The 72089-nt window shown below is 38.3% G+C and overlaps 1 protein-coding gene across 2 annotated transcripts; it reads right to left on the bottom strand.

The window, feature by feature from the left end:
- Positions 1-39378: 39378 nt before the first annotated feature.
- Positions 39379-58693, bottom strand: INHBA (inhibin subunit beta A). 2 transcript variants are annotated; one of them, XM_038129484.1, is made up of 3 exons: positions 58507-58693; positions 55319-55840; positions 39379-44312 (listed from the first exon to the last, which is right to left on the bottom strand). In XM_038129484.1, exons 2-3 carry the CDS (start codon positions 55704-55706, stop codon positions 43426-43428), a joined length of 1275 nt encoding a protein of 424 aa, XP_037985412.1. In that variant the 5' UTR covers positions 55707-55840; positions 58507-58693; the 3' UTR covers positions 39379-43425. The 2 variants fall into 2 exon arrangements, with proteins under 2 accessions (XP_037985412.1, XP_037985411.1); XM_038129483.1 differs by lacking the exon at positions 58507-58693 and having other exon boundaries at positions 55319-56135.
- Positions 58694-72089: the final 13396 nt, after the last annotated feature.

Below are 72089 nucleotides of genomic sequence, written 5' to 3'. Positions count from 1 at the left end.
CTTTCTTTGAGGATAGTCAGTTACTGCCGAGGATTTACTGGGTGATCAGGGGCCAAGGTTCTGGCTGCCAGGAGCTAAGTGGAAGTAAAAGGTTTGAGAATTGACCAGTAAACTTTGTTCTTGAAAGATTAAATAATGAGAGCTGTTCATTGAATTTTAAGCCCTCTAGCCTCTCTGGGAATTACATGTGTCTCCTCCTACACAGCGCAATGCTAAAAAGGCTTCTGGGGAGGGGGAAAAGGCTGTCTCTTCAAAGTTTCCTCATACATCCCCTCAAGGGATTTATTGATTTCAGATGCTGTTTCTTACACAGTGTGTCTAATTCCACTCTTCAGCTTAGGTCTGTCCTTTACTCAATAGGATTCAGTTGTTGTCAAGCCTTGTGTGCTACAATGGGCCAAGGCTGTTTTAGGAACCTTTTCTCTTGTGTTGAATCACAGGCTCTATGTAAGACTCAAAGGAGCACAGGAACTCTTTGGCTATGGCCCTTTAGGACTGCAAATCAGTTGCATACTCTTGTTACCATATCTCTTTCCTTCTGAGATGCCTATAAAGTCATTGCTGTAAGGAGGATAACATGGTATAAAGAGCAGCAAGAGGTACAGCAGATTATATTCTTCACATTTATTGTGTTACTGCAGATGCATTAGCTTTCTGTACAATGTGTTTTACTTGCACCTCCATTTTTTTTTTCTCTGCTTGCCCTGAAGTGGCTGATTTATGTGTTTTTAAATACTTGGTGTAAACAAATGAGTACATGAGACCTTTTGCAGTACTTGTGAAACTCCTCCCTAGTCCATCTGTCCTTTGCAGTTGATCCTAGCCACAGAAAGGGGTGTGTACATGTGCTTGTGTGTATATGTAACTATATATATATAGCTTAATAATAATCAAACCTATATTTTTTCCTTAAATAGTACTGAAAAACACTCAGTTTCAAATACATCATGGTTTCAATACAGGATTGCTTTTTTACCTTCTCGCTAAAAATTAAAAGTAAAATAAGAAGGTATCGTGCAAAGTAACACAGTGTGCTGAAGAAATCTGAAGTGAATGTCATGCAGGAAAGCACTGCTTTTTGAACTGAGTTAGTTATGAGAAGGAAAGGGAAATAAACAGGGACTGAAAATGGACATTACCTCCTTTTTCTTTTGCAGTAATTTGTGATGACAGAATTTCTTGTAAATCTCCTGTTCTCATCCTCCTCCTGCAGATGTACCCCCACCCTAGCTATAGTACATAAAGGAAAATTCTTAGTTATGTATAAATCAGAAAGTAAGCAAACTTCTCTTTATAGTGTGGCAGTTAGACGTGTTTGGAAAACTGAAAAATTTTCATTCAGATGTTTCCTGGTCCCCTTGTGAAATTCATAATATAAATAGCAAAGCCTCTCCAATATTTCAAATATTTAAATCAGAGAGTTGCAACTGTGCTGAAATGTTTATTGAAAACACAGACCATTTTCCCACTGAAATTTTACTGTCGATGAAAAGTATTGCCACTTTTTTTCATCAGACCTAATGCCTTTTCATTTAAAATTAAATGAACAGTATATTAATGACTATTTGATGGATTGCTAAACATTATTTAATAAGTTACTTCAGCAGGTCAAGATTTGGAAGTTTTGGGGTCTTTGTGTGCATTTGTGTGTGTGTTTTTTTAGTAAGAATAAACCCCTGTTGAGGCTATGCTCTAATACAACTTGCGGCAATCTGCGGATAAGACCTGAGCATCATTTAAATTAATACACATTTTTTTATTGTTTTGGGTGTGACAACTTGTCTAAATAAATTCTTCCACCACTAATCTATGCTGTTCTGAAACTGGTGTTTAATGTCGTTCTGTGATTCTATGGTACTCCTGGTACTTTATCATCTAAGGAGTGCCATTTCAGTACTTGTATATGAATTCATGTGCAGTTTTATTTTCTGTATGTTCAAAGATGTGATGTGCAAGGGCTTTGTGAGCATGAATTATGGACAATAATTTAATTTAGCTCCACTGAAGTATTCTAATGTATTTGAGGAAAATATTTCTTGATATTTCTTTATTTCTGAATAACATGCAATGAACTACAATCAGTTTTCCCTCCAGATAAATGATGGAAGTGCAAATAACAACTTTGGGAGTTGTTTTAATCAAGCAATTAAAATATCGACTGTTTTCAATTCTGTTGTTATTGGGATTTTAATGATAATACTTCTTGTTTCAGTTTTCCTCCCAAAATGCTATAATTGAATGAAGCTTGGAAATGCAGAGAGAGAATGATGACAAGAATTATATAAAAAACTAAAGAAGTGAGGAGAGAAAAGGGAAAAGGAATCTATGTGCAGTTTGATTATCCACACTAATACAATCTTCCCTATCCAGCTCATCATCTCCTGATGAATAATGCATGGATAAATATTGCTACCTATGAATGCAAAAGTAGTTTATAATTTCCCAGAAAGGTTTTATTAATAGTACAGTGTTACCCACCTTGGACTGAGTCATAACTAATTGTTACTGTATATGTGTGAAACCCAAGGAAATGAAGACAAGAGGAGACAGAAGACAGGAAAGAAATCCAACTCTGGAGTTCATTGTATTAAAAGAATAAGTTCTTTTTAATCTGCGCAGGAAGCTGGTAATACTCATTAATGTCATTCTTTAAAATAGTCTTTCAGGTGATTAAGTTAGAAATCTTCACTATGCTCTAGCAATTAACAGAAACCACTTGAATTTTTGGAAGGAAGTCCAATGGAAATAGAGTTATAATATCCAGAAGCCTCTGTAATGGCATGCTAAGTTTTCCGTTGAATGGTTTAAGCCCTCATATTCCATTCTCACTGTCAAAATATACTATTAAGGAGAGGTTGAGTGGTGACCATGTTTGACATCTTATGCATTTGTTGCTTCACAACCCTATTAAAGAGAATTATATCACTTAGTTTAAAAAGAAAAAAAACTAATTAGTAACACTAAGTTACATTATACACACACTCCACTAACCTTGTGCTTTACACTGTCTCCAAAAACTCACACTGAAAGGTGGCACTGCAGATCACTAACAGGACCAGAAGTGAAACCTGAATGTGCAAACTATTGCTTAAAGTTTCTTTGTTTCTTCATCAGTGTGCAAACTTTGTAGAAGATACAGTCCAAGAGAGAGAGGTCTGACAAAAAACCAATTCTTCTCTGAGTATAGTTGAATGGATTGGACAGGAGAGAAATCCTGGTAAACAGTAAAAAAATATAAATTTATTGCTCTGAACTCCTCTGAACCCTGACAGTGGCAATTCATTCCCAAAGAATACTTATTTGTCATTCCACCCACTGCTGTGCTATAGCTGACACTGAAAACATATTAGGAAAGTGTATGTAATGTTCAAGGCATCTTCAGACTCTTTCAGATCTGGAAAACCCAGACTGGTTGCTCAACCACCTTTTCTACCAAAACACCAGCTGGAGAGAAGCTCCTAATTATTTGGAACTCAATGTGCTAGTATGAGCTTGAACAGATGAAGACTAGATGGAGCCAAATTGCCCTTTCACACCACCTTTACACTGGTATAACATCACCAATTTAAACACCATTAAGTGACAGATGAGTGGGTCTGCATATGTGCATATAATGTGTGGAGGAAAATGAAAACTTCTTCTCTAAAATGATCTTAGGAACTGTTGTAGGCAGAGGAGGGAAGAGGAAACAAAAAATATAAAGTGGTCAAAAAAAAAATTCAACTAGTTCACAAGGGAGGAGAAAGGCAGTTCACAAGGAGGACAGAATTCCCATGATGAGAGACCTCTGTGCATGGTGTGCATTTCTTACCATCATACCGGCAGTATGCAGCAAACACTGAAAAATGCCATGAGTATTTGTGATCAGAGATTTTTCATTCCTGTGCTGTGGAATTTCCAGGTTAAGCTGCATGAGCACTTGACATGCATACCGTAAGTAATAACAGTTTGTTCAGGAAGCTGCAGAGGTTTTGGCAGCTACTTCAAAATTAGCACAGATACTTGGAGATTTACGGGATCATTTTGTTCTCTGTGAGAACAACAATTCACCCTGTTATCACTTGATGTAAATTGATTCTTGCAAGAATTTCCATTGAATCTACTTAAGGAAATAAGAAGTTAGAAAATAAATCTTTCATTACTTGTAATGCTGCTGGTTTCACTTTTCCTTTAGCCCACTCCAGAATGTAATTGGCTGGATTTTATTACTTGACTATTGAGACTAATATAGCTCTAGGCAAATCTCAGGCACAGAATATGTATGCCATCCCTGAGCCACTGATAATAACATGGTTAGCATGGTGACATTTTCATCAGTTTTTATAATTTTTAGCAAGGAAACCTAACAGAGTCAGACCACTTCATTAGAAAAACACAACTGTGAATCTCTGAAGTATAAATTACATCTCTTCTTGCTGCCTTTGTCTCTCCAAGCTAAGAGAAAGTGTTATCAAACCATTTCTTTACACTGCAGCGTAGCATTACTCTTTGGAAGATCTCTAGCAGATGCTGCAATAAGCCCTTTAGGGGCAGCTTTCCACAGTTCATGCTTCTTTCTTCTTAGTGGCATGGAGTCAGAAGAGGGGACCATGCACAGGCAAAGTTTTGGTATCCTCCTAAAGAGCCTTGAAGATCCCCGAGTAGTCCTCTCTCCTCTAAGACACCCAAGAATGAAAGACCTAGTTGAATGAAATTGCTTGTTAATAATAAAATCATAGAATATCCTGAGTTGGAAGGAACCCACAAGGATCATCAAAGTACAACTCCTGGCCCTGCACAGGACACCCCAAGAGTCACACCATGTGCCTCAGAGTATTGTCTAAACACTTCTCAAAATCTGTGAGACTTGGGGCTGTGACTGCTTCTCTGGAGAACCTGTTCCAGTGCCCAAACATTCTCCAGGTGAAAAATCTTTTTCTAATATCCAACATAAACCTCCCTTGACGGAGGTTCCTAATGTTCCCTTGGTGTTCTATCATTGAGCACCATACAGTAGAAATCAGTGTCTGCCCCTCATGAGTTAGTTGTAGACTCCAATGAGGTCTCCTCTCATTCTCTTCTGTAGGTTGAATAGACCTACAGAAGAGAATGACCTCAGACTCTCTCTATGGCTTCCACTCAAGGCTCTTCACATGTTCATCTTCCTCCTTTCAACACTCTCTAAGAGCTCTATATCCTTCTTATATTGTGGCACCCAAAACTGCTCCCAGCACTCGAGGTGAGGTGGCCCCAGAGCAGAGCAGTACAGGACAATCCCCTCCCTTGCCCAGCAGATGATGCTGTGCCTGATGTATGCAGGAGACGCTTGGCCCTCCTGGCTGCCAGGGCACTGCTGACTCACATTCCACTTGCCATCAACCAGGACCCTCAGGTCCCTTTCTGTGTTGCTGCTCTCCAGTATCTTGTTGCCTAGTCTGTCCATATACCCAGGGTTGCCCCATCCCAGGTACAGACCATGGCATTTGTCTTTGTTTATGGTTGGTGGTTGCCCAGCCTTCTAATTTGTCCAGGTCTCTCCGAAGAGCATCCATACCTTTGAGGGACTCAATGTTTTCTCCCAATTTGCTGTAATTGAAGAACTTGTTTAGTGTGTCTTAGTGCTGCATTCAAGTAATTTATGAAGATGTTGATCACAGGGCCAAGGATGGAGCCGTGCCAAACCCCACCAGTAACATCCAATCTGATGTCACCCCTTTCACTGTAACCCTTTGTGCCTGACCCACGAGCCAGTCACTCTTCCGTTCCCTGATGTGTTTATCTAGCTGTGGGCCAGAAAGAGGCAATATGGAAAGTTTTACTGAAATCCAAAAAGATTACATCAACTGACTTCCTTTGATCAGGTAGGTGGATTACCTTGTCATAAAAGGAGATTAAGTTTGTCAAGTAGGACTTTCCCCTCATGGAGCCATGCTGGCTGTGACCAATGACTTCATTGGCCTTCACGTATTTTCCCTCTCAGGATAATCTTCTCCACACTTTTACGGATGACTGCAGAGACACCAACAGGCCTTATAATTTCCCAGGTCATCCTACTTGCTCTTCTTAAAAACTGGAACAAGTCTCTACCTGATCAGCTGGAACATAAAAGAATAGGCAAAAGGCTCTTTCTTTTTTACAGTACTGTAAACAGGTAAGAATGCAATCTCTACTTTAGTATATCATCTTAGCACTATAATCCTGCTAGCATTATACAATATACTTGTTAAGTTACATAGAAACAGTCTAGGTAGTGCACTTAATATGCTACTCAGGACATAAGAGTTTGACATGTGGAGGACTTACAGCCCCCATGTATGCAAAGAAAAGATGTTGTTATTATACATACAACTACAAGGAAATTTGCATTATCAATGAGGCAATAGCATGTATTTCAGTTCATAAAATTGCCATTTTTAATAAAAGGTGTTAGTTTAATTTAGAGCATAACCAGAGAACATAGGCAAATATTTTCCAATTCATTAGGCCACAGGCCCATAGCATGGAAATAAATTCTTCTGATGAGTCCTGTCACCACATTGTAATTCCAACACTGCTATTTTCTGAAATTAAGCAGACCCATGCCACTTTTTTCTCTGCTGATGTAGCTCCAAGTATTTCACGTGAGTTTCCCAGGGCTGGCTATGATGCTGCATCATAGTGGGAGCCATTTCACAGGATGCACGTGGGGAATGGATGGGGTGTTTTGCCCTGAGTTTAAGATTAAGTTATGAGACATTAATCAGGAAAACAAGTGGTTTTCAGTTTGTCCTCTCTTCCAAGTAATCCTCTTGATGCCCACTCACACAAGCATATTTGTTCTGCATTTGTAGCACTATTAACAAGAGAAAGGTTTTGATGATCTGAATATAAGCTGTGCATGCTGCCTCAATGTAAAGAAGAGAAAAGCAGAAAGACCCAAGTAAGTGCTGCAGCTTCTGTGTTTTTGGGAGGGAGGAGTTCTATCTTGTGTGGCCTGTTGGAGGGGTTTCCCTACTTTATTGTGCCAACTGGCAAATCTCTTACTGAAACTTCTGTCAGTTTTCAGTGTTACTAATAAAAATCAGTTGGCAGTTGCAATCCTTTTGTTTAGATAATTGCAATCCACTGTAGAACAAAAGATTTACGTCATATGCAAAAGTATCCCAGTTTGTAGAAAGTGCATGGAATTTTTTGTTATTGTTGACATTTTCCTTTCAGTCATTCATATTTATAAAGGAGTAAAATGTCTTGGTATAGCTTGCCTGGTGATTGCATTCAGGATAGACATTTGGAAACAAATATTGCTAAGCTATAGCATTGTTGATATTGGTAAGTGAAGGTTGTCAGGTTGTCTCATCAGATGTGAACTGGTCAGAGAGGTGAGCACATCCCTTCTGCATTTCCCCTCTTATTATGAAACAATCCATCATGAATTGTAGTACACATTATTTAGCATAAATTATGCAAAAAAAAAAGCTCAAGGGAAATGGAGCACTCACCACTTAACAACTAAGATTAAAAAAGTACTTTTTTTTGAGATCTGGCTAATAGTTGCACAGTGAATGACTTCTTTGTCAGACTTATAGATACAATGTCTCATGCTGGTGTTTGGGAAAATATCTTTACTCTCCCAAGGTCTCACTTGGAGTGCTGCATACAAGTCTAGGATACCCAGCAAAAGAAAGGTCTGGACCTTTTAGAGACAGTCCAGAGGAGGCCATGAAGATGATCCGAGGGACCTCTCCAGCTGCAAGGACAGGCTGAGAGGGCTGAGGTTGTTCAGCCTGGAGAAGAGAAAGCTCTGGGGAGGCCTTACTGGGGTATTTTCAATATTTAAAGGGGGCTTTTAAGAAAATTTTTACCAAGGCCTGTAGTGACAGGACTATGGGCAATAGTTTTAAACTGAAAGAGGGTAAAGAGGGTATATTTAATCTGTATATAAGGAAGGAATTTTTTCCATTGTTGAGGTTGGTGAGAAACTGGAAGAGGTTGCCCAGAGAAGTTGTGTATGACCCATCTTGTAAGTGTTTAAGGCCAAGTTGGATGGGGCTTTGAGCAACCTGGTCAAGGAAAGGTATCCCTGCCCATGACAGGGAGTTTGGAACTAGATGATTTTTAACGCCACATCCAACCCAGATAATTCCAATCATTCAAATAATTTTTTCATTCTATGATTTTAGAAAATTGAGCTTTTCTTCCATTTATATCTGCAAGATATTGGGTCCAAAGGGAAAACCACGTGATCCAACACTGGGCACAGTTTTCCTCCCTTCTGCAGCCCAATTTCCTTGGCCTCAATGTGAGTGCAGTCATTTTCTAGTGATTATTAGAGAAATGGTCCTAATTTGATATTAAGAGAGCAACTTTAATTGAGTGAAAACAAGAAATCAAGATGCAACAATTAAAGTTTCCTGGTGAATGAATTTGGAATTAATCTTCCAGAGGTTTATACTGTGTCTACAAAAAGTAGCACCATATACACAAATTTTTCAATGACTGTGTTTTAGCAAATAATAATATAAGAAGATTTTGCAAAAATTAGACAATTTAAGTATACATTTCATGTAATTCTCTCCTATGGTTAGGAAATGAAAGAAAGTTTATGTGTGAAAGTATTGTTTCCCACTATCTTTTAATGATAAAAAAATCTTGGATTTGGTTGCTGAACAAAATTTTCAGATTCAACAGTGCTAAGTACTCTGCTCATACTTTTTCTAAAGTGTTAGAAGTAAATATTACACTTGAGATAGGTTTTTCCCAAAGGTTTGTCACGAGAGCTTTTTAATTTGCTTCATGATTTCAGTGCCATGGTAACAGAGACATAAAGATAACATGTCTGTGGATCCAGTATTTACAGTGCTATGTTAAATAATATAATTATAATCCTCTTAAGTACTTCTTGCATAAATCTAAATAGCATTACACACATAGATTTTCCAGACAGTATTGAAAATACAGTAAGTAGGCTTGCATTATCTAGCCCACAATAGAATAGCCACGGAATTTTACAGTACTCAGCCTAATATAAGTATTATTTACATTCTTTTGTTTAAAAGTAATTAACTATGGCTCCTGGCTAGCAGGATTCTTATGTGGAAGCCTAATGCTTGTCATAGATTCTCACTAAAATCAGTGAAAGTATGAAAATTCTTAAAGCTCTGTACTTTAAAATATTTTCCTGACTTGGATTTATATACCTTAAAGCAGTGGAAGTCTTTTCACTGATACTGGCAATAACTGGGTAAGAATACAAAATGCAGTAATAACCATATTTTTACCATAAGTGGTAAGTAGGAGACCCTATACTTGTCTTACATGCCTATATTTTTCTGTTCAATTCCACTTTTTTTGCAAACAAATTCATGTAGCTGTGCTAATTTTTTTTTTTTTTGTGGGAACAGTTTCAAGGAAGGAGATCTTTAATTGTTCCCTCTTAAAGCAGTAATAGGTACTTCCGTCTTGAAGCAAGGAATGTCTGGTTTTTGTTGGTTATATTTTTCTATCCCCCAGATAAAATAAAACCTCAAATATGCATAGGCATTATGTATAGTGATTAAGGTTTGCATAGTAGAAAGCATGAGTTATACATTCAGTTTTGCCACAAAATAGAAGTCCTGCTTTTGCAAAGGAATGTCTGTATTTCCCCTATGTCAGTCTGGTTGAAGAGCACATGATTTTCTATAATTTGTGTGTTTTGGTGTGGTTTTTTTTTGAATTTCATCTTTCTGGGGTAGTTTTAAGGGAAGCTTTTCTGTATTCTAGTTTTAAATACTTCCTGGGAGAAACTAGTAGGGTGAAAGAAGGAAATTTGTCTTATTCAGTAGCCAAAAGTAAACATAATTGGAAATTTGTGGAAGGGCATCTTATTGGTCTGGGTCTTGATGCAGATTTGTTAGTTGTTGTTGATATGGTAATGTCTCCTGTAGCATCAGGCAAGTAGTTGGAATGGGACAGGTGGTCCAGCTAATTGCACTAGTGTTTATCATGTATTCCATGTGGATTTTTACATCAAGGCACAGGATGGATCATTAGGAGTTTGGCAAGAGTGTTTTGTGGGAAGAGTAGTCTAGGAGGAATACCACTGTAATAAGCATAGCATAAAATATAAAGATAAGCAGAAAAGAGAGCTTACAATGGCAAAACACACTGTCTGTATCAGCTTAAACTTCTGAACTCATAGTTGGGGAAATTAGAGCTGTAGTTATTATCTGAGATCTGCTTGGGTCACTGAGATATTTTACTACAGTCTGTGTACAGACAGAATTGTCATTGATTTTCATCTAATTGATGATAGAGAGGAAATTTTAGGCCTTGGTCAGGACATTTAGCTTACTAGATTGTGCTCACTGAAGTGATTTCCCAATACCTGATGTGAAGAGGTTGGTCATTTCAAATATGTTTAACCTCTCACTATCACTACTAATTAAGAGGTGATTCAGTCATTTTGAGGACTTAAAAGGATTTTGTGTATTTTGTAGTAAATTCTCAGCTCTGATTTTATCTCTTTAGTCAAGCAGTATAGAGGGACCCAACCCAGATGTCTGCTAGAAATCATCTGCAGAATGTTACAGATGCTTTCAGGAATCTCCAGCTTAGCAAGATCTGGCAGAACTCAACTACAATCTCCATCCCTTTCCTAGGTGCCCATACATGCACCTCCCGTAAGTCTCCACAGTCCACTGTGCCACAGTTCAACAGCACATATTCATTCCACAATCCTGCTACCAGTATATTGTTAATGCATCCTTCTCATGGTTTGTCAATGTCAGTTTTATGCAATGTATGTCTACGATTCTAAAGAAAAGCATTGGTTAGTTCAGACTTATTTTCCCAGAAGAACATTCCAATAAATGCAGAAAAAGTGCTTCAGTAGCAAGTCTTTCCTTTATCAGGAAATCCCATGTGGTGCTGCCATGGATGTTGGTTTTTTAAAAATTTTTTTTGCTACCTATTACTGATTGTGAGCATTCATGCTCTGTTATTTTAAAGAGTAGAGTTTTGAACAGTGCATGCTATCATTCTCAATATCTATAAAAAAAACCAAAACCTGCTTCTCAAGTTGTTCCTCATTGAGTTTTGAGGTTACATGGGCAGAACATAAAGTATCATACAGCTGGGCCGAATATCATATGCATTGGAATGCTGGTTATTCTATATATTTAGGAAGTACATTGTCTGCGTAATATCTAAATCTCTATTCTTTTGTACTCTTTCATCATTTTTCAGCCACCAACTCACCTCTCCTAGTTTCGATTTTGATCAATCATTTCTATAATTTCTCTTGAAGACTTAAGTTTGGAATTTTTCCCTTTTGTCGTTTCTTTTTCCCAGCTTTTTTGCTTTTGACACAGATCCCTTATTTATAGCCATCTACTTAATTTCATATGATTTTAATGAAACCCATCTTGCCCAGATACACAGGAGTATACAGCATTTATGACATTTTGACTTACTGAGATCATGAACAGTAATAGAGATAGCAGAATTATCAATGCCCCAATGAAAACAACTGGAAATAGTAGGAAAAATATGCAACAAACTGAACAACTGACTGCACTCCCCATCCCCTGTCCCTGACCTGAGCTTAAGGAGAGGCAGAGCTAATTCAAAACTGCAGTTGAACAAATAATCTGTGGAAGATAAAAGCAGTCCTTTGAAGTTATAAAATACAACTTATGCTCTCTTGTTTTCCTTTCTGGCTGTCTTGGAGGCAGGTCTCTCAGTTCATTGGAAATGGCTATTCTGCATGTTTTGGTATAGGAATTTCTGGCAACTATGTTTTGCATAGTTATTTAAATGGAGAAAAACCAAGTAACGGAATGTAATAAAATTCTCCGGTGATAGTAAACACTAGACCCAAGCTAAGAGGAGGAATTGAGCTTAGAAAGCAGTTTTACACTGCTGGCATTAACATATATTCTAGAAAACACTGACTGGGCTCTTCTTCTCATATTCAGAGCAGGAGAAACAATGAAGCATCACGTTATCATGTATAAAAATACTACACTCCAATTTAGTTTTGAGTACTATGATCCTAATGAACAGAAGTCAGGTCAGATCAATTTGAGACCAAAAACTATTTCACAAGCCCACCTCAAAATATTAAAGCTGCTTTTGCCCTTACAAGGGTATTTTGAGGATTAATGTCCTGTCAGCACTTTGAAAATGTAAAGTGCTAAGTATATATTATTATAACCCTTTCCATTTATTACTTTTATTGATGGTCTCGTGGTTTCCATGACGCTATGTTGATTTGCACGGGATTTTCCTGCAGTGTGCATTTCATCTCATGAAGAGTAAAAAAACAAATACTTCTTTTTAGGCCTTGTGCCTTGTTGGATAATATCCAGTTACTGGGGGACTTGTTTATGACCCACTATCTCTGCTGTGAAAGCCTTACTGCAATACATTATGCAGCTGTTTGTTTTCAACTTTGTTTTCTCAACTATATAAGCCTCTGCTGCTACTGAGACCCATGTGCTACTCCTAACTGACTCCTAAGGGGTTCCTGAGTGAAAAGCAGACTTACCACCCACTGAACTCCTGTACTTTTTAGTAGTAGTGTATTCAAGGAGTGGGACTGAAGCCAGGCTTGTCAATCACTGGTAATCAGGGAATATCTTGCTTGTTGAAGTTCAGTCCAGTTTTTTCTGCCTCTTCTGGCATTGGCATTACAGCCAGACCTCCTGGTGGCCAAGCTTTTCTGAGGAAAATTCCAAACTTTATTTCAAAATTTTAGATTTACACTTTGGCTCTGCAGCATGTCTGTCTAACTCCCAGCCAAGTCCCCAGGCGGCATTTACTTTTGGAGCAGTTTGCCTCCTCAGCTCTGCTTTCCTGCAGACTTCAGGGATCAAGTTAGGCCAAGAAAAGCCAAAAGCACATGAACCATGTGTGCCTTTTGCTTCCTCTTCTGTTGAGAATCTCAGCATGGAGGTTGGCCCTGATCTGTCAACAGTATTCCCTCAACTGACAGCCTCAACCAGGTGGGTTTTCCTTGGCCCTCATCTCCCCTTAGGACATAAAGAGCTGTGGAAGCCACAGCTGCAGGTCAGACAGCCCCTCTCTTGAAAAAGGTCATGTGGCAGGGCAAAAGTGCAACAGGTTGTGCCCAAATGCATAGATGAATTGCCACACAATGCAGATACCAAAGCTATCCATGTCTGTGTTCTTGTGACACCTCTGACATCTTTTAGGGTCTCTATTGACTGCAGTGCCTTTAACTATATCTCTCCATATCTTTTCCTCCAGGAGTCCAGGGGCCTTGGGGTGGAAAAAGCCAGAAGGTGTTGCAAAAGGCCTTGGACCTGCTACCTCTTGTAACCTTTCATGTCCTTGCTGAATCATTTCACAGACTGACATCTCCAGGAGAAACACAGGCCCACCATACTTCTGTGAAGTACAGGAGGCTTTGTATCACATGGAGCAGTGGACTAATGTAGGTTGGAAGGGACCTCTGAGGGTCATCTAGTCCATTCTTCTGCTTAAATCCAAGCTAGGCCCATTAGTTAATAATCAACAATGTGGAGCATGCAATATGGTTTCTTTGCTAAAAATCTATCCTGAATATTTTCCTAGAGCATTTTCCTAGCTTAGTTTTCCTCTCATGTTCAATTTATGAGAGAATAGAATGCAGAGAGAAAAGAGGATGAAGAATCTAATTATGCAATCAGCAATGTTTTGTTTAGCACCTTTGTGGACTAGATCAGGAGTGATCAATATTGAAATAACAAAACCTCAAATCTGATGATTCTGCTAGACAGACAGCATTCAAATTCTTCCAAAGCAATTCCTTCTCTTAGTGAGAGAAATCCCATCTATCCATGCTGTGAGAGAACAGAGTAAAAAATATCCTAGCTTCTTAGGATGTTGATTAAAAATAATCAAACAGCCAAAGGCTTGAACTTTTTCCAACACAGCTTAGAAGTCTGTAGTTCCTTGTTCTCTATGGGGAAGAACAGCAGGGTTTTCCTGATGCACCTAAAGGATGAAATTAATGTATTTTATGTGCCTAGGACCTGCTGTATGTTCTTCTCAAGGTGTTAACTGCAGACTGATATGGTCTCATGCTCACAATATTGGTCCAAAAATGCTGCCATGTCTACTTGGAATAGCTTCTCTACCTCCTTCTGTGGCCACTCCATCTGTCTGTGATGTGAGGAAGGACAAAAGTCCAGATACTGGGAAGAAAAACGGTCAAAAGGGAGCCTTTTTGGCAGACTGGTTTTGGTATCAAAAAGGAGCTGGAAGTCGTAAGGCAATGACTGCTCAGGACACAATTTATTAAGATGTTTGGGCACTGCCCCTTCCACAGACATCAAGTGTCCCATCATCGTGCTCAAAGTGTCTGGCATTGTTCCCACCCAAATCAGACAAGAACAAACATCTTTATCTTCAAGAGAAACTGTCCTGCTTCTAGAAGAGAATATGTTCTATCTCTGTGTGTACTGTCTGCTGAGAGAAAAGAAAAACACTAAGACATATACAGAAGAATTGCATGCAGAGGTGCCTTTCTTGCATAGCTTTGTGGGCTGGCAACTGACCTCTTTGATTGTTAGAATAGTCAACAAGAAAAACCATGCAACCTGTCTGTATCTTGTGACCTCACAGGTGAGTTGATAAATGATATAAAGTTCAGAAAGTTCCTTGGTCTATGTGTGTTCACAGTCCCATTGTTCCTCAAGGTGATGCTGAAATAGCAAAGAGATTGAGAGGCGATGCTGTTTATGCCATGCTGTCTCTGGGGTTATGACTGTCATGTCAGATAAACAAAACAGATCTTTAATCTTAGAAGTTCCAAAGAAGAGAAAAGGACCAATATATCCTCTGGGACCAGGTAGACTCAACACATTGAGTAAATGCGTTAATATTTCTCTGTAGATCCCAATAGAAAAAAAAAAAGAAAAGTAAAGAAGTAGAAGATGTAGTGGAGTTTGAGGTTTTTGTTTTGTTTTATTTTATGCATACTTTTAAGGCCATTGTTTAATTAATATAGCCTAACCAGTGGGATGAATTCTCCACAAACAAGCAAAAATGCCTAAATAGAAGGCTCAGATCTCTTTCAAAAAAAAGGAAATCACCTACAATTTGGAACATTAAAGATGAGATCCGTAGAATATTGTTCACATGTATCAAATCCTGAAATGTCAAAAAGACAACAATAACCTTCATTACTACCTAGAGTGAGCCTTACAGCAGACAACTATATTTCATGTGCCATAAGAACACTTTCTCTAACAGGACTCTGGCACATACTGTTAATTCTGGTGCCTAATCTTCAGGACTGTGACAGTATTCTCTCTTAAACTCTTAAACTACAGAAGGACTATTTCTTGAACTTACTGAAATATCTAACTACAACGTGTTTTACAGCATTATGGGGTTTGGGATCCATGGTACTAAAACCATGTCCCCCTACCTGTGCTAAGCAGTCAGCTTGCCGTCAACACATTAAATGCTTCTGACACCACACGATAGTCAAAACCATCTCTTTTTTTTAAAGTTTTTATTTCTTGTCCTCAATTTTTTTCCTTCTTTTTCTCCCCTGAGAAATTTTCATGAATCTGCGTTGCTTGGATATCCATACATAAAACTCTTTTCCACCCTTTCACATCTTTAGATGTGTGTGTGAATCCAATTGTTACAAACTGTACATCCTAATGTGAAGGAGAATAAGGATGTTTATCCATGTACATTTAAGTTTTTTTTTCTTCTGGAGCAGAAGAAGTCCTTCATGCTGTTTCCTCTAAGTGCTGAATTATATTTTACAAGATTGGTGGTCTGGGAAAATATATCGGAGTTAGCCCAACTGTGCAGATTACATCAATTAGAGACAACGTTGGGAGGCAAGGGATCCTCTGGTGTTAATGCCTTGAACAGTCAAATTTTGTGCCTATGCATCTAGAAGGTTGAAAAAGCACCCCATGGAATGGACTTTTATGTTGTGTTACCTGATTGCAATACATATGCAGCTGAACAAAGATTAATTGTCTTGAATTCTTGTTTTTCAGGAAGGCTGAGACTACATTTATGTTGCCCAAAAATCACTCAGAAACAATCACTGTAACCATGTAAACCCTTTGAGTTTATTTCTGTAAAATAGGTCTCTGCTAAATGTTAATGAAAGTATTGAGTCTGAAAAAGTTTGGCCACACACTGGACTTTCAATTAAATAGAAAGCTTTGAATGGGCCAAACATCTGTGTATTTTCAAGTTAGTGCAGTAGCTGAAGAGTGACTGTAGGTTTCTGTCTTACGCCTTACATATAGCATTAAGCAAAGTAAGAAATGAAAATCTGACTTTCTGCTTTATGGCTATGTAAAAGCATTGGATACAGAGAAGGAAAGTGACATGTGATGAATGCGAGGAAGATTACAAAATCTTCATGTGCAATGCAACTTACCCGGCTGTTTCTTTTTCAAGGAAATCTAAGCAGGGTAACAAGACTGTCAAATCTGGATTAGAAAATAAATAGCATTAAAGAGAGAAGGCAGCATTTGCCATTATTTCTGTATTCACTATATTTTTCCAGTTTCTGGAGAATGCTCAAATCTCCTTCCAAATAGTAAAATATTTCAAACAAAATATCTTCAATATATATGTCTGTATACGCCAAGATAGGTCAAGTGCTTTAAGAAAGGGTTGCAGAAGTTCACTGTATTTTTCCTTTTACTTTACACATTGAAATAACCCCAAGTTATAGTATCATTGAAATGGAAAAGACCTGTTAAATGATGCATTTCCTTGCCAGTGGAAGTGTACTCCCAATATACAGAACTTTCCATCTCAGGCTAATAGGCACCTACCCTGTCATTTGTGGACTCTATTCCTCAATAAAATTGGCATTGGAAATTTTCCCTACATTTCAGCCTAAAATTAGATTTTTTTTCTTCTGTATTGCCTTACTCACAGCTGTGAGCCTCCCTTTTCTGTGCTTCCTTCTTAAGAATTCAACTATCAAACTCTTGTAAATTGTTGTGATATATACTTCAAACTCTGTGAAGTCAAACAAGTCTAAAAGCTAAGTGGGAAATCTGGTTTTAAGCTGAAATTCCAGACAAACTGTTTGTGTTTACTACAGGTGAAATATCTGCCTTCTCTTTCTCAAAATATCACAGTTGTATCAGTTCAAAGTGCTTTGGACCAATACTTACCTTTCTCAATTTCTTCCTGAACATTTAGATGACTCAGAGATAAAAAGAACAATATCACTGGTACAGTTCTACACTTGAATTTATTTCAATAGTATTGCAAATTCAACTTTAGAAACTGCTCAAGAGGTGTGTTTCTTTCATAGAGATCTGCTACCTCATTTAACATGGGCTCCACTTTCTCTGTTCATAGAAAGATTTAACTTAGGAAGCAAAAGCCCTAGTGAGCACGTTGTGTGCTGAGCTGTAACAGTTCGATAATTCCATATTGTAAATTTATTTTCATGGGCTTTATAACTTTTCTGTTAACTTGTGCCTTCAATCACTGCATTATTATTTCTTTTCATACTTCCATTTGATTTATGAGTGTTTCCCTCATGATAGATAATGTAGACTGCATACAAATGGTTAAAAAAAAACTTTTGAAAGGGGCAATAAGACAACAGGTGAACATTCTAAATCTTCTTGTTGGAAAAGGGCTGTGTAGTTAAGAGAAAAAAATTAAAATAAAAGAATAAAAATGAAAAGAAAAAAAAAAAAGATAAAAAGTGCCACCACTGGTTTGCATGGGAATTTGTGGGTCACCTGCCCATTGCTAAATTAAGTTCATCTATTCATTTCCAAGAGTATTCCTTTTCACCACACTATTTACTCTACTTTTTGCAGTGGATACAATCCAGGTTGGGAATTTACATCCTTCTATGGCTGCTCTTGCCAACACATAGATCTTGAGAAGGTGTTCAGTATGTATGAAGAAGATTTAAAACAAAATTTGTTTGCTGTAGGCATTCACTGCTCCCTCCCTTTTCTTTCTTTCTCTCTGCCTTTCCACCACCTTAATTTGTCTGTGGACTTGGCTTCTTTGTTCTTTCATGACTAATATTACCATCTGTGACATTACATATTAAGATAGCAATGCAACATATTAAGCACAGGAAAACCCGGAATGTTTGAGCTCATCCAAGCATTTGTTGCTTAAAGCTCCAGCATTACTTGTAGCCACCTGAAGCATCCCAAGTTTCTAAAAACACATTGCAATAAAACAGCAGGTTTCCATGTTGTTACTGAAATTGAGATATAAGACCTTATTGGAGCTGCCTTCTTGCAAGCAATCTCAGCAACTTACTCGGTTTTATTTCTCACTAAAGGCACATAAAAAGAGCTTTCTTTTTTATGGCATTACCCTAACTACCACCTAGAGCAACTCACTTTGGGAACTCCCTAACTCACTTTTGTCAAGATCTCCTGTTCTACAGTGGAAGCACCATTCCCAGGTTAGACCTATGACCACAGCCTATGTGAGTTATGCCCTCACGCAGCAGGGGCCCAGCAACCAGGCAGGACCACAAAAAAGTGCTTATCTCTGCCGCCTTCTGCCCTTCCAAGGGTGAGGAGGGGGCAGCAGGCGTGAAGAGCAATGTATCAAGTAAAAGAATCTTGAAATGGACACGTCTCAAGATGCAAGATCACAATCAGAATGGAGGTCTCTTCCTCCTGCTTCTCGCATAGTTCTAGACAGATCCACATCTTATTTACCCAATAGGGATTGCAGTAACCACCAAGATCTGATATTGTGACAGACAGACCTTTCCCTCCCTTTGCTGATTTTTCAGACGAGTTGCTTCACTGTTTATCTCAAAACCTGTACTTATCTGCAGACATCAACCTGTCCAGTTTTTCTCTGCATTAATAATTTTCCACTTCAAGTTCTAGTACCTTCATGTGGAATTCAATATTGAATAACTCTATGTTTCAGACTATCTTATTTACATTATTGCATTCTACATTTTGTAGAAAAGAGCGATAGCTATAATGCATAGTAATAAAACAGCAAATTATAAAGGTCTGTGTGAGGTTAGAATTTCTTCATGTCCACATTGAAAGTCTGTTATCTCCTTTCTAATTTATCCAGATTACCACTAGCACAAGTGAGGAGGGAGCAAGCTTCCTCCCCCTATGTGCTCCACCTGTAGCACCCGCACCCACAGCTCCTAAGAGCTGAGGAGTTTATGAATCTACTCCTCATACTGCCAAATACAAAATGTATGTGGGTATGTATAACAGAACACTTTTATACTATTTTAAATTCTCCTATATCTGGACATTTACAAGTCTTCACTGTCTGAGATGTCAAATAGTGTTGCAGTTTCCTGTTGAAAAAAACCCAAACAAATCAATATAATTATTCTTTCTGTGTAAGTCATAGAAATGAGAATAATATTACACAAGAGAGATATAAAAAGCACTATGGTAATGTCACGAGATGGATTTGTTAATTTGATTCAGCATGATAGACTTAGAAAAATATGTAATGATTGTATTATTCAGAGGAAGGAAAAGGTGAGCTGGAGCTGGAAAAAGGGAAGGAAGAAACTGGAAGGGCAAAAAAGGGGGAATGACAGTTTAGAAATAGGAAAAGTGTGCTTCAACAGAAATCCCCTCATCTTTTGCCCTGGGTCTGCAATCAACCTTGCAGGGCCAAAATATTTGCTAGTGGTGATGTCACTAGCCTGTGTTTTGTATGGATACTGGGTAATTTATGACCACTGTGTTGACATGTTAAGTAGTATGTGATTTATCACTACCATAAGGGTAAATGATCTTCCTCTGAACAGGAATTTAAGGATAACCAATGTACACATTAGATAAATGTGTGCAGACTCACACATGTGCTCAAGAGTGCACAAGGAACACTGTAGATGAAAATCTGTCTGCATAGAAATGGACAGAAGTGCAGGTGTTGCCCCAAGTGTAGATACATTTGTAGTCTGTAGAACACATGTATTGAAATACATGTGTAACTTACTGTAGTCCTCTGCACTACGATGAGACATACAGTGTGATACAGAAAGTGTATTCAATATTCATTCGTGTATGCTGTTCAGATCCTGCCTATTTCTGTAGCTGATGCTTTAAACATTGAATGTAAGAGAAATACTGATGGCATAGGCATAGATGACTGAATTAGACGTGGTTAACTTCTGCTGTCCACCCCAAAATACCTTGGAGCACAGGCCATAGTTAAAGTTGACAGTGGCTTCTGTTTGTGAGCTGTTTTTCTGGCTTGGGTCCATGGGACCCCATCAGCTGAGATCTTACCCAAGGAAGTGGGGCTGGGCGGTTTCCTCAGCGGGGTGTAGAAAAATCTTCAGCAATGAGCCACATTGCTCACCATCCCTCAGAAGTTTTTCATGCCACTTCTACCCCCTCCCTGTGGCCCCAAAACAGTGTTGATGAAGCACAGGAGGCTTTCCCCTTGCTGTGGTCGCTCCTGGCCCCAGGTGCCCATGGGGCGGCAGCAGCCCCTGTGGAGATGGGGCTGGGGAAGGCAGGTGTTGTTCCCACGACCAGAGCCCAGCTCCCAGGGGGGGAAAGTGAGGGTCAGGAAGTTAGCAAAGGTCAGCCAAGTCCCGCTGGCTCTTCGTAATCCTCTTTTCCACCCACAGCCCCTTGAAACTCCCCTGATTTCTCCCAGTGCGGTGTCTGGGGGAGTTGCTCTACTGCTGCAGGATTCAATTTATTTTTCTCGCTTCCAAACTATGCTTCTGCAGAGTCTCAAGTCAGCTTTGTTTCAGCTGGAGTCGAGCAACACACAGGAGAGATGCGTCTCTATTTCACTGGTTTGTTTTTCTTTTCCTTCCCTTTTTTTAACCTTTTTTTTTTTTTTTGCTATTTTGACAGGAAATCTTGCTCCTTTTTCTCTTGCATAAGTATGAAGTAACCCTGTGAAAACAAATACGATTACTTGTTGTTTACATGTGTAAAAATAAAAGGACAATTTTGCTGATCAAGTTATATTTGAAGACTAGAGTTGTATAAAGGATTTATTTATTTGTATTTTTATGCTAGCCAAACAAAAAAAAATCAGCAATAAAAAAATTCTTTTGGTCTACCCAGAATTAAAATCTGTCAGTTTTACTGCCAAACAGCAACACACAAATTTGAAAGAAGTGTCATTTCAGGTCAGAAGACATTTCAAGTAGGCTTTTTAACATTGATTAAAGATAAATATAGGTTAATTTCAAAAGAAACCCTTAATGCAAAATGAGAACTGGAAAGTTTCTGTTTGAAAACATCAATAGGATTCCACTTGGCATTTCAAAATGTTTCCTTTGACCAAAAAGTTTCATTCTGCTCTAATAAAGATTGCTGCTTGTAAGGAAATTAGAGCAAGCTTTTTGAGACCAATGATGCTTCCTCACATAAACTGGAAAGGTTAAAAAGTGGTTAATTATCAATCTTCTTAGGTGTAGCTGGAGAATGTACTTTTTGGGTTTGGCTTTATACAAAGCATCCAGGCACTAAACCAAATTAAAATATATAGACTATGGCGTCAAGGGAAAGTTTTATCCAAAGAAAATTTAAATAAATTCATGCATTTCACTAGGTTAAAAAAATCAAATAAACAAATAATTTTGCACATATGTAATGGTTTCAAGATTTTAAAATTTATCTTCCACTTTTAAAACAAGACCCAAATGTGGATAAAATCATCTCACTCTTCCCACTGAAAGTGAATAAATTTTTCCAAGTTCTTATGCTGGAAAAAAAAAAATCTTAGGGATTGATGATTAAAACTGTATAGAATAAGAGTTTTAGTGCTCTAGTTAAGGAAAAAATATACAACTGCATTAGCTAATCTGAGTTCAAATAAACAGATGCATAAGCTGGGCTATCTCAAAGCAATACAGAACTCAACAGAGACCATTAGCACTCAAAACACTTTATAAGGTTCAGAGATTAACCACTTCAAAGCAAAATGTTTTGTATGGTTGCACTGAGGGAGTGAGTGGTAACACCTCTATGTAGTGGTAAGCTCTAACTGCATATTTGCTGAGCATGTATGCTGGTACACAGTGAAGCTCACATGAACTTAATTTTAAATATGAAGAGAACAAAAAATGCGCTCTCATTTACTGTTTACTGCAGCCAGCAAAGCTGACCAGACACAGTGGTGTCCAATGTGCTTTGGAGTCTTAGCAAAAGATCTAAATTTTCAGGAGCATTAACTCCCATGTGCCAGAAGAAAGCCCCTTTGAGATGTTACCTAAATGTTGTAACATGGTATTGAGCCTTGCTTATTCAACTCTGTGTACAAATGATTGGTGGCTCACAAAAATTTTCATGATTTTTAGAAAATCTTGGCTATCTGTGCAGCTGGGTAACAAAGATGAAAAGCACAAAATCTGTGCTTTTGTGCATTGTGGATTTTCAAACAGATCTCTCCAGCCTCCCAAGTCTAGACTATTTTAAAAAACCCCAAACCAGCCTACCAGTTAACCAGAAAAAACTCCCCAAAAACCCCAAACAAAACAAAACAACACAAAAAACCCACAGCAAAAAACCTACCACTAAACAAAAACCAGATCCATTTCAACTAGCAAAAGACTATTGTATATAGGTGTCAGAGCACACAAGAAATGAGGGCATCATGCAATAATGCTGATATCCTGATAGAAAATACAAGACCTGCCTATTACCAATATGGAATGAGGCTTGACTTCTCAGGCAAGAGAGAGCAGCAATTCTGACACCCTAGGGTTACTCAAATCTCCTTTGCACCTTCCTGTGGACTCTGCATCACTATGGACCCTCACCTCACATCTGCCAAAACCTTTTTTAAATCATTGTTTTGCAAATGCTTTAGATTCAAATCAGTATGAATTGCTCTGTATGAAATTGTGATTGAGTCAGACTTCTTCATATTTCTATAAAATAATTCAAAATCATTGTTGAACTTTTAATATTTCAGCATATTGAGGGAAAGAAGGAAATATTTGACATTTTTTGAGAAGTACCCAAACAGGATATATTTCCTCAGGAATCCAGTCCAGATTTTACATAGACTTCAGTACAAGCCAGGCTAGGATTTTCATGTTTAAGCCAGTATTATGTGATTATACATGTAGAAATGATCAATATGGTTTCTAGTTGCAGAGGGCACTATTAAATTCTTTACAATTGCCATTTGCTCATAATTAACATTACCACACTGTTTACTGTATTCTCCACACCATGAATGTTGCTGTAAAGATAATAAGGAAAAAGTTAGAATTGTAAAGATTTGAATTTGTGTATTCCTTAATACAGAGTCTCAATGCTATGATTTAAGGAACTCCCAATAAATCCAGAAGCTGCAGGGGGCTTTGCATGGGAAAGGAAGAACAGTATTTATTTTAAGAGCTTCTTAAAACTTTGTTCCACCTTTGAAATCCTCTACAGTCTGTACTATTATAACCTAAATAATCTATACTATAACTCCAAATTTATATAGTTTAATTATTTAGTTTTTCTCTTATAGAAATGACTGTTTCTTCTGTTGGAAGAATTCTGCTTGCAAATTCTTGATTTCAGAAATCAATAAAAATAGCTGCAAGAACTCCTGATGGGTTTGAGGTCAGAGCTTTCAAACATATTTTAAAAATTATTTTAAAAATATGTGCTGGTGTCAAAGAAGCCCAGCTGCACTGAAATGATAAACATGACATGGGCTGCTTCAGACTGTGAAGGACCTCTTCAAAACACAGGAGTGAGTCTTGACTTCTCAGGCAAGAGGGAGCAGCAATTCTGACACCCTAGGGTCTTCCTGCGTTGTTCTAGGCTGGTACTTATGTTCTTCCAAAATGAGAGTCCAGGGAATGTTCATTTTGCAGTAGGAAGACATAAGCTATTTCAGCTGAGATGTGGTATCTCTGTCACCCCAAAGCCTGCAGTGTAGACAAGTCCTGAGTGTGTTTGAGCTGTATAAACATAACCACAAGCTAAACAGCTTCATTGTTCAATACAGTTTTTTGCTGTGCTTGGGAATGGAATTATAAACACCTTTCCATAAAAGCACCCTAAGGGTAACAGATGCCTAAAATATATCGGCTCCGTTATCAAGAAGTAGATTATCCAAGCTGAATACACAGTATCACAGTTTCCCGTTTTGTATATCATCTACATTCTTAACATTTTCCTGGACTGCTATTACTTTGGGTTAGTAGGACTTACTCTACTCTCAGTGTTGAAAGATGAATAAGCCTATCAGCTGAACAGCATAATAAATTTTTTAGGCTATACACATCATGTTCCACCTTTCTGTCATTCTTCATCCTGTATAATGTAGCCTAATGCAATATGGCAGCTGTTAGCAGAAAAAATGGTGCAGCAGCCATAAAAAAAGTGATTTATGTCTTAGTACCAAAGTAGCTAATATTAAGAAGCTGGTGTTTGGGAGGGCAGCAAACAAGTGAAATGTGAAACACAGCATATATATATATATATATATATATATATTTATGAAATGTAGGAAGCTGTGAAATGTTAGACTGACAGAGAAATTCTCCCTGGGTATCCACTGCAAGGTCAGATTAATAAAGGGGGTAATTGGTGATGATGGATGTGGATGTTCAGAGTTGCCCACATGTCACAGCTGCTTATGCTGGAGTATCAGAAGTATGTTAAATGCATCTCCTGACATGAACCCAAAGATCCTTACTACCAAATGACATAAGAAAGACTAATTTAAGGTGGCAGCTGGCAGAAAGAAAAACATATCAAGCAGGAAAGTTTTTCTTAGCAGCCATAATGTAGAGAGGAAACAGTGGGATGAGAGAAATAATGTGGGCCTCATTTCTCTGCTGCATTTTTCTATTGGTGTAAATCAACCAGTTTAAGGCTATGGTCATAGATTAGGGATTTCTCCCTGGATGCTGAAACTTCATCACAGAAAATTCTGTCTTTGATTTACAACACACCTAATGTGACTAAACATGCTCGTGTAACATCTTGTCAATTTTGCCACTGAACAATGTAACAGATTAATCTAAGACACCATAAATTATAGCTATCACATCAGATTAATCCTTGGTTTCTGTTCAACATACCTTGTGTGTACATATACTAAAAACCACACACATGTCTATGTATGTATCTACTCATCATACTGCTAAGTGTGATGCTTTTGGTTCAGTGGGTGGAAGTCTTCCTTCTCAGTCAGTGCTAAACTAGTTCTCCCTCCCATGGTGCTTAATGCATAGTGGAATATGGTTGCATCAAAGAGGTTAATAGCCCTACTTTTGTGAAAAGCGCCATGCCATGCCATGGAATCTTTCTAAGCAAGCAGTGAGAACCTCACATTTAATACCCTCTGAAAGAGAGCCTGTGACTTGCTCCGAGTTACAAACTGGGGTGTTGCTGTAATGCAAAAATAGGGGAAATAATGCTACATACTTAAGTTACTGAGTCATCCTGCCCCTACAGAGATTTACCAGATGCAGTGAAACTTTGCTTGTGTGGAGCTACAAAATAATAGCTAAAGGTAGAATGGCTGGAAAATACTGGGTCTTCTCTTTGACTTTTTTTTAAAAAATAAATATGACAGAAGCTTTCACCTGATTGTGTGTAGTCATGTCATAAATAATTTGGATGGGGATCTCTCAGACCCTTTGCTGTTATATTCTGTATTCAATAGGTACTGAGTAAGTTGAAGCAAGTGAGAACCTGTGGCAAAATGGCCACATTTTGTCTATTTGCTAGAGGCCTTGCCTTGGAGAAAATTCCAGTCCTTTTAGGAAAGGGCTATTGAATTCCTAGTTACTATGCTTTAGATGTCACAAATTATTTTCTAGCCACTGGTTAACCAGGATAGAGATAATTCTCACAGAATTTTTAATGAAGATTTGATCATATCCATGGCAAAATGAAACAACCAGGAGAACTTTATTTTGTGAAGCCCTGTTGAGCTGTTGCCCTTTGCAGCTCAATGGGGCTAGGAACTTCCCACTGGCCACTAGATGGGCTTTCTGGACAGCCACTGAAATTTAGCCGTCAAAGTTTGTGTGGCTCCAGGACTACGTACTGGTTTTGCAAATGCCAGCAGTGCTTTAATATTGCCCTATGGAGGCTTATGTAATCACAGAGCATTTCTGTACCCAACTCCACAGAGACCTAGTAGGTCACTGCTACCACACTGAACTTTTCAATCGTGATTCAAATCACATCGAGGTCCTCAAATAGCCATTCTCCAAGGGTGTCAATCTTGTTGTCCTCTAACATACTGATGGCCAGTTTCCTAATGGTTCAGCTGCATATGTGACTTCTCTCCCCTTCCCAGACTTTCCATCCAGTGCCAAGGAAACCCTCTTGTGTATTCAGAAGAGCCCAATCTCTCTTAGCCCATTGGTGTTGACTTCTGACTCCACAAGCCACTTGGGGTTTAAAATACCAATTGTCGATCCGTGCTATCATTTTTATTTTTTTTTCAGCACTGATTTATTTCAGAGGAAGGAAGCATGCCCTGCACTGCCATTGCTAGAATTGACTGACTTGCTGCAGCAGCATGCCAAGGAACTCATGCTGCCTCTGCACCCATGACAGGCTTTGTCTTTGCCCTGAGTACCATGTGTAGGAAACTTGTAGCTGCTAACCATGGCAAAACAGCTTAGGAACAATCCGGTCCCACTGAAGCAGGGGCACAGAGAAAGGTATGCCTAGCTCAATAGGAATTCTAAGGAAAAAGAGTTGGCGAAGACAGCATGATTCATCCCAGTATCTCTGTGGTTGAGACCCCTCTTAGTTGTGTCTCTTGACCATAACTGTTTTCACAACCTACATGATTAAATTCTATTGTGTAATTATGGCACCATACTATTAAACATAATTTTTTCACCAGTTTCTCTGCAATCTCTCTATTAGAGTATATGAAATAGTATCTTTACATTTCTGGTTTAAAAAAAATCATAAATCCCTATGTTAGACAATACTAAATTAATATTTTTGTATTTATTATGTTGTTCCATCACTATTTATCCCTTGAAAATTGTGATTGTTTCAAAAGTCCAAATTAGGCGTTCAGACTTAAGACTTTATACAAGCACACAGCGATTTGTCAGATAATAACACCCCTACATTGGTATGGCCTGTTACCTGAATAGATTCCAAAAACTAAGTAGAATCCATAGAAATTACTTCAGCTGTCATTACTTTGTGGTATTCGAGGTGAAATGAGGTAATTTTTAAATAGCATGAAGTAAGATTGCATAATAATTTAGGTCAAAAAGTGAGTAACAAGTCATACAGCTGAGATGAGCAGAATATAGTGAGTGTAGAACTGCAAATACCAGGCACCCCTATCATAATTCTAGTCCTATTAGACTAGCCATCTCTTGAAGTTAGAGTACGGAAAAATTTTAACATTACTGCCAGGAACAGTTCTTACAAAATTTGATGAAAAATGATGATCTGTATTTTTATGGGGAGTGATTAAAACATATTTAGAGATACGAGGTGCAAGCAGTATACAGTTATTGGAAAGCTGAAGAACTTATGCTCTCATGAAGTGTAGCAGTAATTAAAACGCCAATAGAAAGAAGCAATTCCTGCCCACTACAGAAAGATATTTTGCCCAATTATAAAAGGGTGTGTGATACTGGAAGCTAAAGCAATGCAGGCAAATTAAAGCGGGCTCTACTTCCTTGTTTTTCATTTCTAGAATGGATGAGCAGCACACCTGGATCAAAGCAAAGGGCTTTGCTTGTGGCTGCAACCTCTACCATTTGTCCTTTATATGCCAAATCACACAAAAGCATTCCAAAACAAGTTTTTCCAAGTACTCCTAATCTTAAAGGATTATGATTAGGTGAACCTGTTATTCTATGTAACTATTTTACTGAATCATCATTTTTATTTTTTATATATTATATTTCAGCTTGGTAAAGTATGCTGTTGAAAAATGTTTTTAAACAGTATGTTTCTACCTAAGAGTATGTTTTCTGTCTTTCAGTGACAGCCTGTTCTTTGGTTTTGTGTCCTTCCCCCTTTGCATGAATCAGTAAAGCAAGAAGTTCTTTACTTTTCAATACCTACCTTAGTAGATTAAAGACTTCCCCTGATGGAAACACCATAGCCACCTAGTTTGCAAGACAAGGAATAGGGTCATATCTAAACGAATAAATAAGTTTATATGCAGCTTTACTTCCAGATGAGAACTTCAAAAATCTGTTCTGCTTGCTGTATCTTAGAATACTTTTCTGACTTCCTGCCTATTCACTCTCTTGCTCCATAAAGTACATACAAGCACTGCCAGGATCAGCATTGTAAGTAGCTTTACATGCTCCTTCCACCCTAGAGTTTTCTTCAAGAACACCCTGAACATCCTTGCAGTAATTCCAAATTAGGGAATTTATTCAACAGGTATTCATTCAGAACTGAGTTGCTGTGCCTTTCTTCACACTGGCTGAAAGTACCTGAGCTTGGGTCAGACATCAGCTTTTTAAGGAGCTGTGTGTTGTGCTTATGTACCTTTTTGCTTTACATAACTTATTACTTTATGTACCTTTTTAATATTTTTTTTCTTTGACTGACTGTGTTCAAGTGTTCCATAATGAAGGATATTTCTGCCCTTGTTTATTCCAGAGTTTGTTGGATCCCAATTTCAGTCATACTGGACTACATCAGAAGTAATTGGAATGCAGTAACTTCAGATCTCTTCTGGTGTCGCTAAGATCAGGTCTGACTCACTTCTCCTATACCTAGTCTTTAAAATCAAATCTGTTCTTTTTTTCTTTAAAACTGTAATTTTGTTCCGCTGTACTTTAAATTGTAGTATTACTTTGAAAAAAAAAAGACCATAAAAATGACATTTCAGGCTTCTATATTTGTCTGACAGCTGTTTCTGTTGCAGAAGTGCTCATTTTATAAGTTAAAAAGTTGTCTTTCCTAATACTTTCCTAATACTTATCCCAGAATGCAGAGGGTGTTATGATTTGAGTTATTGACACACCATCTTCATATTCTGCAACAACTGAAGGCCACTTTACATTTTAAAGCCTCTGTTTGCTTGCGCCATCCTGTCTTCTTCAAATCATGCCCCTGGTAATACTGCCAGACCTTTTGCATTGCATAAGCATGTTACAGGTCTAAAGGATCATATTATGCAAGGCAAACATACACTTCAGAAAAAAAAGCAGCTCAGACTTCATGTTTGAATGGCAGGAAACACAATTATTAATAACAGTAAAACATCCTTTTTCTATGAGAAACAAGTAAGGATCTATTTAAGGTCATTTTTTGGATGCCGGGTTTGAACCATAGAACTTTTAGCACAGAGCTCTGGCTACCATTCTGCTAAATGTATCAGGAGAGCCTTAATTTGATCTCAGAGGAGAGTCTAAGAAAATGAAAACAGTACCTTTCAGTTTGACAGTATTGGTAGTGTTTTCAGCTGCTTTGTCAGCTAATGTGCTGCTAAGGGTGTACAGACAGGAGTTGGCAGAGAAAAGGGTTAACTGAAAAATTATGGACGTAGCACATTATGGCACCAAGCAAACTTCCACATCTCCTTGTAGTCAAAGGTCTGTCTTTCATTTTCTTTTATAAAATGTATCAACCGATTTAGCATTAAAAGTACAACTTGATGTTGAAAATTGCAACGTGTTATTAACACAAAGGAACAAAGGCTGGAAGTTGAGGGAGATTTTAAAAAAGTTGAAGAAACAAGAAAAAGATGAAGACATGAAAGAACTGTGTTTAGTTTGAAAAAAAAAAAAAACCAACAAAAAACCAAAAAACCAAAAAAACAAAAAAACAAAAAAAAACAAAAAAACAAAAAAAACCAAAAAAAACCAAAAAAAAACAAAAACCCAAAACAAAACAAAACAAAAAAACCCACCAAAACCAAAAAACCAAACCAAAACAAAACCACCATCTTTCCCCTCACTCCTTGCCTTTTTAAAAATATACTTGAAAATGCAGTATTTGGAAAAATCTACACATGTCTAAATTTAGGGTCTGTGTTACTTTACTCTGCATTTCTTTATCACGCCTTACTCATCCATATATCATTTTGTAGAAAGCCTATGTGGCAGGCTGATGCATGTCTTACTTTATAAATATTTATTACCCACTGGTGTGTTCCTATCTTTGAAGTTACAGCCACTTCTCCTTTTCAGTCCTTGTTCCCTCCTTTTTCTTATTAAAAAAAAGAATCTTGTCAAACAATTTTGTTTATGTGAAAATGCTGTGAAGACTACTTTTGGTTTTAGCCTCATCTTTATTTTAGTTTGCCTTGCTTTCCCCCTCACTTTTCTTCTTAGAAAGCATAGGCCTGGAATAAGAATGTAAACAGCATGATCTCTGCTGCTGTTACATGAATGCAGCAGGGCAAAACTGGCCGTTCATAGGCCCATATGCCCAGGGCTCTGTTTCCACAGGGATTCCTTGGAACAGCTAAGAGAACTTGAGCTTGGAGGAAGTATGACTGGCCTTTGAAGAAAGCTCCAAGAGAACAATCACAGGCTGTAGCTGCTCAAAAATGAGGATAATACAGGTTTGTGGTTTAACAGGAAGGGATATTAAAAATATATATTTAAAACAAAAACAAAACCAAAACACCAAAAACAAAACCAACCAATCAAAACCAACAACAACAACAACAAACACAGCAACAACCAACAAAACCAACCAAACCAAATCAAACCAAACAAAACCAAGAAACCCAAACAAACAAAGACAAAAACAAAAGAAACAAACAAACAAACAAACCAAAACAAAACAAAAAAACAAAACAAAAAAACAACCAAAACCAAACCCACAACCCAAAACCACCAAGTGGTTTGCTGCATCAGAAGCCAACCAGAAACTTTCTGGTTTGCTGCAACATAAATGTATTCTTGCCTTGTTATGTAGAGTGAATTCTCTCTGTCCACATGGGATCAATGTTTTTTCTCATAACCTGATTCACCATGTTATTCTACCAGAGAAAGTATGGTATTTTACTGAGGTAAAAGTGACATACCTAACTAAGAATCAGCAATTAGCTTTTCAAGTCAGAAACATGATGACCTAAAATTTGTCTTATTTTTCTTCCCTTTCTCTGTCTCTTTAAAAAAATTACATGTTTGAGTATGTTGGACTCAGAGAGAGCAAAACAGAGGCTAATTGCTATCATGACCTACTATTACAGCCCCATCACTTAAATCCAAGGGTTAAACCTAGGTTCTTTTGCTGTGGGTAAACACAAAGGAGAAATACTGACCAGATATTCTCAAGAGGTAAAAATCACATGAAGTTTACTGGCAAACTATGGAAAATCAAGGGATTTTGGCAAGTGATTTAGTAAAACAGAAAACACTTATCACAGCATAGACTTAGCCCATTCAACATAAAAACCTTTAAAGCCATTTCATGCTACATTCTGTGAAAAGCAAGTTCAAAAAGAGGAAAGGGAAATATAGAAAGACAGACATATAGCCACCATCTCTTGGGTTCCAGAGATGTAATGGATAGAAAATTCCAATATGAAGGTAGGGTTAATGAATAACAAGCTTGCCTCAGGTCTGGCTTCTTGCAACCTTGACACATCCTGGGCCTTCTTCCCAGGTGGTATTTATGGTCTCTCGGCATTCAGGGTCTGGGTTAGGCAAAACTGGGACTGCATCTGGTGTGCATGATTGACAGACACTGTGGGGCCGAGGGGTATGGGGGACAGGGCACTACTTCACAAGAGCAAAGCCTGACCCACCCCCTACCACACACTCCAAGAATCCCAAGATGTCTAGAGAGAAAATTTTCTTTTCAGTCTCTGACACCTACCAAATGAGAATTTCTGTTTTACCCTAAAGTATGCCATTATCTTTCAATACCCAAAATCATGTCTGCATTTTCCAGCTGTACCAACAGTCAAATAAAATGTTCAGCTTGCTTTTCTTGCTGGTGATGCACATTTAGTTCACACTGGTCATTATAATGCTCAACTCCTTTTCCTGAGGGACATTTGCATGCAGCTCAATTCTGTGGAAGTGTTCAAGGCCAGGCTGGATGGGGCTTTGAGTAACCAGATCTAGTGAATGGCATTCTTGCCTATGGCAGGGGGATAGGAACTAGATGATTTTTAAGGTCCCTTCCAACATGAACCTTTCCATAATTCTATGATTTCTGATATTCAGCTGCTCTTTCAATATTTTGTGAAGTTATTCAACAACTCCATGCCACCAGCCTTTTTATCATTCCATTTTTCAGATTTTCATGCTCACAGTGCAGTCCCTAATGCAGTCACTAATGACATTTCCCCTTTTCTTTCATCTCTTTTAGTTAAAACTATTACTTGTGTGCTGTCCTCTTTATTCCATGATGGATTGGTTTCTTCAGGAAGAGTTAGTGGGGTATCTTTGTAAATTCCTCCTGGAAAATCCAAGCTGACTGTATCAGTGTGTAGAGGTGTTTCCATGAACTTGTTGATTCCTTCATAGGAATGAACAAGGTTTTCCATATAGCAAGCACACATTGACCCTTAGTGTCATTTCTCTTATTTGATCTTTTAGCTCATTCTTAGATTTTATGGATTTTGCAGACTGTTATCATTCTTTTCTGATTTTATGTAATATGTTTTTAGAATTATTTACTGACATTTCTGTTCTTTTCAGGTTTTGCTCAAATACTTTTTCTACTGCCCCATCACACTGAATTTTGGGCTGTTTTTCAGTACTGTGACTCTACTGGAGTATACCTTAATAGTCTGCAAGCTGCTTTGAAATATTGAGCCATCTCTTTTACCCTCTTGAAGTCTTCATAAGATTTTGAGGGTTTTTTTCTGCTGTAGCAGAGGAAGGTGGAAAGATGGACAAGTACAACTTATCTTCTTCCTATTTCAGAACAATATTATGATAATAGATTATTGAGCTGGGTTATGCTTTTCTTCTTGTCTAGATGCTCCCTGAAGAAGCCATTTGTGGCAGTGAAAAAATCAATCTCTGCATCATGACTTGATGTGATTGTTACTGCATGGGAGTAATTGAAGACACTCCCATGTTGCTGCATTTTCTCTCTCTGCAGTCCCTCTACTTTTTCTTGGGTGCTACAGACCCTCTCAATACCTGGGTAGGTCACTTGCAGGGTAGGTCTAGTACTGGGCTGCTCCTGTTTGGACTTGAAGTTTCTATTCGTAGGCAATATCTCTTATTCGTTGACATAATTAATTTATTTATCTGATCGCTCTTCTTCCTGTCCAGACATGTGGGGGTAGCATAAAGCTCCCATGCCTGAGGGTACTTTCTTAGGCTATAGAAATAGGAATGGAGGAGCAAAGCCTGAAGCCTAAACCTGGAGACAATTTCACCACAACAGCTGTGTACAAATGACCAGGCTGCCCACTGAAAGTGTGAGAAAGGAGTAGGATTTGCATGAAAAGGTATGCATCTGAAAGCAAGCCAAATTTTAAACTGATTCACACTAAGGTAGCTTGCCGTTGCTGAGAAGGGCCTCAATTGCTTCTGAGGGTTGTGTCATCTACTAGAAATTTAGAAAAAAAAAGGTAATCGTGTGATATGTCACTTGTTAACCAATCTGTCTGTCCTGACTCAGGTAGATTTCTGGCCTCTGTATACTCTCCTGGTGGGAAAAGCGATGAGTGTCTGATGTCTGAAAGTGATGCTGTGTCTTCTTCCTGAATTGTGCCATTTCTGGGACTGGCATGAATGACCCCGTGTCAGTGAAGAAGACACACAGCTCAGCTGAGAACTAAGATTTAGATTTTCAATGGGCTCCTTCAGTAGAAAGACCCTGTGAAATTGCATAATTGCATTCCGTAACTGGATTTATTTTTTTTTTTTACCTCTAGCCTGATTTCAGTTATCTTCACATTTTCCAAAAGTATTCAACTCTGTTAACTCTCATATGTAGTTCAGTAAAATGCATGTGTTTTCTACCACATTACTAGCTGCTCTTTTAAACTCAGTGATCTTTCTTGGAAAATAGGACTTCATTTTGCTTTCAGTTAAGCCACTCAGGTCTGTAACCCCCATCTGCCTTCATTAAGATCAAGCCAACTGCATCCTAATTCAGCCATAAGAGGCATTCTTCTGTGTGTCTAAGTTGTGGAGGAGCAGTCTGCTCAAGAGCCCCTCTAGACATCTCTACTAGTATCTCTTGCCAACTTTCCTCTGAATGTTTTTGTTTGAATAAAGTTGCTATGTTGGTTTTGTCTGCTGTTATATGACATTCTGGAAGCCATAACTCTGTTAATATACATTTCTATCTTCTCAGAAACAGTAATTTTGTCATTTAATAGGAACTGTATGAGTCAGATATACTAAATAATTTATAGAATTGTAGAATGGCCTGGGTTTGAAGGGACCTTAAAGATCATCTAGTTCCCTGCCATGAGCAGGAACACCTTTCAGTAGACCAGGTTGCTCAGAGCCCTATCCAACCTTGCCTTGAACACTTCCAGGGATGGGGCATTCACAGATTTTCTTGGAATCCTGTGCCAGTGTCTCACCACCCATACAGTGAAGAATTTATTTCCATCATCTGATCTAAATCTACCCTGTTTAGTTTGAAGCCATTCCCCCTTGTCTTGTCACTACAGGCTCTTGTAGAAAGTCCTTTCCAGCTCTCTTGTAGCCCTCTTTATGTACTGTAAGGCTGCTCTAAGGTCTTGCAGGAGCTGTCTTTTCTCCAAGTTGAAAAACTCCAGCTCTCTCAGCCTGTCTTTATAGAAGAGGTGCTCCATCTCTGTGATCATCTTTGTGGCTGTCCACTAGAGTTACTCCAGCAGGTCCTTGTCCTTGTGCTGAAGCCCCCAGAGCTGAACACTTTTCTGTAGGTGGGGTCTCACAAGAAGGGATTGAATTTATTCCTGTGTCCACTGTTAAAAGGCGAAATAAACCCATCCCCTCTCACAGTCCTCATGAGATGAAGATACGTGGAACTGTCTAGTCATGTGGCCCTTTCTCCCAGCTCTTTCACTTTTGGTGCTCAGAGTCACTGGCTATTGAAGGGAGAAAGGAAACCTCATTGTTCACTTAACTCTGTCCTGCAGAGAGTGTTTGGGATTCTCTAGTAGACAGTGACTTTCTGCACTATTTTCCCAGTGAATGCAATTTTAGCAAAGCTGATGGGAAACAATAGTAGACAGTGTCGGGTCTCCAGCCCACCCAGGGATGCCAGATGTGGGGTTTCCCGTCCTGGATTGGGGTGACCCCAAAAGATGGAAAACCCATCTCCTCCAACCCGTCTTCGAAGAAAGACTCGGTAGTCTTCTGTTGTCTGTTCTTTAGGTTGTTTATTGTTGGTTATCTACAAGATTCTTCTCCCTGAACTGCTGTGGCCCGTTCAGCAGCTCAGACAAAGGCACACTGCCCTCCCAGGGGGCTGGTGCCATCTTTTATATCATATATTACATACTACATGTTTATACTTTTTCCCCAATGCCTACTATCTATATTGAATGGTGACTTTCTACTCTAAACCAATCTGTGAGTGCCAACATCACCAAAGACATGGAGGTTAGGAAGGAGAAAGAAAGAGGACAGGGCACACCCAAGTCCCTCCATCTTAGAACTCCTGACCCCCATATACAAAACTTGGACCCCTGCGTACAAGGCTTAAAACCCCCCTGTACAGCACTCAAAAATCCTTCCTTTCACTTCGTGACTACTTCTACTATGCTATCTAAAGTTGTGTGTGTGGCTTGTAATTCTTCATACAGAGTTAGTAATTTGCTCCATGGGCTAAGATCAAAACCCCACGTGTGTCTTTGTCTGCATGCCAGGGTTTCAGAGCCCCCTGCCAGCAGCTCTGGCCATCCAGGACACCCAGAGGGATGTTCTGGATTCCGACATACAGGAGAGATGAGATCATATGGTGACATTGTGTGAGACAGCTCTTTTGAAACCATGAAGCACCCAGAGGTCATAGAAGTTGGGCAGCAGGTATGTGCAAGCCACAGATTTGATCACTGTGCTATATACTTCTATCAGCCGTATAAGGGAGGACAGTCACCCTGACCCCTATACAGTACTTCAAATCAGTCTGTGTTTGTATTTCCAGGAGACAGACAGACAAACTTAAGTAAGAAATTAATCACTGAGGGCAACCATATCTATCTAGCCATGAACTATCAAAACTTTGACTCTGTTAGCCCACTGACAAGCATGGAAAGAATCATGATATGCACTGAAACTAACCCAGTGATTCAATAGCCCAAACAGCAGTGTGAAGATGCTTCTCTAAGGTAAGAAATCCACACTGAGTAGAAATTATCCACATATCTGTTTACCAGAATAATTTGGTGTTATCTGCCTTTGTATATTATTAATTTGGTCTAATTTGTTTGGGATAGGCTTTTTCAGTATTAGCATATTGTTTTACTCATTAAAAAGGCAGTTCTTAGTTCTCCACTGTTCTTTTCAAATGGAGCATTTCAACAAGCTTGTACAATAGCAACAGTTCTCAACAGAACTTTAATTCTTAAAGTAAAAAGGAAATAAAATTGAAAACATCTGGATTACACTATCTAGTACCGCATTCTGTGTCGTGAAAGAGAAACAATAGCTTTCTGTTTTACACCTGAAGTGTAAGATTCAGTTGTACCAGGTTAATACACCAGCAGTTGGAATCAAGTAACTCTTAGGGTTTTAGTCTCTTCGAGCAACTTCCAAAGCCAGTTGGATTTGTCTTTTCTGGCAATAATAATCATAGAATAATCTAGGCTGGAAAGACCTTTAAGATCACTGAGTCCAACTGTATAACAGTGATCATAATGAAGGGAAAAAAGCATATATTCAAACATATCTTAGTAGTCTCTGAAACAAATGCTTTCTATAGCACTGATTGCATTGCTTTTTTAAAAATATATTTTCAGTAAGAGGAAACGAATTCAGTTCTCCAAGCTTTGTAGAACAGCTTTCAGTGCCTAATTATTTAAAGGGCTGTTGATAGCTGTGATGGCCTATGCTTGAGCACCATGCAAAAAATCTGCTTAAAGATCAACTTCAGAACTGTCACACCACTAGAATCTAGCAGGAGCACATTTATCACCATAGGAATGCAATGACTGGTGAAAACCCTTCATAAATTCACCCTGCTTTCAAATATGAGGGTACTCAGATAATTTCTCACTCAGAGAAGTGATCAGATGCTTGTAATCAGGCCTCTGATCATTTCATCTGACTACCTATCATAATTGTGGTGATAGTAACTGAAGACCTAACAGTCTGCAGGCAATGGGAATTTGCAGTTGGCTTTAGCTTTTGTACTCCATGTATTTCACAAGGAGAAGTGAACAACCTAAAATTCCATTACTTGTTGGGCCATGAATTCAAATGTCCATTTAACATATTCATGTTGAAGAGAAAGATATAATACTATTCAGTCCAAAGAGGCATTATTTCCCAAGTTCCCATGAATTTCCCAGCAAGGAATGCATATTAAGGAACGATTACACAAGGCTTGGTGAAACTCCCTTTATTTATTTCACTTGTGTTGTTGCTGCTGTTGTATAAGAAAGAGCAAAATAACAAAAAGAACAAAGTAAAATAAAGTAACAGCTGATCCAAACATTTTTAACATGTTGAAATCCTGTTCCAAATGCAAAGACTCTTTCTTTCTGCCTTTTCTTTGCATTGATTTGCTCAAGCATTTTCTCTGTGAGCCAAATACATCTCTGGTATAACTTCACTGAAGTCACTGGACTTACACCAGAGGTGGTTTTGGTCCTCTGTCCTGGGTAAATACAGTAGGAATAAATTGGTCACGCAGGCAGAGTGTCTGGCAATAAGTGCACTGAGTGGTCCTGGCAAACCAATAGGAAAAATCTAAAATAAAAAAGCCCAAATAAGTCTTTTACTTAATATAGGGCCTAAAAATCTACTGGGAGCTGCTGAATACTGCCCGCTAACTGTACAAAGTATAGGTAGCATGCCTTCCAAATATCAAAATACCAGACGGAATGCCGTGAAAATAAATAACTTCTAATATAAACAAATGAGAACATATCAAACTGTTACCTCTTTAAACATAATGTAAATAAAAAAAATACCAGTCCTTCTACACAATAAATATTAAGAAACCATTGACATAGTTGAAATGTACTCATATAAATTAACAACTTTAATTACATTAGCCAAACAGACATTGGTTAAAGCACTGCATGTAGTATGCAAAATAATAATAATAACAATAATAATAATATCAACAACAAAACACAAAATGATAAAAACAAAATAGGCTTCATAATATCTTGGCTTTCATAATTTATATATATGTATATACATATATATAGTTGTGTGTGTGTATATATATATACTGTAGACATATATATAATATGTATATATATAATATAATTCAATGTAATATAACATAATATTATAAGTTATGTCATATTAAATTGTATTAATGTTATATATACATATTATTATGAAGATATATCTATATACATACATATAGATTATATATATGTGTATATATATATCTTCAACCCATTGTCAATGTATTGTTTTTGAAAGTATTTAAATACAAAGAAACCCATTGAGAATTAACAGATTCATTATATCTCAAAAAATAAATAGCTATAAAACCCAGAAGTGCTGCTTGTTTCGGCCCATGAAAATCTTGCTTCTCATTGTTCACAGAAGATCAAATTATGATTTTATTTACTCATGCTGAAAACATTTTACTCCACATGTAATGCAATGAGAGCATATAGGGGAGTAAAGCTTTTTTCAGTGTAAGGAAAGGGATTAGCATCTGGTTCTTATACTGATGTACACTATCAACATGAGGTTTAACTTAAAGAACTTAATAATTTCCATTGTATCTACCTATACTTCAGAAATAGATTTTTCTCAATTTATTGGTGCTGACTGGTAACTTTCTAGGAAAGGAGACCCTCTGAAAATCAATGGCATTGCTTACAGAGTAAGGCACAATTCTACATGAATAACTATGGTCCATCGATTTTTAATTTTGCACATAAAATTTACAGATGCCTGAAGTTCTCTACCTAAGAGATATTGCTGCTAGCCTCTACATGGTCTTGTGGTGTCACTGTTAAATGAACTTGACAGCTTAATTCTCAACTAAATACAAAAAAAAGGAGGTATATATAATGCAACCCTACTCTGCAGTGATTTGGTAGGAGACTGTTTCTATTGAAGTCAATGACAAAACTCCCATTTCATTCAGTTTTACAGTTTTGGGCACTAGACCATATGAATACATAATAATTACAAGCATCTGTAAGCATTTCCTTTTGCTAAATCTAAAGGATACAAATACATTCAGCCCTCCCAAAGAAACATCTTAGCATGCACTTATGCCAGTTTCTTAGGCTTTGTAACCAGTGAGCATCTGACATGGAGATGTGAAAAGACAACCAAATGTGGTCAGCTCTCAAGCAATAAGATTATGGAGGTACTAAACAAATACATTTCTGTGATTAAAAATATACTGAAAATGTATTTTCAATATAAACAGTAAGTAGGTTATTTGGAAAGGAATGTGTTAGTAGTTAGGAGCCTTTCTTTTTTTTTTTTTTTTTTTTTTGGTACAGTCATACCTGAAAGGAGAAGTAATTTTTAAGGCTGCATGCCCTAGAACAACTGCTTAAATATGGTAACAATTTCTAATGCTATTTTAAGTACATGCAGATTTAATTAAATCAAATTATCAGGGATGGGCTATTTTGCTGGAATCATTCAGTCTTGATTAACATCCAAATTTCTTATTTTACTTTATCATACAGTTTTTCATTTCCCCCTACTTTAAATAACTCTGACCACAAATCAAAACCCCATGACTGATTCTAGAGATTGGAGGGAGAAATTTAAAATTTGTGACCAGTATACACACACAAATACAAGCTAAAAAGTGGGGCTTGGAACAGTTACTTCTTGATTTGAAAACTTTCTTCTGTTTCTGGTGTAGCCATCATGAAACATGCTCACAATATCTAAAATCCTATTTTCTTTCCTCACTTGGAAGTTGTCTCAGGCTAGTTTCATGTTTTTCAGGCCAGTCCCTATTCATCACATTAAATCTGCTATCAAATTCAGGATGAGAATTATTTTTAAAGGGTCTTTCTCCTTTAGCCAGAAAAACCATGAGTTTTTCTAAATCTACTTCGCTAGCAGCCAATGGGAGTTTTGCCATTGTCATGTAGGGGAAGGTTTGGGGATTTCAGGTCTCCAATACTCTCTAACTAATCACTGTTGAGAATAAATTTTATCAATGTGAGCCATCTGACCTGTTTCCCTTACCACTGTGTTCAGAGATCCACCATGATGCAAACAGCCTCATTCAAATAATTGGATTAAACAGTGTTGGCTGTGATGCCATTCACTCAGAATCCTTTCTCTCCCTTGACAGTGTCCCCAGCAGAAGGAACCTGTGATTCACCCTGGCACAACTTTGCTCATGTAAGTAGTTTTACTGATCTTGTAAGGATGCCAGTTGACATCAAAGGGCCTGTTGACACAAGTAACCCAGGGCACCCAATTTTAAGGCCAAGTACAAAGACCAGTGAACTAAATGGTATCCTCAACAACTCTCACACTGTGTCCCTGCTCCTGCTGCTCCAAAGGCTGTCTCTGCTTCTAGAAAAATCAACAGACATTCTGCCACATGCTTCAAATAAGCAGGGCCAAGAACTTCATTAAAGTTATAAAGATAAATTAGTTGTGCATCTTTTTTTTTTCCTGATAATTTTCCTACTAGCATTTGGTATCCCTCCCTTTCCCTAGGAAGAAAACACAAAAAACCCGACAAACTTCTGCAAATAATTTAAATCAGAATGCCTTGATATTTTACAGAACGCTTTAGTGACAAATTTAGTGTTTAACCAATTATATTTTTTTCAACTTTTTTTTTGCAAATTGCAAACAAGTCTGTAAAAAACTGTGTTGTATAAAAAGTACATAAATGTATAACCCATTAGCGGTACTATGCAATCTAAATATTGTGGAATAAATTAGATAGAAAACTTAGCTATACGCATGTATGTTGATACCTATTCAACAGAGGAAAGGGCTATTTTTTTTCTTTCTTTTTTTTTTTCTTTTTTTTTTCCCTTTTCATTTTTCTCTCTATAGATACATACAAATACGGACATGCGCCCATGCGCACATACATATGCACACGCAGAGAACACACACGCACACATGCACACACAAACAGTTTTGGCTGACAAAAAATGAAGGCCCTGATTACACTGTTTAAACATGGTTCTTGCCATGAAGGTGCTAACACACTATCCCTAGCCAGTGTGACTCGGTTATATTGTGCTATCTTTTTTCTTTTTTTTCTTTTTCTTTTTTTTTTTTTCTTTTTTTAACAGATTGTGCTCTCAACAAAACAGGGAGCCATGTTAGTACTTCTTTCCAGGAGAGGCATTTAGAAGCCTGTCCCATCAGAAGGCAGCTAACTGGGGCTTGGTTCAGCAAACCTATGAGAGTCTGAAGCTTCAGGCTCAGGGTTATCAAGCTCAGTGTAAACAGGGCCTAAAGGTTTCTCCCATTCCCTCTTATCATCTCACCCTACCCAAAGACAAATGTAAGTTTAACATTCTTTTAAATATGACAGCGAAAAATTTTTAAAAAACAAAGACTATCTACCTATGCCCTACGGGTTGGACCCTTCAGGTTAGGTGTTGACACTGAAAATTAGGTCTTACAGGTAACATGCAGCAAATCCATTGAGAGTTGTCATGCTAGAGGGTGGTGGTTGAGAAAGCCAGTATTTCAGCAAAGACTGTATTTCAAACAGAAATCCAACCACAATTGCCATTTTCTGTATATTTGCAGGAGCAATGGTGGACAGGGCCCAAGGCTGCTTGCAATTTTACATCAACACTTTTTAAGTGTATACCAGCACTTTAGGTTTCTCTTGCACAAATACCATTTTGAACATGTAGCCTCCCATTTGGCAGTAAGAAACAAAAAATCTTTTAACATACTGTGCTTTGCACACAAACATTCATTGTTTTAAGAACAGTAAAATGAAGCCAGAAGTGCTTATACCTTGTGTATACATACATATATACATACAGAAATATATACATATATATGTATATCCCTTGGACAAAGTTGTTTCCCTACAATGCACATGTGCTGTGCATCAGGGCCAAGTTTAGTGTTGTACATACAAAACAGTATGATTATGCTCAGATGGACCTCAGATCCAAGCACTTTGGATCCAAATCCCAGGGATTTTCTGGGCTTACTTCAAATGGCTGTTTTTTGTTGAGGGCACTATTTGAATTTAACTGGTTGACAGATACTCTAGCCTGAATGTAATCAACCCACTGACTCTTAATTCAAACCCTAACTCGTTATAGGTGAATGGTACCAACCACAAACAGACTTTATAGAGGCTTGCACAAATGTCTTTGGTGTATGTGTCTATTCATTTTAAGGTACAAAATAATAATAATTATTATAATAATAAAAATAGCTATTTTGTGTGCTGTAGCAGTTCTTGTATAGCTCACAATAAGTGCAGCTCTCAACCCCTCCCACACCCAACCACCCTCCCTTGCAAATATTTGTTAAATAAGGATTAGACAGGTCAGACACCATTGTAGTGCAAATAGTAAACGATTAAAAATTTTTTTTACAAAATATAGAAATGTTTGACTCCAGCAACTGGACAAACATGTTCCTTTCAAGTATCTCTCACCAAAGATTTTTTTTTAAAACAAGTTACTTCCATTTAAAAAAAAAAGTCTCTCTGTTTTTTTTTTTCTTTCTCTTGCAGGTAAACAGTTTCAAACCATCTAGGTTGCATAGTTCTAACATTGTAAGCACCTTTACAGAATGTAACTTTTATTCTTTCATTAATTTTTTGTTCCCTTTTTTTTCTTCATTTTTTCTTTTTTTTCCTTTTTTCTTCTTCTTTTTTTTTTTTGTAAATGTAGTGCAGAAGATGAAGGAGTACACACCTGCACACTATTGACCCTTGATCAATGTTAAGTATGTGTATTGTGTGTGTATGTATAGAGACATGTATAAAAATACATAGCCATATATATACAAACACAAACACTACACACCTACTCAGTTGCTCTGTAAATGTGGGGGGAAAGCGCCAGTGACTGCAGTGATCATACACATGGCTTTTCATTGACCTTTTAGACTTAGTCCAAATTTCTGCAGGTTAGATGAGCTGCTACCATGGCTTGACCTGATGGGTAACTAAGGGAGGGAACAGAACTTCCTTCCCCTAGTAGTAACTAATGTTTAGTATACTATGGAACAAGATAAGGAGCACACTGAAAGGAAGGGGAAATCCCCAACCCCATACCACCATTCAGACCTGTCTTATTCAAGCCCAACTTCATGAAGTTTTCTTCCTTTTTTGTAGCTGAAGTATTTTCTGATCCTCCATAAGTCTTTTTTCTTCTTCTTTTTCTCTCTCTCCCTTTTCTTGCTCTCTTCTGTTTTTGCTTATATTTCTGATGATTGTTTCACTCAAAAAAGATTATACCATGTCTGGTCTTTCCTCTTCTTGGGCTTTTGATACATTTTCTACTTAACAAGAAGGGTCTTGTGCACACTAGCATCTACGAACAGCCACACTCCTCCACAATCATATTCTGTATATCTTTCTTAATGATGTTCTGGCCATCATCGTAGTAGAGCATGGACATAGGCCGGAGCTTGGTGGGCACACAGCATGATTTGAGGTTGGCAAAGGGGCTATGGCCCCGCATGCGGTAGTGGTTGATGACAGTGGAATGGAAAGATAATGATGAGCCAGATGTGCCTGCTATATGGCTAGGACACTCTCCTTCGCAGTAGTTGGCATGATAACCTGTAGGAGCAATGATCCAGTCACTCCATCCTATGTCCTTGAAGCTGACAAAGAACTGCTTCTTGCAGCAGATGTTGACTTTGCCATCACACTCCAAGCCTCGTCTCCGCCGCCTGTGCTGGCGATCCTCTGAGTGCCGGGCAAGCATCATCAAGAAGGGCCGATGTGATTGCTCCTTCTCCTCTTCTCCTGTGAATTCTCCAGCTTCCTTTTCTTTCCCTTCCCCATCATCTTCTTTTTTCTTCTTCTTGCCCAGTAGCACCAGGTTGGCTCCAGTCTCTTGACACAGGTCACAGGCAATCCGCACATCCAAAGAGCTCTTGCCTTGGTCCAGGAGTCTCTGGACACTGCTGGAGACAGGGAAGATGTGCCAAGTGCTCTTACGAGTGTCCACTGCCTTTTCTGAAATCAAAGTCTCACTCTTTTCACCTTTCAGCCCCCCATCCTCTGTATCTTCTGCTCCTTCAGAATTGCCTTTTGGCTGCCGCTGCTGTTGAAACAAGCGGATGGTGACTTTTGTCCTGCTCCGGTTGGCCTTGGAGACCTTCAGGAAGAGCCACACTTCAGCATGCTCCACCACCGATAATTCACTGCCTTCCTTGGAAATCTCAAAGTGCAACATTTTCTTGGCTGTGCCTGATTTGGTAAATGGAAATAGACAGGAAGAACTTGTTAGTATGTCTGCTTGCATTTTGTTAAAGAGACTTCTGTTACTTTTTCCACAGGCATGAAGTGCCCTAGGTTTTCTATTTGGTTCTTTAAATTTTTATGGATCTTCTGTTCTAACCTTCCTTCACCCCCTCCTCAGTTTGTATTTTGTGAAAATTCTCTTTTTAGAAAAGTATACATTTGCCTGATTTCCAGCAAATTTTAACCAGAGCATTTTTCATAGTAACAATATAGTCATTAATGTAAAGGATCTCATGGCAAATAAGCATCAGAGGCTGCCAAAGTTTGCTTAAGCTGTCTTTATGATCACTGTGAGCTGAAAGGCAAAAATGCTTTATGATGGCAGTCCATATAGGCCATATGCATAAAAATCTACACCTAATATTTGGTTAGGAAATAAGGTCCAGCGCTACCAGTTCTTTAGCAATACTTTGAAAATTATGTGTGGTAGAGGTTTACACTTTCTCCCTTCATAAAAATACAACCTTCATTTTCATCTTAAAATGAGTTGCAAATACCTATTGTTTCAAAAAAAAACACATACTAAAATATGAACCTCCGCTTTAAGAAGTTTGCAGAGTTATGGTGTAAAGAATTGAAGAATTGCAGCAGGCAGACTTTTCATCCTGTTAGATGTGAGCTGTAGATCCTGTTCCTAATTTAACACACTGTACTTGCTGTGATTATAGTAATGGTGAATACACTGAGAAATGAGCTAAAGAACTGTATAATTATGGGAATGGTTCTCTGGCATAATTGTATCAACTTGCTGAGATGTCATTATGATGATTGTGATGGTGAGGAGGTGTTTCTCAGATACAGAGCTCATATCCCTGGCAGAAGTTGGAATGAATAATGAGGGCTGTTTAATGATTTGATCACTAGAGCATGAAGAAGTTAAGAGAGAATGAATTAGCTGGGGGGTGGTGGTGATATTGTTTTTTTCAAGAGAGGTACTTTTCTGTTTTCTTGACAAAGAAAAAAGCCCTAATGATGTCTTTTGCCCCTTCTCAGCATGAAGGCCAGGATGGACTGTGGTCACAGATTTGCAATGTACAGATATCTGGCCTTAGTGTGAAAGAGAGTATTCATAATTATAAATTTGTCATTAATATTATTCTTGAGCTACCCATAGGTGTTTACCAAATTTTCTGTGCAGCAATTCTTCTTTTCAGTGAACTGTAACTTTGCAGCCTAAGACCAGAAAGTGGTGATTAAAACAGAAATAGCAGGACACATACAGGAAAAGTTGCCCTCTTTGTAGCAAGGGTCTTCTCCTCGCTTCCCACTGCAACTGAATTTACCATTATAGGCTCCCTGACCATTTCCCTGTTCTCCCATTCTCGGGTGAGACAGGACTGGAGCAAAATCATAGGAGACATCTATGTTGTGTTCATTTGCAAATTCAAGAGTTGCTGATTTCTGAAGTTTGTAGGGAGGCCATGCTGCCCCTTGAGCTACCTGTTGCTTTTCTTCTCTCTGAAGTACTAGCACTGACACATTCAGCTTTCCCTCATGGCATTCCCAAGTCAAAGAGAGAGACATTTCTAAATTACAGTGTCCAAAGGGCATAGTGTTTTGTTTTTGTTTTCCCTCTAAATGAGAGTGTGAAATTGTAGACTTTAACTGTCACTGAGATATGGAAACACATGGTTTGTGTTAACTGCTTTTCACAGACGGCTGATGCCAGTCTTCAGTGTGAGTTACATCTATTTCTTCTTTTAAGGAAGTAGCTTATAAAAAAGAGCAAGCTGGCCAGTACTGTGAGGCATGATGAAAGTGCTCTTTTTCTATTTTTTAATTGATTCATTCAATATGACTGAATGGCTAATGCTGGGGTTTGTTTGGTTGTTTTTTTTTTGTATTCTGGTAATCAAACTATGTCAAAGCTGCCAGCTGTGTTTGAGCAGAGGTCAGGTGATAGACACCAATCTCACTCCTGATTCAGTTTCAGAGCATGAGATGTTGTACATTGACATCCCTCCAGTCCAAAGGAAGTCCAAAAGGCTGGTTGCCTTGTACACAGGGTGTTATGGAGCATTCTCTATGAGAATGGATACTTCTAAGGGCTGTGAGAACCAGCCAGCCTCTGGTTTTATTCCCCCTGACTCTCTCTTCTAAAGCAAGCTTCTAACTTCAGGTTATCCCTTTCCAGTCCTGATAAGTCCTTTCCGAGGGGGACCTGGACTTAAAGGGAACCTGAAGTCAGGTGATGTGCCAAGGGTGGGTTGCTGCTAATCAAGACTCTCCATCCAACCCATTCTGCTTGCTGCCTCTACCCAAACAAACCTTGGTGGAAAAAAAAAGGTGGTTTAGATCAAGCTGCAGAAGATCTTCTGGCACCATCAGCCTCTTCCCAGCTGCTCTCTTTCTTCCCCAGAGCTCACAGATTTCTGTATGGAATAAGCATGAATTGCTGGGAATTGCCATACTTATTTTGCATTCTTGAAAAACCAAGCTGGGCATGGACAGCAGCTCTGGCACTAACAGGGGTTCTATGCATGAGCAGATCAACTGTGCTGGGTGTATGAGAAGCTCATCTGTGCTGGAAATGGATGAAAAACCTGGTCTGGTCATCTGCTCTGGAGAAAACAGGTAGGGTGTGCAGACCTGGCTCAACAGTGGAAGAAGCTGTATGACCCATCTAATATAAAAAGCCAGGCAGCCCTGAATTACAGAATAACCTAGTTCTGTTAAGTGCTAGTGCATGGTATTTCACATTCTGCTATTTCCATCCTAGTGGGAGTTGAAAATAGTTACGAAGTGACGTATCTGCAACAGCAAACATTCACATTACCTTTTGCACTGGGCAGAAGCAAAGTGATGCAAGCAGTTTTTTGACAAATATTACATTAAAGAAACAGGACCTCAAGAACCCTCTTAAATAGCTTTTCAAATGCTCCTTTATGTGTGAAAGTAGAATTCTTCCTCATTATTAAAAATATTTGAACAGTATATTGAAAGTACATGAGTACTTGCTTTTTCTTTACCTAAGGGAAGTGAGCTGGAACAAGGTAGCCTAAGACATGTCCTTATACAGGGATAACAGCCTCCTTTTAGGTTGTTACCTACAATAACAGCCACTCTGGATGTTGTTAGCTACATTTTCAGAAACAAATGTTGGATTAAGAGTCTAAAGAAAAAAAGATGCAGGAAGCTTATCTGAGACTAATATTTCTGAATGAAACAAAATCCTGAAACCTGCATAGCTAATAAAAGGTTTTATAGCAATTAAAAAACACTTTCCCTTTCATAGGTCTTTTTAGAAGGAGACTGGGAATGGTGCAAGGTTGAGGATAAAAAGCATGCTTTCACATTAGGAAAAAACGAAGCTTTTCTGAATTCTCTCCACATTCACAACTAGTTTGTTACGATCACACAGCACAAATGGTATGAATCCTGCAGTTTTTAAGAGGTCACTGTTCTCAGACAAGCTCATTTTGAAATCAGAGTTTGGCCTGTTCGAAAACCAAATTGAGACCCCAGGATCTGACTTATTATGGTTACACATTCACTTTATAACAGGATCTTTGTTTCCAAAAGGTTCAGTACTACAATAAAATGAATTCTTCAAGTGTTCTGAGGAAAAAAAAAAAGAAAAAAAATCTATATTTAAATTTCTCCAGATATTTCTTAGGGATTTAGCAGTCTTTAGGTCTGAATTAACGGCCAGGATAAAAGCTTCGGAAATATATACTGTTCATCAAACTGAAAGTAAAAGAGATACTCCTGAAATTTGGGGATGGTATCATTTCCATAATTACATTTTGTTTACCCTTTTGTCCTGCCGTTACATTTGCCAAGGCTGATTTGCAAGGGTCTTTTTCCATTTGTAATCATCCTGCTCCTCCTGCCTGACTGCTGAGGAAAGACCCATAGCCCAACAGTGATAATGCCTTCATCACTTCCATGCTCATATAAACAGCAGTGTCAACAGCCTGGATTGTTATCATAGCAGAAGGCAGCTGAAAAAGGAGACAAGGGATTACTCTGGGCTCCTTTTGATTGCTTTTCCTCATTTCCCTTTCCCAAAACTTTGGAGGGGCCACCTCTCTGCTTTACTGCTGAGCAAAGTCCCTTCCAGAAGGAGGGCTGTGATGCCAAAGGAGCAGTCTAGCAGGGCAAGTGACACCAGCAAATGATGTGAGAAGTGGCTAAAAATACAAGCTCTAAGTAGTGCATATATGGTAAAAGGTTTAATGGAAGGAGTTACTGAATGGAAAGAAAGTGTAGCAGTATATATAGCATGGGAGTTATCTCATATCTGTTTTTCTCTTCACCAGTGCTCATGCACGTTTTTAGGAGAGAAACCTGAACATGCAAGCAGAGGGGAGCCTGCACAGGTACCCTCCTCTCCACCTCTGGGAGGGCTGGCCAGGGCTCGCACAGGACTCTGCAGTCAGTACCTGCTCCCAAGCAGCATGTGGGTGATGGGCATGGCACAGTAGCCCATGGAGAGATTGGCAGAGCCCTTGAGGGCCCAGGCACAGGGGGACTGGAGGGGCAGCCCTGCATGGGGTAGCTGATGCTGTGCTCCAGCAGGAATCTGCAGGTCCAGTGTGCTCTTCCTCTGAGGCTAAGGATACTTCCTTCAGTATTGTTGGCTTTAACTCTGCCGTTGAAGTTCCGTTATTTGCAATTTGCAGCAGGATTCAAGATCAAGCCCTGTTAGTTCAAGATACATATATATATATATATATATATATATATATATATATATTAGGTGGGGTCAAAGCTATACAATTGAGAGTATCTTTTGAGTAAAATGTGAATTTTTTTTTTACACCTATATGCTGTTAAATTATTAAGGCTTTTTCTTTCATAATGAAAGCAATTATTCTTTGTGACATGATAATGTGGCTTATTCTTAATTTCTCTTAATACACAGGATTTATTTATTTTCCTTTGAAAAATGCTCAGTGTGTAAGAATGTGCTGTTGCTTTAAATATTATGCTTCACCGGTGCTTAATTTTGAAACGTTTTTGAATTATACTGTAAGTGAACTGTTTTTCCATACAAAGCAAGCTTTTTTTTCCTTTTTTAGTTGCTAACATTACTACTGCCTATGTTTAGATTTGGGGGAATTTGTACTGCGTGCCAATCTGTAATTACATTCAAAAGCATCCTTCCCTTCACTTCTCATTTCCGTTCCCCAGGAGACAGAAAAAAAATAGGTTACTAGAAAGGTTCCTCTAAAGAGAGTGAAGAGAAGAGCATGGTTATTGAGAGATAATTGCTCAAAATGTTTACTAATGAGTGACCACTGGAGTTAGATGAATTCTTTGCAGCGTAGAATTTATTCAGAGAATTTAATGTTATCTGGTAATTATCCCCTAGGCAGACTGATGATTACAAATCTCCTATTGCCACAGTTAGACAGTGGCCATTTCTGTGAATGCATTTCAGCCTATGGATCACTGGCAAACTATTTATTCTGATTATTCATTATCCAGCATATGTGACCAGTCATCCAGGTCGCATACTTTCATTCCTTCTCCCTTACTGTTGCCTCTTACAGTGGGAGGAGAAATTATAGCACAATTACTACCTTATCTTCATGCTCACTTACCATTAGCTGCCAGAAAAAGGAGATTTTGTTGCAAGAGAAAAATAAACCAAAAAAGAAAATCAGGAAAAAAGAACTAGTCCCTGAGTGTTCGTGGTGGGGGGAAAAGCAGCAGCGACTTTATTTAAATACCTTTTCTTGAAAAGTTAACCCAAAGAGGCATTGACAAGGTCATTCAGAATGTGAAATAATTCAGTTCTGGTGAACCTTGACTCTCCTCTGCTATTTTGTTAGGAAGCACTTTACATCCACAGCTTTGAGTTCTTTCCAAATTGAAAGCCCTTCCCCCACATGGCTTCAAATATTTAGAAACAAAAAAGGTGTTTGTTTGGTTGAAGTTGTTTTTTTTTCTTTTATTTGATTTCTTCATTTACATCTAAAATAGCTCAAGCAAAGTTTAGGATCATTTGCACCAGTAAAATATTCCAAGGTAAAAACAATCCCAAGGCTTAATCTTTTTTTTTTTTTTTTTTTTGAGATAGCAATTTTTTTGTACATACTTGTAATAATTTGCTGTAAATTCTAAAATTAAGTGGATCAGAGGCTGCCTGTTTGTTTTCATTAAAATTTTTAATTTCTGAGCACCAAGGCCCAAATCCCAGGCCCACTGAAATGAGTAACAGAACTTCCAGTTGCTTCCAGTAAACTAAGCTTCAATCCTGTATCAACCTTGCAAAGCTCTGTTGCATCAAATGAGGTTGCCGTCTCATAGGCATGTCTCTATATATAGATATAAAGAATTCCTCAGCATGAATCACTTACATGTATGCAAGGCAGATATACCCTGCACAGAGGAAAACACATGAATGCACATCCTTGTCTGCAGGAATGGCATGGGTGCAGGCAGAGGCATAGGAGCATGTCTGCCCTGCTATACCTGCATGTAAGGACATCAGCGTGCTTATACACACATACAGGCAAATACATATTCAGATATTCCCTACTGGCACACAAAACTGTGCGCCTGGCTACACACAGATGGACACATACAGTACTTTCTGTTTCTCAGGTATGTTTTTGTAAACTGGTTCCCACCTTCCTAGATTCATCTGTGCTTTCTCAGGTTGTTCTTTCAACCAACCAAACCCTCTTAATTCTCACATTTTTGATACAGAGAAACAGAATAATACAGAATGGCTTTCCTCTTCTGGAAGCAGTTTGCTTTCATTTGCTAAACTTGAAATCTTTGATTTGGTATGCCGCGGGGCGGGGGGGAGGGGGGGGGGCGGTGCGGGAGGCGGGAGGGAAGAAAAAACAAGGGAAAATAGGCTTGTTTTCTAAAAGCCAAGGAGACTGCATTAAAAAAAAAATGATGTGAGCAAATAATCTCCTAGGATGATTCATGGTCACATTTCTCAGTATCTTGTAAAAAAAGAATATTTCTAATTTCTGATCTCTCCAGATTTCCAGCACTTCTAGCATCCATCTTTTGCTCCTCTACCTATTTCCTTCCTGAATTACATTCCTTTCAGCTTTTCAATCCAGTGAATCCTTGCCTTTTAAATAAACTAGAAGAGAGAAACGATCCCCACTCAGAGCAGATACAGATAAGCATAAAGATCTCTGGGATTCAGAATCCAATTAGGTAAAATAAGTGTGCGGGAAGGTTGCCTCTTCTGGAGCGAAAAGCCTTTGGAGTGTGCCCTCTCGTGGCCGTTCTTTATTCAGCATGAATACTTGTACCCTTAAATACAGTTCTTTTCAAAAGAATATTGTCGAAATTTTTCAAAATACATAAGAGACACATCCTTTGGGGTTTTTTTTCGTCGTGAACTGCCAGCTTGGTTGTATAGGATAGGTATCTTCTGGGAAAAGACATGAATATACACATACGTGTATGCCTCTACACATGAAGGTAGGTATCACATGATCAAGTCAGTTCACCTGGAATTCTGTATGAAGTGGTACAAAACACTGGAAGTGGTCTAAATAGCTGGAAGACTTCTCTTTTTTTTTTTTTTTTTTTTTTTCCTGGAATTTTTCCTGAAGATAAATCTTAAGCTTTACGTATTTCGGTCCGATAATTCCTGTCACCTTCTCAGGGACTGATGTTAGCAAGCCATTTCATTGGTAGTTTAGTTGCCAGCATCAAATTCAGTTGGCAGAATCCCAGAACTGGCTAATAAGCTGTCTACTTAAAATAATGAACGAGTTAGTAGCCAATCATACTTATAAGTATTGAGTATCTCTGTTTTTGAACCTGTTGGATTTGCTTGTCACAAAATTATATGACCCTTCTCCTCAAAAAACTATTTTTAAGACTTTGAAGTAACACACAGAACTCTGGCACAGCTTCCCGTACAGCAGAACTAATCAACATTAGTGATCTTAGTTTGATATGCAAGTAGAAAGTAATTTTCATGTTTTACTTGTAAGAGTGCCAAAGGACAGTAGGGTGCATTTGTAACTTTTGCCCAATACTCACAGTCATTAGTTTTGCAGAGATCTGTCTGGATTTGTTAGCTGTGAAAACTACCTGCCAACTATTTTGCTGATTTCCTGGACATAACTACACCTGTTCTTCAGACAAGTTTACTGCATTTACTTCTCCTCTAATTGTCTGAAGTCTGTGCTTATTTGAATTTTGGTTTATTTTAGAAAATAGGAGTCTCAAGACAGAGCCACATGCACAGTTCATTCACTCCACTTCTTTGTATTTTTGAGATTATGACTGATGAAATATGGAAATACTACTTTTTTTATAAAGGCAAGTAGTAAATGTGGCATCTGAAAGACATGGGGAAAGGCTTATATATGTCAAGCCATACCCAAAGAAACAAGAAGCCTAAAGTCCTATTTTGCTTTTTGTAGACATTTTTTGGATACAATATGCGATGTTTTCATTCATTTTCATTGATTTCTTATTGCCTCTATTGAGGCAGATTGAGTTTGACGCTAAAAGCAGGAAACACATTAACCTGGCAGTGAGCAGAACATGTTTGTTCTCCTTCTTGGTGTTTAAACTTGTTCATGCTATTCCCAGTTCCCATAGAATGAAAAGTGGAGACTGTCCCTGTGGCTATATTCTATTCCTATCTTTTTAACACGTACTTCCTATATGACATGTCACTTGCCTTTGTTTTTTGCCTCACTTTCCTCTACAGTAAAAAAATACTGGTTTAATATTTGATGGGAATAACTGTCAGTGCACAAGAGGACAGGATCTCAAGAAGCCTTTACTTAAGTTGCCACAGCATTGGTGCCTGTAAAATGAGGTAGACCCTCTGATGTTAGCAAGTCACCAGATGAATGGCTGTAGATGAAGAATATGCTTCAGTAATCTGAAGCTACTCCACAGAGTGGATTTATGATTTCCATTATAAGACCAAACCAGAGCTCAGTTTTTAGGTTGTTAATAGTCCCTCCCTCATCCCAAATCAAAGAGGTATGGAAAGGCAGCAGGTATGGAAAAAATGGACCGAGCAGCCCTCCTGCCTGGGCTTCCAGGATCATCTCAGTATGAAGGAATAGAACTGTGGCAGGGAGGAGAAGGCATGAGAACACAGTGAATGTCCCTGTCCTGCAGCTCCATAGCGTTAAGTCCTCTTCAAGTAGTTTGTCAGCAGCAGTAGAACAACGCTATGTAAATCAAGCTGAGTGACAGTATTGGTGGCTGGTGGCGGGGGATCGGTGGCAGGATGATTGGCCAGTGTGTGGGCAATGGCATGATTTTTGCTGTTCACGTGACTGCAAGAGCCAATGGCTTTGGGAGCCGCTGTTGGAGGGTATTGTACAGAGAGGCATATATCAAATTCCAAATTCCTTTGTGTCAGAGCTCAGGAGAGACAATAATGTGTTTACAAATGATTGCGACGCACACAGTGAAGAGAAACCACTGTTCATGCCATATGTGTTCCACTGTGCTCAGAGCGAGCTGCTGAAAACCAGGTGGGGAATCCGACTCATAGATAGCTTAGAGGTTTCTTTGCTTGTATAAATTCATTTCTAAACTAATGTTGAGCTACCCCTGCTTCTAACGACCTCTGGCACTGACACCTTCTCTCTGCTTTCTGAAGTGGAGGGGATGGAAAAACTGAAAAGCCTGAGCTCTCATGCTAAAATAACTGATAATATGTATATTGACAAGGACTCCAAAGGCAAGGGCTCCTTGTATAGTTGGAAATCAGAAGCCAGCAGGAATGTCTGCACTTAAAAGCATGCACACTTCTTGTGCATGGCTTCCCTGCAATCAGAACATCTGAGTCAACAGGTTTTCAGGACTGGAAACTCTGAGTGTTGTCTTAATTGTTTATACTGCTGCAGCAAACTTTTAAACAAAAATGCTTGGAGTTCCTTTGCATACTTTGCCTACCATATGCTGTACCAAACAAAACAATGACATTCTTTTAAAACCGTCTTGGCAACAGGAAAAATGCTTTGGCTAGACAGCATCATAAAAAGTTGCTGTTAGTTAGATGATAGACTTATTGCAAGTAACTGCTATTGATGCATGCATTAGCATACCCACATGCACTAACAGATTTATGTGCAGATACACATACATTGAATTAAAATGTGTTCTGGTCCTATTCATGTAGGAACAAGATAGCAAAGTACAACTTTAGAGCTGTTTCCTATGGGCAGTTTATGTGAGACTTAAAGCTTTGCTTAATACATATATTCTGAGCTCTTACTGCCTAAGAGTTAGGGGAAAAATAACTGTGAAAGAGTTCAAAATACACCCTACCAAGGTTGCATTTTTGGCAGGAGTGTTTTAGGAGCAGAATCTTTTTTCCAGTATGCAGAAGTCTGCATTACAAATTGGATCTGCTACAGCAACTTGTCCAGTTCTATTGAAGTCATCTGACAGTCCCTGCAACTCTTTATTGCCGAAGATGCTGTGTTAAATTAAGGGGGAAAAAAAAGACAAAAAAAGAGAGAAAAAACCCACAAAAAAGCCATCTCACTTCTAAAACTAAAGCTGCTTCATCTGATTTTCTAACTTCCACTATAATTTTTACATGAAAGGGCTGTTTCTGAAGTAGTTTGCAGTTCACTTTCTGTCTTCATAAACTCCCCAAAAGGCTACAGCCTTTTTTCTTTCACCATCAACTCTGCAATCCAGTCCTTTACTGCAAGTACTCTGTGTTTACAGGCAGAGTTTGGAGGACCCTGCTGCAGCCTGACTTTATGTTCAAGATTGGTTAGAGAGCTTCCTCCCTGTGTGACTGACTGTACTTAGCAAGTGTAATCTGTAGCCAAGACTAAGTCAGAAAAATCAAATTCTTTTAGAGTCCTACCCCCCCATCCCAGTCCTCCTTCTCCCTTCCCCCAAGTCTCATCCTACAACCTTGCAGAAAACATTATTGCTGAGGAGAAGAAAAGTTAATTGCAGTTTTGGCAGAAAGGATATTTTTCAGTTTGGGCACAAAGGATATTTTAGTTTGTTTTTTTTCAAGCACTCACCTGATTCTGCAAAAGTGATGATTTCTGAGGTTTGCTCCACAACTTCATTCATTTCGGCTCTTCTTCCAACATCATCCTCTATTTCCACATAACCATCCTCTCCCACCTTTCCCACGTGGAGTTTTTTGATGGCATTTAAAAGTGCTGCCTTGGGCACTGGCTGGGTGATATTAGGTCTGTCCCTCAAGTGCAACATGTTCAGTATGTGCTTCTTTACTGCTTCCACCATCTCAGGCTGTGAGCTGGGCACATCCTTTGAGAGCGTGGCAAGGGCACATGATGGACAGTCTGTGACTGAACTGTGCCCCTCGGATCCTGGGGTTGGGGAACTCCTCACTATAATCCAGCAAAGCACCAACAGAAATCCTCTCTTCCAAAGCAAAGGCATCCTGGCAGCAAAAGTTGTTGTGATTCCCTTTTTAAAAGGCCCTGCTTTTCCTCCCCCTTCACGAACAGTTTTTTTGGGGGCCGGTTTAGTTTGTTTGTTTGTTTGTTTGTTTTTCCTTCTCTTCAGCAAATTCTCTGGAACAAGAACCAAAAGTTTTCTGTGAAGTTTTGTTTGCAGGTTCCCTCTCTGAATGCAATAAGTGCTGTAGATGTTTGTGGCTGTCAGGGAGAAGAGTTCTGACTCTGTCTCAGAGTAGGAGAGAGACACAGAGAGAGGGAGAGAGAGAGAGAGGACGGATTGGCCTAAAGTGAGTGAGTGAATGAGAGAGGGAGGGAGTTTTGTCTGTGAGTAAAGGCTATGATTAGGAAGGGGGAGGAACAGGCAGGCTGGCTTCCTTATGCTCATTGCTCCCCTAACACACACCTCTCTTCAAATATCACTACTCGTGGTTCCTTCCCTCCCCCCTTTCTAAAAGATCTTCTCATTCCTGTAAATTTACTCTTTATTTTTTTCCTTGTTTTCCCTCTCTGTTTGACCCCTCCCCCCCCCCGCCCCCAGCTGTCATTCCCCCCCCCCCTTTTTTTTTTTCCTTTCTTTTTGTTTTGTTTTGTTTGTTTTATTCCTTCAACAGTATCACTGGCTTAACTAAACAGAGGAAACATGAATGAATGAAAAGAGTGAAATCTTTAACAAGCACCTTGCTCTTGGTCCTGCCTGGTATTGTTAGGGACAGCAGGAGATGTTAAATAGCTTGTGAATGAGATGGCAATGAGGGCAGGGGCTCTGAATATTTTGAACAGAACATTATTCTGCCTGGAGTAGAAGGAAGCAAATATTTTCTGCTCACTTCTAAATGCTGAGGGTTATCAACACTGGCAAAAGGTCTGTCAGGCACAAAATAGTACTGTTGTTTGGAGAGCTCTGTAATACATGATACACTCCTCAGCTGCAATATGCAGTTAGGCACTGAAAGCCTAAGCAGGAGATGGTACATATATGTGACATTACATGGTAGGGCCATATAATAGCCCTACTTCTATGCTAGTCTGTGCCTGGAAGTTCTTGGGCAGATACATTTAGGCTTGGGGTTAATCAAGCAATGCCTGAAAAACGCTTTGAATATGAAGTGTTACATGTCATCTGGCCAAATCATACTTGCTTCTGACTCAGGCAAATCCCTCATCGATGCCAATAATAATTCTGTCTGAGTGAAGGCTGAGTAAGATCTTCTACATTTGGCCCATTGTTATTAGAAGGCACTTATTACTTCATTCATTTAAATCACAGAGAGCAATCATAATATTAGAATAGGACATTGGAAATTAAAAGAAATCCAAAGTGCTAGAAGAAGTTTCAACCAGTGTTGGTAGCCCCTTGTCAGTTTATGCCAGGAAGGGCTTTGCTCTGCAGTGAGAAGGCATTCCCTCTGCCACTGCCATGGCTTCAGGTTGCCTTTACATTCTGTATCGTCTCCGTTCTGTTCCTTACCCAGCAAAGTTGAAGTTTGCAAACTTGCTTAGATTTGAATTTGATTCTGGAAAAATGACAGCTATAACTGTATAAATTTTGAGATTCTTCCCTTTCAGGTATTATCTTATACCAATTTTCTTAGAGCAGCTTCTTCTTTTTTAGCGTTTACCCTCTTTCTTTTCATTCCTTTCATTCTCTCTCTACCACACCTTTGTCTTCTCAGATGGGCTTACCTCCTACCCAGCAAATATTCCACTCTCAGTATATTACCGTCAACCACTGTATTTCACAGTGGAAAGGAGTAATTTATAAATATAAGCATTGAAAGGTCTCTAATTTCCATGAGATGACTACAGGCACATGGGCTAAGAGACAGGCAAGGAATTATAGGTAGAGTAAATGAAACATACAGAAGTGATTGAACAATCAGCCAAAGTCTTACAAATGTTATATATTGCTAGTCCTTTTCAATTAAGATCTTTTATAAGTCTTTTACTGTTATAAGGCATCCACAGTACCCCCTCATCTGTGTTTTACTGACCTCAGTTACTATACTGTTATATACTGTTACACTTACAGGTCTGTCAGCATTATAAACCCTGCAGCCATTCTTATAAACACATCTTTGTAACACAAACCTCACTATAACACATCAAATTTTCTTGGATCTTGTGAACAGCCCAAAGTCTGTTGTAATTATACGAAGTCTGAAAGTCAGCTTGAAATAGAACTAAAAGTTTAATTGGATGAAAAAATAATTTCAGATTAAAATATGCTTTCATGATTAGATGTACTAACAGATGACATAATTAAAGGAGTTATATATAGTTCTAATATAGCACCTATCCTAACAGTGTCTGATGAAAAGTAAGGGAGCGGCATAAATCAAAATAAAATGCAGATAAGTATGTCTGGCTTCTTGCTGTGGGGTATATGTTGCTTGCCATATTCTACAGGTACAGTTATCGCATACAATCTCTATTACATAGAGGTATAGCACATTTTACTTGCATGCCACAATGATGACAGATTTAATGTTAAAGCATAACTTTCTAAAATCCACTGTTTTCTAAAAGAGAGCTCCCAATACCGCTGATACATGGTTTATTTGTACTTACATGTATATACATCTATATACAAAAATACATACAGAAATGTGTTTGAATACATACAGAAATGGTGGCTCAGACTCTTTCTACAAATTACCTGAGCTGCAAAGTTCAGCTGCAAGTATATTCATTCATTCAATGTAACCCTAACAGTATGCAACAGCATGCACAGGAATTAAAAGTTTCAGTTTGAAAGGAAAAAAGCTGATTGAAAGTTTTACCTCTCTAGTCCTGACTCTCAGAAGGAGACTGCTGTATTGTGCTTTAAGAACTGCTGAAGTTCCTCTTTGTGGTACTCATAATGCGAAGCTTTATACTGTACTTCTCGTGTGTACACATCACATATAACGTCTGTCAAAAGTGGGCCGGATCACTGTGCTGGATTGGTTAATCCTGTTACATCAGCAATTGACTGTTTTTCCTGTATGAGACATACTTCTGGTAATTAATTATCTAATGGAAACTCCTAATTCTCTAGCATGACAAAATATCATGGATCAACTTGTGGTGATTTCTGTATCCATTTAAAGACTAGAACTTAAAATCAGACAAAGCAAACATTATGAGTCAGGAAGATATACTCCAACTTGTTGTATTGCATAGCTAGATATAGATATTATTAGATGTAGATAACACTGTTCTAGTTCAAATACAGTATTTGCCAGATACTTAATTACTACTTTGCAAATTGTTTTCTTCTTCTTACATACTTAAGGATATACCAGATAATCTTTCTGCAAATTTGGATTTTTTTCAAATTCAGGAAAATGCATTTGAGTAAGCATCCTTTGGCTTTGGATGATTTTTTTTAATTCAATCTCTGAATAAATATGTCCTTCTGTTTAAATTAGGGATCCCTTTAAAGCTCTTTAAAAAATGAATCATATTGCTCCTGTCCAATTCTCCTGGCTCCTTGACGTGCAGATTGCATCACACTATTAAAAACTGTTTAGACATCTAAAAATAAATTACAATGAACGACAGTTCACATTTTTTGCAAGTGTGGCATTAACACTTGTGGAATAAAATAAAAGGCAATTTTCATTTCAATTTACATTAATGAAAATCAGAAATAACTATGCCAATCAGGCAGTACAGAAGTAATACATAGAAGGTCAAAAGTAAATCCAAAATCCATCTCCTTTCTTAAACACATATAATAACTGGCTTTATGTGGTACCGTTTATGACAAATGGCATGATCATGCAGTCTTTACTCATTCATAACACCCACTGATTACCAGAAAATCCCCATCCCTCAGATTTTTTTTTTTTTTTTTTGGCCTGAATCGTACTTATAATTATATTTTTATGTCCTGTTGGTAAAGTAACTTTAATCTATCTTGGAATATGGCTGATCTGGATCAAAAAAAAGATTTCAAGATTTCAATTTACAGTGATACCAGGGAGTCCTTATAGCAGCGTTGATCCCAACTGGTGTGTGTGCTGCATTCACACAACAGCTTTGGTCGAATGAGAAAAAATCAGAAGTTAATGGGAAACATATGACCAGATAGGTTGCTTTGTTTCCCATTTTTAATATGCATATAATAAGTGAAACAGGTTGCAGTAGCTTTTCTGCAATCTGAGTTTGGTGGTTCCAGTTGTTACAAAGAACAGCGCTTCTTTTTTTCTTTTTTCTTTTTCTTTTTTTTTTTTTTTTGTATTTTCCCTCCCTCCTTTCTTTTTCTTCAGGGACAGTGAGACACTTGCTTCAAGAAACGGATAATGAGCATGTATATACCCAGTTAGTCACTGGACTCTATTTTTCATGAGGATCCTAAACCAAGTTTTGCCAAATTACTTTTCCACCGTGCAATCCTGTTTTGCTCAGGACCAGGCTGAGTTTGGTTTTAACTGACATCCTAAAACTCTTTGAAATTTGCTGTGAACTGGTAGTGCAGAGCCTGTTGCAATTTGGCAGCAGACATATTCTCAGCAAGAGACCTTACACTGCATTGGTTTTACGGAGAACAGAAAATTTGCCCCCGGGAGTAAGGGAGCTATCTTCTCCTTGGAGTCAGAGCGGTGCGGTGCCGGCTGTGACCGTCATACCCCTCCTGGGGCAGCGCCACCGAGCTTCTCCCACTGCGGCGGCGGGCAGAGGATTCCCAGTGAGAAAGTGTGTGGTCCGTGACAAAACGAGAAAGCTACCGAGTGAAGCACAGCAAGCATGTATGTGATTTATAGCGCAGGATAAGTTCTGAAAGGAGTTTAGGAGAAGTGAAAAGCATTATTCATTTCAGAGCATGCTCCTTATTGCCTCGGGGAGTTTGTGTATAGCTTTACCAAAGGCCTAATGAAAGCTTTACTCGGTGACTAATTTTTTTTCACACCTATTTCTCCCTTTATAAATATTTTTCTCCCCATCCCCCCCCCCGCACTCCTTTTCATTTTGTTGAACACAGCAACACCTGCTGGCAGTGGTCCGGGAGTACTGCTGGAAAGACCCACTGATCTAACTCTTCAGACCAGCTGCCATTAAGCACTGCCAAGCCATATTAATGAGCTGCCTCTATTTTTACCCCTTCCTGCCAGAAAGGGCAATTGCTCTTGGGAAAGACTGTAGCTGGGTTTGGTTTTTTTCTTTTTTCTGTTTTTTTTTTTTTTTTTTCCCTGTCAGCTTCAGAGTCCAGATAATCATTGTTCAGTTGGGATTTCTAATTTAAATTCTGATACCACCAACTGAGACCACATAAAACATTGGAGTGATGCTGAGCCTATCTTGCTGGCTCACAGGCGCATTTTAGTTCTCTGCTGGATCAGAAATAACTAAAGGAATGGGACTGAGAAAGAGAGGTTAGTACTCCAGCAGCCTGTCTTTTTTTTTATTATTTTCCTAATTGTGGATTTTAGCTTTAAAAAAATGGCCCAATGCCACTTCATTATTCACCCACTGGATATTGTGTGATTTACTGACTACTTTGGAATCCTGAATTGCATACAACAGTATCTGTCCATCTCCATCCCTGCTTTGAAGAGCAGCCACTAGAAAACACACTGGCAGAGATTTCCTTGCAAACCAGCTGGAATTTCACTCTGTTGTACCTTATTTTCCTGTAATAATAAGAAAAGATATAACAGAAACTTGCATTTAGAAGTTTTATGTTTCTACTTTTATGTAAGTGGACCAATTAAGGCTGGTCTTGCTGTTGCTGCTAACTCAAATGCTTATGTGCTGTTTAGAGGGGTCAGTGATTTCAATAATAATTAATGAGCTGGTCAAAAAATAAAGTTCATCTGAGGATAAGGACTCGTCTAGAGGGTAGGGTAAATAAGAGCTTTCTTGCCTTTCTTTTGATATTAATGGATGACACTTCTTACAGGGGTCAGGATAAGTATAAATTCTGTTTTACAAGAACCTTATATAAAATCAATCTGGCAAATAGAAGCAAGTATGCTAATTTTCTTTCTAAACTATACCTATGTCTCCTGACACCCATTGATATTTTTTCTTGCCAGCTCATGGAACAGCGAGCTTTAACAAAGATATTTCATGTCCATGTTATTGTAGCATATGTGTTGCCTACTTAAACTTAAAAATAAAAGTCAAGGCATATGAATACATAAGCCAGGTGATACAGATGATGTTATTAGTGTGATGCAATATTACACAACTATATGTTATAATCAGAGCTTGTTCAAAACTTTTTTTTTTGGAAAAACCTGTTTACAAAGAGAATTTTGTTGAATTTATAGAGAGAGTATGGACTTAAATTGTAACTGGAGAGAGTAGTCCACAGAACTAAAGTTGTTCATGCAGCTTGTTTGACAGGTGACTTTTCAGTATATTACTGCAAAAGTAATCTTTTTTCTTGAGAAACAGTTCCGTAATGTGTAAAATATCTTGAGTGATGCTGTCTTCAACGATATTTTGAGATTATTATTAGAGTCACATAAATTAATTAAACCCCAAAGGGAAGGACCACCAGGTGACAGATACCATTTGGCTCCAAGTAGCATGAAAACAATTCTAGGTGAATTAAAGTTATTATTGAAAGTCCACTAAAAATAATTTGCATGCTATTGAAAACTTTGGTGCTCAAAGCATACATCAAAATAACTTCTTATGTAATTGTCCTTCAGTCAGTGGAGTTTTATCATATTATTGCACCAACTTCAGAATAATGGGAAGTGGTCTTATTTCTCTGACAAGCCCTGAATTCTCTGTTCTATGTTCCTTTTACTACAGTTAATCAAATCACAGCACACACAACTGTTTAACTTACAGACTCCTGTTAGTTTTTAGTATCAACTCTTTCTGTCACTGAAGTTAGTGCTGATTATGGGAGCAGAAGTCAGTTGAATAAAGCTTTGACTCTGAGGATAAGTTTAAACCATTGATGGACAGAAAGAGACAGGAAAAGTTGTGCCTTAGATAAAAGCTTTTCAGATGATTATTCACTGATGTACTTTGTACTTCCACATTGCCTGTGGAATTTAGAAAGATTTACGACTGTTTGCAAGAGGAATGTTCGACCCTTGGTTAATATGAATTGGGGTAGATCTTCTGACTTCAGAGATTGAGTTACATCAGTAAAAAGTCGGATGTAAAGTCTATTTACTTATTTTAACTTCTACATATTCATGTTTAGGTTTTGGCTTTTCCTTTTCAAAACGGATCCCAGTTTTTGTCTGGTTGAAAGGTCCAATTCCATCTTGGTTTGACTCCCTCCATGATGGGGATACATTTTGTGTACTAAGTTTTGCTTACTTATAAATCTGCTCATGTGTGGGAGGGAATTGAATGAAGCTCCTAAGTTTTCTCTTTTCACTGAGCTGAACTCAACAAGAAATTACACTGGCAAATCTTCCAAGGTAGTCATCATGTACAGGAGATTGGGAAAAGTTGCAGTGTCACACATCAGCAGATATTCCCATCTGTAAGGGTAACCAGCAGAGAACTGACAAAAGTGTCATACTGGGGACATCAACAAGTGAATTTAAAAAGTATATATTGAACTTCTGCATGGTTGCTGCTTTGTCACTGTGATGAAGTAAATACATTCTGCAGTGAAGATTTCAAGAGGAAGCTTGACTGCTTACAACTGTTTACTGAAGAGAGATCTAGATGGGGACCCAGGAAATCTGGGTACTATGGCTCTACCATCAACTGCTGAGGACAAGTACCTCATGTCCCCATCTGTAAAGTTGAAGGAATCAGTTTCTCTTCTGAGATCTATGGGTCAAAAATGACAAACAAGCTCTTGCTGTTTTGTTTCTCATGGTCACCGGTTTTCGTGTGGGTTATTGAAAATAATGTTTGGACTAATTTCCAAGATAGACACAGGTTAAATCTGAGGGATGGGTTAGGCTTCAATTATTATTTTCCGGGAAACACAAAAAATTACTGAGAGCATTTCACATGTGGGGAAGTGAGGGGAGTAAAACAAACAGTCATCATATATTGATATAATGTAGCTGCTCCCCTTCTCTATGCACATACCCTTGCCCCAGCACTGTTTTAACAAGCACTGGTGATTACCCTGAGATTCCAGGTTCCAATGTAAACCTACCTATGTTTTGAGAATTTATCTCAGATTTTTCCTCAAATCTGAGGTTATGGCACTTGAGATTTAACTTGGTAGTATGAAGTTGAACTTTTGGAATGGGTATGAGATCCTCCAATCTGGATTTAATTTCCATTCTGTTAAACTTTCCAATTTGAATTCACATTTTATGGTTAAAATTTTATACTTGTAGCTCAGTGCAGGTGGAACATGTAACATGTAGACAGTTAAATACCTACTTGCCTGGTGTCTGCTTACAGACTACAAAGTTCACGAGCAACTAGGCTTAAGCCTCTTTATCAGTAAAGACAAAATAGTACCTGTCAAGCTCACAGGTCTTGGAGAAGTGCTTTTAAAATGAGCTTTATAATACCCAGTAACAGTGGGGGGAACAGAGCGTTGATAGGCAGCAGTGATGGCCAGTTGCCTAGAATATCAGTTCCTCTTCAATAACTTTTGTATGCCAACTATGAACTTATAAACAGTTATTTTCTTTATTCATTGTCTGCTTATTGGTGTCATGCCCTCATGATGACTCCTCTAAAAGGGGTGACATAAGGTAGCTCAGAATAAAGTTTTTGTGTGCAAACAGGGCTCAACTGTGTGTCTATGCACACATTTTTAATTGCTCCTTTGAAGCTGCCCATTCAGGGACAGTAACCAAGCATCTAGGAAGTATAAAAACAACAAAGAAGTGTTCAGATGTTTCTCATAAAGCAGATTCTTTTTTGAGAGGGTTAGTTCTGGGTTTTTTTTGCCCCTTAAACTGAATTTATCTCACGTGGTCAGAGTCAAATTGACAGCTTTGAACAATAATTTAATCTGCTTGGTCACAGGAGAGAACAGCAGGGACAGCCACAGGACAATTTTCTTCAATCACATTCTTGGGTACACAGAGGCTTGCTCATGCCCTTGGTTCAACAAGTTCTGGAGACATTCAGCAGAGCTTCCTGCTGTGGTGTCTTGCTTTGAGTGGGAGATGAGCTGAAAGAAGTGAATTCTTTCGTACAAATCAGCAAATGGCCAATGTAGAAGTGACATTCAGGTAAGTATTCATGAGGAGTATCTGGAGAGGGAGAGATGAGTCTTGGATGTATCATTCAGAGGTCTGCAAACATAAAAATGTAATGTGCAGTGACAGTTTAAAAAGACAACAGAAAATTGGATGTTGTTAGGAATAGTATGAGAGCAAGACAGAGGGCACCATGTTACCTCTATGTATATGGTACATCCACAAAGTGGACGTTGTCTGCAGTTCTGGTCTCTGCATCTTAAGCAGGACATAGGAGAGTTAGAGAACAGACATTAAAACTATTAGGGTTTTGGAGCATCTGCTTAATCAAAAAATGGAAAGGCAGCTTGGAGAAGGGAAGGCTGAAAGAACATGTGCTTGGAGATTAGAAAACCATGAAGACAGTAGGTAAGGTGAATGCTGAACTGTTATCCACCAAATCCTGCAGTATTAGGGGGAATGCGTTGAAACTAGTAGAAGATTTAAAACAGATACGGAGCTTACACAATGGAGTCTGAGCTTCTGGGATTTGTTGCCACAGGAGGCTGTGGAGGCAGACAGTATCAGTACCAGAAGACTCAAGAAGGTCCATTAAAAACTACCAGAGGGAATAGGCAGGGACATATCCTTTAACATCCTTAATACAACAATTGCAGATGCAGGGGATCTTGAAGCGATAGGCTTGCGGAGAGCAGCCAGGCTCACATTCTCTCTCCAAACAGCATCTGTTGTTGCCAATGTTGGAATGAGAAAAAGGGGTTAGATTAAGCACCAGGGGGACTACTCAGGATGTGTCCTTATGTGGTAGTGAGGCACTGCTGTCTATGCTGTGGAAAGAACAAGAAAGTTCCTGAAGGTGATTCAGAGCAAAATGTAACTGCTCCTACCCTGAGTCACCTTCAGAAAAGCCCATCTCTTGCCACCAATTTCAAAGGAAATCTACCATAGACAAAAAGAAGTCTTGTGAATAACCACATTTAATCACAACTGACATAGGTTGGGTTTGAACTGCTGCTCTAGAACAGAGAAAAGTGTCATATGTAAAAACTTAATCCAGACACCTCACAGTCATTTTGGTGAATGCTTTTAAGAGCAAAAACAATGTATCAGATTATTGGTTAACTTCGATCCAGGCATTGGAAACATTTCCTCAGCCAGTGATGTTGAAGTATCACGTCAAGGTCTGGTTAAGATGAAAAGTTAAGAAAACATCTTCTGTATACATTAGGCTGCTCTCTCATAGTCTCGAAGCTGAATCACTGGGAAAGACTGCCTCTGCTGTCTAGTTGCAAAGCTGGTCTGAATAGCCCAGGTATGGCTGGATGTCCTAACATTTATGGGAATTCTGCTGCATGTCAACATCTGGAAAGAGAAACAGGCTGTTAGACTGGAATTGCTGTATGACATCTGACTCAGAAAGAGGGGTGAAAGTCAGGAGGTGATTCTTTTATGTAAAAGCCACCCCAGTAGATTCATTTGAGCTCTCCAGCTCACAGACATGAAATAACTGCTTAAGGGAAAGTTAGGTATTTCAATACCTGATCTCTACATACAATGAGCTATTTGGACATGAAAATACAGATATATTTGGACATAAATTACCAGAGTTACAGATGTGAGACATTTTTAGGCAGGTGCTGAAAATCTGGTCATCCTAGAAGAAAAAGTTAGTTGTTTCCAAACATATGCTGAGATTCAGTAATAGGCTAGCATGCAGTATGAGCTGCACAGAATCTAAACTTGTCTTTTAAATGTGTTTTAACTGAAAAGTGAATCTAAGTATAAGGGATAAAAACTACTGATCTCTTGAAGCATGCATACTTGGTGTGAATATATATATATATATATATTTAGGAAATCAGCTGATTAATCACTAAGTCCTTTGAAAAAGGTATGTCATAACTTTGAAGATGATGGGAGTTTGCTGTTTAGGGCTACCAAAGAAATCTGCAGTCAGGATGAAAATAGGAACCTACGGTGGTTCCTAAACTTTTCTTCCTACTTGATAAAATATGTTGCTACCTACTCATGAAATGTAAAACACCAAGATGCACAAAACCTCAGACAGATAATGTTCAGAATACAGTTAACTGGTCTGTGGTTGACCATTTCAGTATCTGTACTACTTCTCAGCTCATCTTTTCCTTGAGTTTTCAGATACTACCACTGGGACCATTATTCACTGATTCAGTTTAGAAAATTCACTTTGTTTCCCTCTCAAGAAGTCTTTGTGAAAATGAGATGTACAACATTATTATTGGTTGGATAAGAAAATTTTTAACTTTCATGCTCTATCTTTTGGTTAATAATGTTCAGAAAAGGCTTTTGAATTGTCCTAGCTTGGGAAACATTTTGGTAATGTAATGTCCAACCTCTGCAGCTCGCCCTTGGAACTGTTGTCTTAGTGCCTGTAGGACAGAGAAGTTGAAAGCAATGTCATACGCTCCTTATATTATCAGTGCATAAGCTGTACACCTCACAGAAAAAAGTCAGGTTGAGGGAAAGAGCTCAAAGTATCCGACCTTCTCTCAGAGCACCTGTAGTTATATTCTGGGCTGCACAATGTAAGTGCTATTATTCTACAGGATTAAGAATTCAATTTACACTGGAAGGCTTTTCATGAAAGCATTTCAGTTCCATTGGTAAATATTTCCAGGTGGCCAAGTATAATTTTAGGGAGGGCAAATTTGCAGAGGTTAAATAGCAAACGGGATTGTTATAAGTCTCTCTAAAAAAAAGAAAGTAATTAAACATAGCATTCTCTCACAGATGAACCAGAGGCTCAGGCTTCTCCACAACATGTCTAACTTATTTGTGTTTTTGCTGGTAAAATCCATGCTCCAAAGATGCATAAACTGCTTTTGTAAAGATGTTCTTTAATTTGCAATGAAAAAAAAGTTATCACAATAACAGTAGATGAGGCAGAAAATGTGGATCATGCAGGTTTGTGTCGGAAAGACCATTGGGATCGTTTTTGACTGGTTTTGAGTCTGAGTGTTTGTGCGTTAACAGAGACAGGGAAGAACTTGCTGCAGGCCAAAGGAAACATCATGCAACCGTAAAATGAAGCAGAAGAGTTAAAATGGTAGCTCCTATTCAGAAGTTCCACCAGAAGTGTCCTTCATTTCAAGGGCCCTTTGTGCTGTAAGACACTGTTAGCCCCTTGTTAGTCACTGCTAGAGAAAAAACCCCTCAGCAGCACACAACGAAGTTTGGTCAGTTTGCTCAGCTGCTGTTGATGTCACCCCTTGCCCACTAAGAGTAAGTTACTGTAATAATCCTCCCCTTTTATTAATCATAACTTTATAGAAAGCAAGAACAGAGTGACATCATTGTTGAAGAAGACTGGCTAAATCATGCTCAGCTTTAGTCAGCTTTGCTATAACATCTCTTGTGTGTCACATGAAAATAATTACCAGCTCTCACTTTCCAAGTCTGACCAATCATCCCCCTTTTACCCCTTTACAAGGCTACAAGTCTCTGCCTATTTCAAACACCTATTGAAGGTGTAATCTATTTAGAGATGAAAGAGAATATCTTTAACTGGAAGTTGGGACATTCCAGGGGATCCATATAAGATGAAGTCATTTGCCATATAAAACATTAGTGGTATTTATTATAGTAAAACATCATCATCCATAGTATAGTATATTGAAGTGTTTTAGATAGAGGCTATTTCCTTCTCTTCATGTGATTCCAGTATTGGTAGGTTCCAGTGTACATTTTCTGCACATTTTTGTTTTGGATGACATAAAATTTTGTCTGCTTGTGCATCTGTCTGTATAAAAAAAGAGAAACAAACTAAATTTTGAGGAGATTTTTTTTCATTGTTTATTTTTTGAAGGGTACATAATTTTTTATTTGCTAAGAGGTCAATGTTTGCTGACCTATTGCCTAAGACCAAGGAAGAGACAGATTCTACCCTTTACTTTTGCCTCCATATTTCAGTCATTTTCAAACCAAAAATACCTTCAAGAGAAGTGCAGTTGAGAAGAGCAATGTAGAGAGTAAGCAAGAGTTAGTTCATTAGGGCAAGTGATTCTTTCCCACCAGAGAAGGAGACACACCAGGACTTAGTTTGACAGCATGTCATATTTGTCTGCTAGTTAAAAATATTTTTACTATCTTCTGCCTTCTCTTACTGTAGAGACTTAGAAAACCTCATAAAATTACATATCAACATTCTCTTTGGAAGGTTAATCATTTGAGCTTCATACATTTTTCACCAACGAACAGTCCCCTCGGTTAAATTATTCTTGTATTTTTCCCAAAACCTTTATTATTTTGTACTCCCACTTGAACACCTTCCAAAAAAAAAAGCTGTAAACCCAAAAAATAACAACCTCTCCCCTGCAACAAACAAGTAAACAAACAAAAAAGGATAGTTTGATAAACAGAAAAGGCACCAGTTTGTTAGTCCTTTGCAATACAATACAAAGAGCTTTGCTCATTTTGTTAATTAACGTTACCTCTTCATTTTTTCTCCTGGGGCAAAATGCCACATACGGTGACTATGACAGGTATTCTCTCTTGAAAGGTGTATTGATTGGTCTCCGTGGTGCTAAGACACCTGTAATGTACTTGAGCAGAATTTACAAAGTTTGGTCAGCAATTAAGACAGGTCATTTATACAGATCATTGCCAATTGGGCACTCTGCCTGAGCAATCTATATTATTATTATTGCTATTATGACACCAAACCTTTAGCAGTTACCAGTAGTGATTAAAAATTATATTCCATGTAATATATTCAGATTGTAATACTGAGACACTGGAAGGTTTGGTGAAATAAAAATGATTTGCACTGTTCTAAGCAGTTCCTAATGTGCAATAAATTGTTATTTTCTGTCCCTGTTGTAAACTTAGGAAAGAATGTTTGGCACAACTGAATCTTTAGGAATCAGAGAAGAGTGTAACAAAACTAAGTGTTTTTTTTCTAATGATCTGAATTTTCTTTTATTTTATAAATATTAAAAACCAGCACATGAGTGCTAACAGAGCATTGAAGTCAGCTCCTTTAAAATGTTTGAAAAAAAGCATTTGACCCGGATTTTGTTAACACAAGTACATTATGGCATAAAACATCTGTAGTTATTGCTAATCTTGAAAGTAATCCATTTTGAAGCACGTGTGCAATGTCCCATTTTCTTTTTTTACAGAAAAAATACAGAACAGAACAGAAGTAGTTAAAATGCATGTTTGCTTTTTTCTTTCATTATTGCTGGCATAAAAATTCCAAATAGAATTTAACCTGATGTATTGCTGGTGTTCCTTTTATACCTGATTTGCAAGCTAATTGGGACAAGAAGTATTTATTTCTGCAATTAACACCTCTTGATCATGGAATTTCATTAATATTTTTTACTTCTCTTACCAATTATTTGTACTCCTCTGCATCTAATTGATATTAATTGAAATAGCATGCTGTTCAATATTTAAGCAGAATCTCAAGTTTTAATAGGTACTAAGGGCTTTAGGAAAAATGGAAAATCATGTACGAAAGAACACCCATAAAATAAGATTATTTGGAGACATATACATAACTGTAGATGAGGGCCATTTAACCTCATGTCAACTGAACATACTTAATCTTCCGGTCCACTTAGCTTAACCATAAGTTGCCGTAATGCTTATCCATATTTCTCAAAGATATTTGATTTATATTTAATGTCATAGTATTTTTCATACATACCATGTTACCTGATTCACTCTAGTCTGTCTTGAAATGATGCTGTGTGATTCTGTAACATATGCTGTAACCCTCAGAAAGCAATTTATGATGTTTGAACAGTGTTACTGGAAGAATGAAGAGACTTTCCACTGCTTCTGCTTGGAACATGCCATGTTCTGTGCATAAAGGGGGTTTTGGTCTCCAGGCCACTAATCTGGCATCTTTCATGAACACAAAACTCACAGCCAAAAAGGTTCCTAGGAACCTATTTCCTAGGAAATAAAGAATTCTGTATCCATTTCAAATCTGAAGGAAAATATAGGCAGTGGGAAGAGAATTAGCCAGTTTATAATTTGGCTGGAGGTAATTCATGTGTTTATCCATAAAATTCAGTGTGCCTAGATTTGATAACTTGCTCCATATGACCTCAATTCAGTATTTGCATTTTCACTTTATAATATAATTGAATGTGCATTAGCATCATGCTGCAAAACATAATGCATTACCCAGCAACATTGTAAGTTTTAAGAAATTTTATGTTCTCTAGTATTTGTTTGATTCAGTTTCTGTACGTTCATTTGTAAGTACATCTGCATACATATATATATATATATATATAAAAATCTATACGTGAGTATGATTTTTTGTGTGTGAATCCAAATGCTTCACTAGCCAATTTTTAGAAAGCAACAGAAAAGAGGTGGACTTTTGAAGCATGTCTGTATGGATTGTCCTGTCAGTTTAAGTTTTTTAAGCAAAATTTCTTTGTCCTGTATATGCATCACAGACATCATATCTCATATCTCATTCTCTCTCTCCAACCAAACAGCAGGGGTGAATTTAGGGAGATAGCACTCTGCTATGTCATGTTCCTAATGGTTGTGATAGTAGAGCAAAGCAGTAAGAAACATTGCATTGTAGCATTCAAGCAGATGAGGCTCACTGTTGACGTCTTAACTTCCTTTAATTATCTTATAGAGTAAATAGATGACTGAGGCTGACGACTTCACACTGAGGTGCATCAGGCCAGTCTAGCAGCCCTCAGTTCATAGGGTGTTTGCATCACCCTTTCAAGGGCTTTTCAAGGGCTTTCAAGCAATTTTCAAGGGCTTTGCATCTTGTTTCGGTTTCAGACTTTCATTCTTTTATTATTTTTGAGCTCTTGTGGAATCTTCTCTTCAGAGATTCTTGTCTGAAAAAAGGTTTCTGCTCTTCTTGAAACTCTTGAAACTCTCCTTCTGTGCTACAAGGCAGATTGCACAGCAGGAACATCAAGCTTCTTAGAGCTCACAAGGTGACCCAGGCTGTTACAACTCCTGAGACCTTAGGGAGAAAAGTGCACAGACCACTGGGAAGACTGGATCACCATCCTTCCTGCCAGTCAACAAGGGGTCAAGGGACTTCTGAGTTTGTCAGAAGCATTGACTCTGTCACCATAGGTCTGTAAGATCCACCAGCTGTGGTCACAATTCACATATTTCCATTTCAGTGATTGTGTGCTCAGTGCCATCAGCCCTGGCATGTTTGGTGCTGTGTAATAGATAGAGAACACTACCCCCTCTTGAGCTTATATTTCAGGATAGAGTTTTTTAACTCAGGTGCATTTGTAATG

The sequence above is a fragment of the Motacilla alba genome, chromosome 2, assembly GCF_015832195.1.
Source record: "Motacilla alba alba isolate MOTALB_02 chromosome 2, Motacilla_alba_V1.0_pri, whole genome shotgun sequence".
In the NCBI taxonomy this organism is placed as follows: domain Eukaryota; kingdom Metazoa; phylum Chordata; class Aves; order Passeriformes; family Motacillidae; genus Motacilla; species Motacilla alba.
Note: the sequence above shows the minus strand (reverse complement) of the source record. Positions and strands in the feature narration are given on the sequence as shown.

Excerpts from the sequence above, each read along its gene's own strand:
- INHBA (XM_038129483.1), bottom strand. The coding sequence starts at position 56,111 with ATGAGCATAAGGAAGCCAGCCTGCCTGTTCCTCCCCCTTCCTAATCAT. Across the intron at positions 44,313-55,318 it reads CATCACTTTTGCAGAATCAG|GCACAGCCAAGAAAATGTTG; the intron begins GTGAGTGCTTGA and ends TTACCAAATCAG.